A 72,089-nucleotide genomic window follows, 5' to 3' on the forward strand; every position below is an offset into this window, starting at 1 on the left:
AATTCTCACTGTTGAGCAAGAAATTTCGGGCAATTAAATTATGCCATGTCATCACAACAAAATTGTGATGATTATAATTTGATGGAATTTTGGTTAGTCAAGTTTTCTCATATCCAACCCAATGCGAGTCTTTGATGAAAAATCGGACCAAACAAGGAGGATCCGAGCCCACCAAGAAATGGACCCAAGTCTAAGTTCAAGCCCAACAGGCAAATGGGTCCAAGCTCAAGTCCAACAGACAAATGGGTCCAAGCTCAAGCCCAACAGGTAAGTGGGTCCAAGTCTAAATCAAACAAACAAATGGGTCCAAGCCCACCTAAAGTCCATGAAGTTTCTCTATAAATAGAGACATTTATCATTCATTTAAGGGGTCTTTTTGTTGAAAGAAGAATTGAAGCTCTGAAGTACTGAAGCTTTGAAGAATTGAAGATTCAAACTTCTATAAAGCTCTCAAGACGTGCAAGTTCTTATCAACTTCGAGATCATCATCTTTTGAAAGATTGAAGACTTGGAAGATCAAACTTTCCTTGAATTCCAGAATACTGAAGCTTAAATAGACTTGCAACTACAACATCCTAAAGACTGTAGATCAAGAAATTCTAAGTTTTTAACTTGTATTCGAGAGAAAGCATCAAATGAGTAAATACTAAAGATTGTATTCACAATATTCATCAATATACAAATTTCAATTCCACGAAATACATTTCTTTGAAATCTCATGTGAACAGTTTGGCACGCTCGGTGGGACAATCTCTACCTTTCATCTCTTTCTCTTTTGAAGAACATCTAAAGATATCATGACATCTCAAGGCAATACTTCCAAAGCTCCAAGTGACATCGGCAAGCAGCCAAATACTCGTGGCCGCTCAAGGGAGACTCAATCATCTGAGGAAATGCCATCCTTTGAGGCTGCAAAGAACATTTGGGAACAACTGTCCAAACCACCAAAAGGTGGAATTATAATCAAAGAAAATCCTTTGATTGACGAACAAATTTCCTCCTGTGAACGCTCGAATGAGGAGATGCCTCATCCAAATATCATGTCAGTTATGGTGACTGGCGTGGATACAAATGAAAATAGAATGGCTGAGCTGGAAAAGAAGATCAACATACTCATGAAGGCCGTTGAAGAAAAGGATAATGAGATTGCATCTCTCAAGAATCACATCGAACGTCGTGATGCTGCTGAATCAAGCCATACACATACTGTCAAAAATACTGACAAAGGGAAGGCAATTATGCAGGAAAGTTATCCACAAAATTCAACTTCAATTGCATCGCTGTCTGTTCAGCAATTACAGGAAATGATTGCAAACTCCATCAAAACTCAATATGGTGGACCTGCTCTAACTCTCTCTTTGTATTCCAAACCATATACGAAGAGGGTCGACAATCTCAGAATGCCGAATGGATACCAACCACCCAAGTTCCAACAGTTTGATGGAAAGGGTAACCCAAGACAACATGTTACTCACTTTATTGAAACATGTGAAACTGCTGGTATGAGAGGAGATTTGTTGGTAAAACAGTTCGTTCGAACTCTAAAAGGAAACGCATTCGACTGGTACATCGACCTGGAACATGAATTCATTGACAGTTGGGAGCAGCTTGAGGGAGACTTTCTCAATCGCTTCTACAGACCCGACGTATCGTCAGCATGATGGAGTTGACAAACACCAAACAATGGAAGGGGGAGCCAGTCATCGACTACATAAACCGATGGAGAGCTCTAAGCTTGGATTGCAAAGACAAGCTCACAGAAATTTCTGCAGTTGAGATGTGCACCCAAGACATGCATGGAAACTTCTCTATATTTTGCAGGGATAATACCACGCACGTTTGAACAGTTGATATGAAACTAAGTATCACACGCAGAGGAGCAAAAGATTTCTTGGTTCCAAAAATGAGGAGTGGCAAGAATGAAATTGATGACACTAAAATGATTGCAAATAGTGTCATAAACGAGTCTATGGTTGTTCATGCAACCCCTTTGAAATATTTCTCTAAAAGAAAAGAAACAAAAATTGAAGGAAAGCGTGATAGCGAGGAAAAGCAACGCTCAACTCTTAAAGAAAGACATGAAAAAGTTTATCCATTTCCTGACTCTGATGTTGGAGACATGTTAGAGCAGCGGCTAGATAAGCAACTTATTCAACTGCCAGAATGCAAACGACCGGAACAAGCAGGAAAAGTAAATGATCCTAAATACTGTAAGTATCATCGGGTCATTAGTCACCCTGTTGGAAAGTGTTTCGTGTTAAAAGAGTTGATTATAAAGTTAGCTCGTGAAAAGAAGATCGAGCTGGATATTGATGAATTAGCTGAGACGAATCATGTTGCGGTCGAGATGACTTCAAGTATTCCACCATCAACACAAATTTATGATAAAAGCAAAAGCTTAATTCATTTTGGGACTTTTGAACCTATAGTTGTCCAATTTCAACAAAGGATCATGACGACAAACTCCCAAAACAAAGAAGAGCATGTTGAAGATGATGACGAAAGATGGATAGTTGTGACTCATCGAAAAAAAACAACAACCAAATTTCATCCAAAAGGAGTCGTCATTCCGTCAAAAGTATGCAAAAGGACGCATCTCCCAAAAAAAGAAGGGAAAAATAAACAAGAAGATATGGAAGCCTAAGCCTGTGAAAGAAAAAGACAAGGACTTCTGCCAGCCTCGATGGTCGATATCTTTGAAGGAATTCCTCCCAAACAGCTTCCTTGATGTTCATCCCAAGGAAATATTAGAAGTAATTGCATGTCATGTTGTCAGTATAACAGAAGTCGACAACAATTATGCATTTTATGAAGAAATCAAAAATTCAAATGAAATTAAGCAAAGGACTTCTGTCTTTGATCATATCAAACCTTCAACTACTCGATTTTCAGTCTTTCGAAGATTGAGTATGGCCACGAAAGAAGAAGAAACCCAATGTTTAAAATCTACTTTCACTCGAACTTCAGCTTTCAAAAGGTTAAGTATCTTCACATCAAAGAAAGATCATCCTTCAACATCTGTTTTTGATCGACTAAATATGACAAACGATCAACATGAAAAAGAGATGAAAACTTTGAAGGTAAAATCACTTCATGAAGAAACCAATGACGAGAAGATACGCAGTTGTGTCCTATCACGCATGAAGAAGAAGTTATCTGTTGACATAAACACAGAAGGTCCCTTGATTGTGAAGCCAAAAGTTATTATATTCACTAGTTCTGCAAATAAAGAAGGTGAACAATTTTTTTATGAACATATTTGTTAAATGTGTAAAGCTCCTTATCGCAAGAGCCTAAATTGCATGATGCTCCTAGTCCACAAGAGCTTAAAAGGTGAATGACAAAAAAAAAAAAAAGAAAAAAAGAATACTCAATTGAACTACGTTATGACTTGATCTCTAGGTTATAAAAAGGGTACGTAGGCAACTTAAAGTTTACTTTGAATTCAGTCGAACGAAAAAAAAAAGTATTATGTTTCGTCGCGATGATGTAATCTCAATAGAGAATGAAATTCATGAGGAGTTACAACAGAAAAGAAAGGGGGCAAAGTCAAATTAGCAAACTCTAGCTTTTCTCTCAAGTGTTGTGGCTGAGAGCAGAGTATCTTCTTCTCTCACGTGTTGTAGCAGTTGTCATCATCTGCATCTTCGACGTGTTGCAACAACTATCATCATCTTCATTCTCACATATGTTGCAACCGAGAGAATCATCAACAACATACTCATCTTCAATGTGTTGCAGAAGTAGCAATGGGCGCCATGATAGAGTTGCATCGTCTATCATGTACAAACCCAAGAAGTCGCAGCAGCAGTGGACGCCATGATAGAGTTGGATCGTCTATCATGTACAAACCCAAAAAGTCGAAGAAGTAGTGGGCGCCATGATAGAGTTGGATCGTCTATCATGTACAAACCCAAAAAGTCGAAGAAGTAGTGGGCGTCATGATAGAGTTGCATCGTCATCATGTACAAACCCAATAAGCAGCAGCAGTAGTGGGCGCCATGATAGAGTTGCATCGTCTATTATGTACAAACCCATGAAGCCTAGATGCTTGCATAGAGCCTTCAAGGAATAGCTGGAAAAAAAATCAAAGTGAAAGTCAGTTTAAAAAAAAGTTGAAAAAAAAAAAAGAAAAAAAAAAGAAAGGAAAGAAAGGAATGGAAACGGAAAAGAAAAAAAAAAGAACAAAGAAAAAGAAAAAAGAAAGTTAAAAATTATTGAAAAAGAATAAAATTAAAAACAATAGAAAAGAAGAAAAATCCAAAAGAAAGAAAAAAAATCAAACAAAAAAGAAAATAGAAGGGAAAGAAAAATGAAAGAAAATGAAAGAAAATACATATTAAAAAAAAGAATAGAAAGAAAATAACTTGAACTCAAAAAAAATATTTCTTTTCTTTGAGCTGCTATCATTAAAAAAAAAATAGTTTTCATGTCTCTCAAATGGTAAGCAATTCGAAAAACTTTAGAGGAGCCAAAACATGAGTATTGGTGATAAGATGAATGATTTTTGTTCTCAACATGCTTCTCTATTTATAGAGTAGGAAATGTGTCAAATCTCAAACTTCTCAACAAAACTGTTAACATTCGGTTAGGTTTGGGATTAGTTTCTAATTTTAAAAAAATAATAATAACAAATAAATTTAAAAGATTTTTTTTATAAAAAGCATCTTTTAATTTTTTTCTTCTAATTAAATCCATGAATAAAAAAAAATTGGAGAACAAAATCCAAATCATTTTGTTTTTCTTCTAATTCACTTCAATTCAAATATTTTTAAAAAAAATTGACAAAGTTTTCAAATTTTAAAGATAATTCAAATAGCATAAGTTTTGCTAAAAAAAATAATAATAAGGAATTAAAAAAAAAATCAAAACTTTGACTTAAATTCACATTTTGATGAATTGACGATATTCCAATTCTATCCTTTCTTTTTAAGTCTCAATTATCTCATTAAATTGATTGGTAAAAAGAAAAAAATCTATTGACCATATTCCAAATAATTTATATATATATATAAATAAAAATTATGAATTGAATTTAAAATTTACCAAACTCCATATAGCATTTTAACCACACTTATGTCTAAATGCATAGGGTGATTAATTTGTCATATTAACTGAAGTTATAGTGAAGAACAAATCACTTAGTATTTTTTTTGTTTCAGCTTATCGTTTTTTAGACTCGTCCACCCATATATGTGCACTAATCTCGAAAAGGGGGCATTTGTTGAGCAAGAAATTTCGGACAATTAAATTTTGTCATGTCATCACAACAAAATTGTGATGATTATAATTTGATGGGATTTTGGGTAGTCAAGTTTTCTCATATCCAACCCAATGCAAGTCTTTGATGAAAAATCGGGCCAAACAAGGAGGACCCGAGCCCACCAAGAAATGGGCCCAAGTCTAAGTTCAAGCCCATTAGGCAAATGGGTCAAAGCTCAAGCCCAACAGGCAAATGGGTCCAAGCTCAAGCCTAACAGACAAATGGGTCCAAGCTCAAGCCCAACAGACAAATGGGTCCAAGCTCAAGCCCAACAGGCAAGTGGGTCCAAATCCAAATCAAACAAGCAAATGGGTCCAAGCCCACCTAAAGTCCATGAAGTTTCTTTATAAATAGAGACCTTTGCCATTCATTTAAGGGGTCTTTTTGTTGAAGGAAGAATTAATATTCTGAAGTACTGAAGCTCTGAAGAATTGAAGATTCAAACTTCTATAAAGCTCAATTCTCAAACTTCTATAAAGCTCTCAAGACGTGTAAGTTCTTATCAACTTCGAGATCATCATCTTCTGAAAGATTGAAGACTTGGGAGATCAAACTTTCCTTGAATTCCATACTTGCAACTACAACATCCTAAAGACCGAAGATCAAGAAATTCTAAGTTTTTAACTTGTATTCGAGAGAAAGCATCAAAGGAGTAAATACTAGAGATTGTATTCACAATATTCATCAATATACAAATTTCAATTCCACGAAATACATTTCTTCAAAATCTCGTGTGAACAATCACATCATTTACTAAATTAATGATGAAAATACGGATAACTGAATTTGGGACTAAATTAAAAAAAAAAAAAGGAGAGAAATTACATTAGATGACAAAAAAATTTAGAAAAAAATAGCTCATAACACCCTTTTTTGCATATTGTAAATTTGACAAATATAACTAGTAATTGATGGTAATTATATGGTAATCTGACAGTAATCTACTTTTAAATTGGTCATTTTTGCAATTACTACTGTTAGTACCATCGAGTCATTAGTCATCATATTGAAAAATGTTTGGTGTCAAGGAGCTTATTCTAAAGTTGACTCATGAAAAGATCAAGTTTGATATAGATGGAGTAGCTCATACGAATAATGTTGTAGCCGAGATGACTTTAAATGTTCTGCCATTGATACAACTTTATGATCCTAAAAAGCTTGATTCAGTTTGGGACTTTCGAACCAATACTTGTTCTATTCCAACAAAAGATTGTGTCGACAAACTCTCAAAACAAAGAAGAGCTTACTGAGGATAATGGCGAAGAATGAATAGTCGTGGCTAGTCCAAAAGGAAGAAAAATAAATTCCAATCAAACGAAGTGATCACACTTCTATAAAAAGCATATAAAAGGAAACATCTCCAATAAAAAGAAACAGAAAAGGAACCAGAAGATGTGGAAGTCTAAGCCTAACAAAGAAAAAGACGAGGACTTCCTTCGACCTTGACAGTCTATAACTTTGACAGAATTTCTCTCAAGAAGCTTCCTTGATGATCATCTAGGGAAAATGATTAGAAATTGTATTTAATCTTTTTTTAATAATAATATAAAAAGATAATCCAATTATATTTTTCTAAAAAAATAATAATAATATTTTTTTTAATAAATCTCGAATTTCATTTTTTGAGATTAAAATATTTCATCATTTCAAAATTTTACATTTTATTTTCAATTTTAAAATTAAAATTTGGGTTTAAAATCAAAGTCAAATTAACTTGCATACATGACCTCGTTTTTAATAGATAGTTGCAAATTTAGCAATTAAATTCAAAATAGTTAAGTATATAACAACATTTTAAAACAATTGCAAATATAGCAAAATTTGTCAAATTCTATCAATGATAGAGTCTATCACTGATAAATCATGTCGTAAAAATTGGTCTATCACCGATAGATCATATGAGTTTATTAGTGATACAAGTCTATCAGCGATAGTTTTGCTATATTTGCAATTTTTTTTAAATGTTGCTATATCCTTAATTATTATTCCTCAAATGGTCATCCATTACAATTACCCCATTTTTAATGTCAAATTTAAATTGGAGCTATAAGTCCAAGTTTAGTCCAAGTTTGAGGGCCTCCTTTTTATTTCAAATTAAAATTGGTAATTTCAAATTCTTGTGCATCCTCAAGAAAAATTATGGTAGAAACCTCATCTTCGTTTCAACTTAAAATTTGACTATGTCCAAATTTTCTTTAAAAAACATCAAATTTAAAACTTTACTGTTAAATCAAATTAAATTGTAGATAAAACCTTGAACTTTTCTCAAATTAATTAAGGTTTGATCATATTTCAACCCTTATTTGAAATTTAAATCAAATTTGTGTACTTAAGTTCACATTTTGATTAATTTGATATATTAAATTGAGAAAGAAAGAAAAAAGCTCGTATTTTGACTTCAAATATATCTTTTTCGAGATTCATTCATCCATTGTACGTGCACAAATTTTGAAAAGAGACATTTGTTGAATAGAAAATTTTGAGACCAATCATAAATTGTCACATCTTTTGCTAAATTAATGATGAAAATACAAATAATTGAATTTGAGACTAATTAAAAAATTGGTATGTGTCCCAAATTAAAATTGAACATAAACTAACAAATTTAAATAATGTCACATGTTTTCATCATAACGGTTGGATGAAGTTCAATTGGGCAAAAAAAAAAAGATGAATTTAGTCCAAAGACTAAATATGACCCAAATTGTAAAGACCCTACTTTCCTACTAAGTTGAAGTCATTACTACTAAATAAATATAGTTTTTTTTAATATACAAGAAAATAATTTAAAATTTGAGAAAAATCTTTAAATAATAAAAATAATTAATTAATTAAAATAACTAATCAAAATACTAATTTGGGCCCATAAGAATAGAAGAAATACTTAAAGTAATTGTTAAAGTAATTGAACTCGAGTTCTAAAATAAACCTTTGAAAATATAATTACTAAAATATAAATGCGGAAGAAAACTGAACTATTCTCTATGGCAATCCACGGTCATTTCTTATCATTCGCCAGCTTGCCCTTGCCTCTACACTTACTTGAAAATTAAACATTTAAAAGAGTGAGTATAAATTTATACTAAGTAAGAGACTCATATTAGTCTCACTATGTGTCTGTTAACCTCTCGTTAGAGCCCTGTAACATGGTACTGCATACTATTGCTCTCCCGAACGCATACTATCCGGTGGTCCTGTAGGGACACATTTGCACTCTCGGTGAACCCGAAGAAATCACCCTATAGGAGAGTCAGGCTGTAAGTGATCCTATCGAATCACATCTCTAACTAGCCACACAAGCATACATAGGTGGTGACCCCGAGGGACCCCCATATGGTACAACTCTAACAAGAAACACTATAGCCTATACATGCTTAGCATAACATCAACATCTTAGCTCAGTTAGATATAACTCAAAAGTAACATATTTGATTAGCATGCCTCAATAAGTAATATTGTATCTCAATCATAATATGGCTCCTGAAGTAACCATTTATAAGGTTAACTCAAATAGACATATTATACATCTCTTAGTTACACCACTAAACAATACCTAACATACATGCAGCTTCCAAGCGGGGTTTAGTAGGGAAAATCTCTTACCTGGAGATTTGTTAAAGGTAATAGTTCACTGGTTGACAGTCAACTCCTTCCAAGAGTCAGTCCTAAACATGAACAAAATTAAAATCAATTATTTTGTCAACTATCACCCTATTGTTTAATTAAGCAATCAAGTCTATCCAACACAACCTTAATTGGAACAATTCAGAGTCTCATTTCCTCAAGTTATGCTTTAACCTTCGAGAAACATAAATCAATTTAAATCCATACCTAACTTATTTGGGACAAAGTAGGTAATTAATAGGGGCACCAAACCCAATCAAAACTAAGCAAAAAATTATCAAAACTGATTTCAAAACAGGGGACGGCTCGACAAAACAATAGGCTCGGCACGCAGCTCGTGGAGAAGGAAGGAGCACGCATGCGGCTTGGAGAACAGAGACGGCTCGCGCAATTCGTTCGCGGCTCACGCGACTCTATGAGGAAATCGTGGCTCGGCTTCGTAAGGAGGGCAGCTCGGATTACTTACACGTGTGCGGCTCGAAGGTGTCATTGACTAACCGACTCCGATTTAGATGATGCGACGAAGGTAATCCCGACGACAGCGGCGACGTTCGATGGCAGAGGACGCCTCAGTCGCTTGTGAGGCATAAACGACGGCTGGCTTCAGCAACGGACACACGACGCCTGGGCTATTGAAGAACCAAGAGGCTTGTCTGTGGTTAACTACCGACGTGCGGCTGCTGACGGAAGGAATGGATGGAGATGAGAACGATAGAGATTTTGGCGACGGCTAGCGTTCTTTGGATGAAGGAGAAGGTGAACAGTAACTACGGCACACATCACGAGTGGGTATTAAATATGTACCTTACTAATAATAACAATATTAATATTATTATTATTATTGTTATTGTTATTTAATTCCCCAAATAACTCATCTTTTCCCCTTCTCTTCCTATTCCAATTAATTTCCCATATCGGTTAGTTAATAACTCATTCTATCGCCTCTTTCCAAAACTACGTAGCATCAAATCAATACAAATACAATACCAACTCAAGTTCAACTTCATGAATCAAATTTCTTCGAAAATAGAGTGCAAACACAAATATAAGACTATTATTAGAAACAAATTAAATTGTCACTTACATCAGCTTTCTATTACCCACGTATTTCAAAATTGTTTGAAGTGTGAGTGCACCCTTTTTTTGATATCATCTGTTTGGACGTTGTAGGTTAAATTCAAGGATATTTAATTAACAACCAAAGTGAACTTACATTTGCAAATAGTTTTAGCATTTTCTCCCTATATATATATAAATATAGATGGGGAGACCTTAATCAAAATTTCTTGTCTGGCAAAAAGATGGTGGATGAACCTAATAAATATAGCATTTATTGAAACCACACTAACAATTACTTTTTTATTCTTTTTTTATATATAATTGAGTGTTAATATTTCAAACACCGACTTCTTAGTCTTTTACCCTATACACTACACTCTTTTTAATTTATTCTTCCTACCATATATGTTTTTTAAAAATAGTTATTTCTCTGCCTTAAATTCAGTTTATGATTTGATGTTCTCAACTAAGTTGATTTGAAACCCTATTTAAAATAGAAAATCTATTATATTTGATTTTTTTTATGAAAGGTAAATATTTAAACTATTTTATTAATTTACAATTTATTAATATTAAAATTAAAATAAGGAGTAATTAATAGAATCTACACATATAAAAAATTGGAATAAAAATAATGTAGAAAGTTAAGAATTTATAGCTAAAATAGACCACCTGAAATTGACGAGTAAGAGTATCCAACTTTTATAACTTATTGCTTTTATTTTAATGATAAATTTAAGTCTTTGTCTCTTTTAGATATCTTTAATAGGTCCTTCCAACTATAAAAAATGAAAATTGTGTCTATATCAAGACTTAATTTTTTGAATTTTTGAAAGAGATTAGATACAATTATTAGTCAACTTTGATAGCTAGCAATGGTGTATCTTTCCCCTAGCTTCATGTAAAAAATGTTAAGTACAACTTCAAACTGTAATTTTAACTCTCAAATCAAAATATAATATTTTATAGAACTTTTTATTATAAATAAATAAAATTTTGATGTCTAATTTTTATTATTATTATTTTAGTACAAATATAAAAATATAGAGATATTTGAATTTTCGACAACTTATAGGAAGGAAGATATCATATTAATTATAGCTGAGTTAAGTTCACTTTGACATCCCGTATATACTTAGAGGAAGATTAGAAAAAAGTACCTAACAAATAAATCAAGATAACAAACACACAAATTTTTAGAATATTATAAAAGAGAATACCAATTGAAAATGCAAGTCCCAACAATGTAAACTTACAACCTCAAATTTTGGGTTGATAAGTCAAGCAAATGAATACCAATTGAAAAGTAATCTAACATGTACTCTACTGAAGCCCTAGAGTGTCAGGTGACATATACACCCTAGCTATATAAATAAACCCATCTTGACTCTACCAATTTATAAAGTAACTTCAAATATAATGAGAGGGTACTTTATATTCATCGGAAGAAACTTTTTTTTTTATATGCAGTGAGCAGTCACATTACTTTTGTACTATATATATAACTTCATCACTTATATTAACATACACATTAGAATATAATAGGCTTGACACACATCTCTAAAACAACCACAAACACCAACCAGATTTACGGACTAGAAGTGAACAAAAAGAAATCAAAATAACGATCAATTGAAACCAAATAATTATAATTCAGTACAAGGATTAGGGTCTTCCCCAACGCAGCAAAACGTCGTCGAAAACCCTCATAAACGTCGCAAAAGGTTACCACGACGTCGGCAGGCACGTCGCGAAAAGCTTGCCAAGGATACTTTCTGCGACGCATCTCGAGCCAACGACGGTGAAACTTTCTCCCGCGCACCATTTAGTACATCGCATAAGGCTTCTGCGACGTCTGCGTTGTAGAAGGTTTTTTATTATTATTTTTATTATTTTCTATTATTTTTTATTATTTATTTTACTAAGGCTCGGCTTAATAAAGTTTGTAGTAAAATAAAAATATTATTCATTACAAAACGATACATGAAAAATGTTCAATACAAAAAAAAAAAACAATTACATAATTCAAAACATTACATTAAAAAAAAAAAAAAACTTGAAATCTAATGCTCTAGTGCATTGTAGGTATGGATGTCAAACCTACAAATGACATAAAAGTATAGTTAGAATATCACATATGGAAAGTTAATACAAATTAAATATTGAAAAGTGTGTACCCAAGTGATCATGGGCCTCTCGATGCCCGACTCATCTCCTTGAGCATCTTCTTCATCTCTTCCATTTGTTGTGCATGGTCCACCATTTGTCGATCTCGCTCCGCCATTTGTTGATCTCGCTCCTCCTTTCTCAGGCGTTGTTCTTGGAGAATTTGGTTAGCGTTTTCAAGGCTCGCTCTTAGTTCACTAACCTTCATTATGTGTGCTTGGTAGTCATACATAGTGGAGGAAGAAGATGAAACGGCAGTCCTATACTTGGGTTTTGGGCCCCAATCAAGACCTTTTGAGTAGCCCGATTGTCTACCCAAAACAGTCTCGCATATCTCGTTCTTAGTTAGTGGTTCAGAACCCTCTAGGACGGGCTGAGACTGAAGTTTCACCATTTGATTCTGCACAATAGTAGCTTGTAAGTTTGAGAGATGATCAGACTTAAAAATGTAGAATTAAAAGTATAAACAAACATAAAGTTTTCTAAAACTTACAATAGCATCCTCTGCTATTGATGAAATGAACTCGCCACTACTATTGGCGTGCGTTTCTCTAAATAACCTGACACGATCCACCAGACGACCGTGTAGTTTAGTGAGCTTTGTTTATCTCTGAAGAAACTACCTTATGTCGCTTATGTAGTTGTAAGGTTGTCGCGCCCTAAAACCTTACACATATTTGACCGCTCCTACATTCCAAAAAGAACGATGATCAAAACATTATACTTTCAAATAAATGCTAATTGATTGCAACATAAAAGTATATAAATTATCTGAAACTATCGAGTGATATAGTGGTTACATAGAAAGTATCAATCTTTCACTCGATTGACCAATCTCGAGGGTGGGTTTACCTGTGCTTGTTTAGGGTCGCTAAATTTCTTAAAATGTTGATGGTTACTTACCCTGAATTCCTTTCACACGATGAGCATTTGATGCTCAACAAAACAATTAAATGTTGGATCGTTTAGATCAAACACGAAAAATTGCTACAAAAGAAATAGATTTAGGGTCAATAAAAATTTTATAGGGAATAGAAACATACATAAATGTTTATGAAGTTGCAGGCTTACCGTTAGGCCGTCCTTGACGACCTCGATGCACTCTGGTAGAACATCTGCCCACTTCAGGACTGATTAGGAAACGTGTCTCGTGTCAACACACCGATCATGCAACTGAAACGAGAGACATCAATATTGTACGTACCGTTCTATTGTGACAAGACAGGTTTGTTCCCTCTTAGGGTTGAAAATGGGAATTCTCCCATTCTATTGTACGTACCGTTTGACATCTATGTTTCTAGAATGTCGTCGTACTCTCCTTGGAGTAGGAGTGGGAGCCGGATGAGAGGGATCTACTGAAAAGAAATGTTATTAGATACAATAAGCATAAATTAAAGACACGATCGATTGAGAGAAATTGTATTAAATATGTTGGTTATTACGAACCAAAAGTTTCGCCTATTGACGACGAACCACCCGCGTTATCCAACGTGCCAAGATTAAGAAAATAGTTTTCGTCATGCGAATTACTGAGAAAGTTAGACTTTATTTCTGCATACATAAAAATCAACAAACATTAAATAAATAAACATGAGTATCACAACGCAATTAATATAGAAAAATGACTAAATGTATGTATACGTCAAAAAAACATCGTTATTCATCATCACTTGACTCGCTTTGATGTGATGATTGTTTGTCATCTTCATCGTTTATGAAATTTTCCACGACATGACGAACATTTGGTCTTTCCACTATTGTAGGATCAACTTCAGTCCTACGCAGAGTGTCATCCTCAATGATGTGTTCGTCCACATGATGTTCAACGACGATTTTCAGTATATTAAGTTGATCATTCTCGATATCTTCCACTTCTGGCACGGTCCATACACATTTATTTTGCACCACTTGAACAATTTTACAATTGATACCATTTTTAGGATCTTTAAGGTAGAACACCTGATGTACCTGGGTTGCAACAATCACGGGTTCCTCAACGACCAAAATGGGACGTGTTTATTGACGTGTAGCCTAGTTCTTTGTGCATTCTATGATTTTTTTTTGTCTGCGTCAAACCATCTACACTTGAATAGTCAAGCAAGATTACATATTCATATTATGACCATCTAAAATTTCATATTCTTTAAGTAAAATCATTATGACCCAAATATAAATATTATTCAGTTGAATAGTAATGTAATCTGGTGCCATTTATATATCAACTTGTAAGATTACATAACTTATTGATCTCTATTCTTTCAAATGTATATTAGAGTATAATAATTTAGTATATAGTAACATTTTAAAAAAATTATAAATATAACAAAAATGATCAGAACACTTGAATTTTGTCAATAATAGATTCTTAGGGTTTATTAGTAATAGACCAATATTTACAATATGATCGTGATAGACGACTCTGGCAGATTTTTTATATTTGCAAATTTTCACTTGTTTTGTCGTTTAAATAAGTTACTTGTAAAAAAAATCAATATTTTGAGAGTCCAAATTTAAGATTCATGGAGGATGGATGAAAGTATATAATTAAAAAAACGAGACAGAAATTGAAATGAAATTTTATAAATATTCTTGGAAGGATTTAAAGTAATTTTTATAGATTTTAAAAATAGAGAAATGAAAAAATATTTAAGAAAAAGTAATAGAGGAAGAAGGAAAAGGACGTATGAAATTAAGAATGAAAAGGATAGTAAAGTAATAGAATAAAAGAAATGGGTCCACATTGTCTATATAATTGATAGTTGTAGAAGAAAGTTTGAGCATTTCTGCATTTCTCATTATTGACAACTGACAATTGAAGCAGTCCAATAGGAAGGTTTATTTTGTTTAATTCCTCAACCACAATTTGTCACTTTCATCTCTCACTCTTTTTTATTCAATCAGTTTTCTTTTACAAGGTTGACTTCCATAATAATCTCTTCTTTTTATCAAAATATTTTTTGTTTTTTCCTTTACTCCCAGTAAATCAATTTGCTAATGCTTTTGGTGTTATCATATGTCTGGGTATATATCATAATTATTCTTTAAATTATCAATCTACAGTAAAGAAATCAAAGGATTATTATATATATATATATCTTACTTCCTTAACTTTGAGGTTTTTATCCTTCCAGTGCTTAACATGTTAAGAGTTTAATTACCCTCTAACAAAACCTCTTACTCTGCCACTGTATCAGGTTGATGAGGAGTTGAACAACATATCATGGAAAGCAATTGACTACCCAGGAAGTGACCCTCAATTCAAACCTCCATCCAACCTAAAAGAAAAAGACAGTAAATCAAAAGAAGTTGATGAAGGCGAAGAAGCTGAAGAGCTTTATGGGCCTCTTTTCAAAGGCATTGTCAATCTACAACACCAACAACAGATACAAGTAGCTGTAGGAGCCCTTAGAAAATTTGGATTTCCAGTCACTCTTCTTTCCCCAACCACCAAGCCTCCCAACCCTTCAATGATCATCAAGTGCGATGCAGTGGTGGTCGGGTCCGGGTCAGGCGGCGGAGTGATAGCTGGGGTGTTGGCTAATGCAGGGTACAAAGTGCTTGTATTAGAGAAAGGAAGCTATTGTGCTAGAACAAACCTGTCACTCCTAGAAGGGCCAGCCATGGAAGAAATGTATCAATCAAGTGGTTTGGTGGCAACTGATAATATGAATGTGCTTATACTTGCAGGCTCTACTGTTGGTGGAGGGTCAACAGTAAATTGGTCAGCTTCTATTGAAACACCAAGTCATATAACTAGAGAATGGTCAGATGAGTATGAATTGGAGTTGTTTAGAAGCAATTTATACAAAGAAGCAATTGATGTAGTGTGTAAGAAAATGGGAGTTCAATCAAAAATTGACAATGAAGGGTTTAACAATGCAGTTTTAAGAAAAGGGTGTGAGGAATTGGGTGGTCATGCTATCACTATTCCTAGAAATTCAACTTCTGATCATTACTGTGGTTGGTGCTGTCTAGGATGCAGGGATGGAAGAAAGAAGGGGACTGCAGAGACATGGCTTGTGGACTTGGTAAGGTCGGGAAATGGCGTTATACTTCCAGGCTGCGAAGCCATTAAAATCAGACAGGAGAAGGAACATGGGAGAGAACGTAAGAGGGCAAAAGGCGTTGCATTTGAATTCTGGTGTGGATCAGCAGCCAAACAGATGTGCTTGGTTGAGTCCAAGGTGACTATAGTGGCATGTGGGGCTCTTAATACTCCTCCATTGTTGAAAAGAAGTGGGTTGAGAAACCCAAATATTGGAAAAAACTTGCATCTTCATCCTGTAACAATGGCATGGGGTTATTTTCCTGCAGAAACTGGTATGTGATAACTCACATACTATCATATTTCTACCAAAAAGGTAACACGGCACAAACGAATCACAGTAGCATATCACCAACAATATTTGGGTAGCTCACTCCAACCAAAGGATTTTAGAAAAGGAAGAGTTTGTCATGTGACAAACTGTGGTTAGATGAAAGAGGAGTGGGCTACAAAAAGAGGAGTGCTAAGTGCCATGTCTTTTTAGAAAAAAGTGGAAGAAACTCAGTCAAATGCTTCTCTAAAAGCATTCTAGTTTTGCTTTGTTTGTAGAAGTAGAAATAATCAAATCTTAGCCAAATAACACTCTTTTTACCATTTTTCAAAACTTCAACCAAACACTGTCCAGTGGTGTTTGAAAAAGGAAAATACACTTTTAGCCATCCATACCATGTGCATTTAAAAGGATTCAGGAGTAAAGCACACACACTCAAATTCACTTGTGGACATCATCTTTCCTAACCAAACATTTGCTAAGATGTCGTCTCACCCTTTTCTGTGTAAAAATAGACTACACTTTTCCCAGCGTCTTCAAAAACATCGCGAAAACGGACTTTTCGTGACGTCAACAACTATGGACGTCGTAGAAAGTTAAAATAACGATTATTTTATTGTTACTTTCCACGACGTCGTTCCCCACCACGTCTCGGATTATGGTAACCTTCCGCAACGTCAACCACTAAATGTCGTAGAAAGTGAAATATTGAATTTATTATTTCATCTACTAAACATCGCGAAAAGTCGAAACATGGTGTTTCAAATTCAATTTTCCACGATGTTTCTCGAGCACACGCCGCGAAAAGTTGAAAATAATAATTTTACTATTCAACTTTCCGCGACGTGTAGTACTTGACGTCGCCGAAAGTCCCATTTGAAATGGAACATTTCGACTTTCCACGACGTCTCTCGAAAGTATGTTGTGGAAAGGTGAAATAACAAAATAAATATTAAGCCTTCAACGACGTGATGTTCTCAAACGTCGCGGAAAGGACCGTATTGTGACTAATTGTTGTACACGTCGGCAAAAGATGATTAACGTCAACATTGGTTTTAACGACGTCGTTTCAAACGTCGCGATAGGTTCGATTTCTTGGGGTGGTTGTAAGGCTCCAAACTAATTATGGATCCAACCCTAAAATATGAATAACGTACAGTGAACATTAAATAATCATAAGATGATTAAAGAACTTTGTCAAGAAACGAAATAAATTCGACTTCCAAACCTCCGTATTCAAACATATGATTCTGGCTAAAAGTATGCCACGTGTCTTCCTTTTAAGAAATTATTTTGCTTATTTATTAAAAGAAATTGAAAAGAATAATAATAACATAAAATATATTCTGAGTGTCCTTTTTTTTCATTTTGAAAAAATTCTATGAGCGAACCTGGAAAGCGACCAAACCAAAATATGGGACATTTCTGTGCGGCGGTGATTGGCGGCGGCGGCGGCGGTGACGACGGGGAAACAAATCACCAACCCCACCAACACTGCGTGATAGAGCTCCACGGCGGTGCCGACAGCTTCCACGACGGAGCATCGGTAGAAATTTCACAACATGCAAACTCCAATAATGACTACTACTCCTCCGCCGGCCACCTCTCCGCCTCGGAAATGGAGTCTCTTGCTGCTCTATGCGATACATTTTTACCGTCCGTCGCTCCATCCACCGCTGCAGATAGATCCACTGCCTTTTTCTTTGAGACCTCCGCATCTGCTATTGGAACTCCTGACAGAGTAAGTTGAAAAATATCATTTTTTTTCTTTATACTTTAAATTATTATATATATATATATAATAATTAACTTACCATTATTAGTTGAATAATCTATATTTTCAAAACAAAATATACTTTGTATGTTGATGCATGCAAGTATATATACAAGTAGAAAGAAAAAAATTTAACCATTGACCATGGTTAATCATATAAAAAAATAAAATTTGGAAGGTCGGATTTGTTAACAATTTTTGTCTTTGATTTTCTTTTTTTCAAATTTACGCTTTTCTCGATTTCTTTATTAACATCTAAATTCTTTGTCTTTTTTTTTTTTTTGTATTTTAAAAACTTATTTATTTTACATTCCAAAATCTTAGTCTGATTTTTTCAACTTATTTTTAGAAAATCAAGAAAAATATCAAGCTTTGCATGGTAACATTAGACTGTGCTTGACAACATTTTTTTTTTTTTTTGTTTTTTTGTTTTTTTGAAACTTTTATTCAATATTTCAAAATATTTGAACTACTTTTAGTTAACTTTTTTATAAAAAATTATATTAACTTTTTTTCTTTTTCTTAAGAAAAAAATCAATGATCTTCAAATAATTAGTTAACTTAGTATCTAAAATTTGTACATAACCGGGTGTTCAACCTTAGATCAAAACAAAGTTTATGGTGAAGTTTATGGGGCATTTGGATCAGGTTTCTAATATTTAGGATTTATATAAAAAAAAAAAATAGAACCATTTTTGTCCAAACATACACTTAAAAAGAATGAATTATTTTTAAAATAATAGATTTTAAGAATATTTAGAACTTATAGCAAATTTTATAACTGACAGTCAATAATATAATATGCTATAGTGATGAAAGAATATAAGTGATAGATTCAAAAATTTTGTTGTAATCTGTAAATATTTTAATTTATTTGTGCTATTTTTAAAAATATCTCTAAAATGAACTCGAAGTAAATAGTAAGAATAAGAATATATTGTATGCTTTTTTTTTTTAATTTTTCAGAATAAAAGAGTTAGAATTTCGAAAGGAAATTTTGTGATTGGACTTGACAGCAATAAATTCTTCCTACCATCTAACTATTGTACTACCTCAAAAATAGAAAAAGCAAAAAAAAGTAAAGATTTTTTATTTAGAAAAAGAAACTTTCTATTTGTTACAAAATGTGGTTTCTCTTCTCTCTCTATTCATCACCACATTATAGTTCTTACTTCCTAATTAGTAAAAGAAATAGTCGCTCTCCTAATTTACTTTCTTTTCATACTACCTACCTATATTTAGGGCTAATTGTTTGAAACTCTGAACCTAGTTCGAACTGTTATTTTATCCGGTGCTTATTAAACATCATGCAAATTCATTACCTAACTATGATTGTGAGACAAATATTATTTTGTAGTGATCTCATTAAATAACTCTTTTCTACTCTTGATGTTGTATAAAATAGAAAAGAAAAAAAAAAGAAAAACCCAACTTCTTAGTAATAGGTCTATATTTAATATGTAACAATTTAGTCTCTCAATTTTTAAAAACATTTTAAAGTTGGAATGTAATATTTTGATATATATGTAGGTAGGGGAGATGATAAAGGAGAGAGTTAAACATCCAAAGAAATGGCTAGTGAGAGTTACTCTATGGTTGTTATCAACATGGTATGGGACATACATTCTATGTGGTAATAAAAGCCTTTCAAACCATTTCCCATACTTTGAGAGATTTTCAAAAGTTCCTCAAAAGAAAAGAGAACAAATTGCACTCTCTTGGTCCCTAAGCTACTTTTTTCTACTTAGAATGTTGTTCAGAACCATTAAGATCTTTTGTCTTCTCGCTTTCTTTACACAGGTAAGTTCTTTCTTTCTGTTCGTTACGTTTATAAAAAATACTTAGACTTCATATCGTGGATATATCACAATAATTCATCTTCATGCATCTCATTAAATTCATCCAATCGTTTTCAAATATTTATTGTTTTTGTAAACATTGTCGGCGTTTTCCTTTATTTGAAAACAACTATTTTATTTATTCATTTAATCAATCATGTTTTCGTGTAGGTTAGTATTAAATATTCCCAACTATGTCACTCCACTTGTCTTCATAATTCTACACGTTTTCATATAAAAAAGAAAATATAGATAATATAAATGTGGGTACCAACTACGAAGGTCCTTCAAATCTTCTTCTTAAAAGTCAGAATTTTATTTATGTCTTTTAACTCATATTACTTAATACATTTAGTTTTGGACGTTTTCTTAACTTTTTTCTTTTTCTTTTCTTTTCTTTAAATTTATTTTAATTCAAGAAAATGGAGTTATGAAGATACTTGTATAAGACTTAACATTCTACATGTTTTTCTTTTTAAATAGTTATATCCTCTCACAAAAGTTGTTAGATTGATCGTAAGTTGACTCATCTCTTGTTTTAAATCTTAATCTATTTGAAGTCTATTATTTATTTTGACACTAATTTATAATAATTTTATATTATAGCTTTTTTTATTTACAACTTTTGAAAACATATTTACATTATCATGTTTGAAATTTGATAAAAATAAATTTTTATTTCAATACTAAAGAAAATGGAAACATTTGAAGTTTGTAAAAAATACACATGTTTTTTTAAGTAAATAATACTAAATTTAGGCATTTTAAAGTGTGTGTATATAACTAAATAAAATGGATTAAAAAAGTATAGGAGTTGATATTTTAAACAATCAATTTTTATGTATTTTTCAAAATAATGCAAATAAAGATATTTGAACATGAATTCATGTTGAAGGTCCTACCCATTGAATTGTATCCAACCAACAAAATTTAATCCATTAAAGATATATATAATGATGTTTTCAAAACTAAGATTCAAATATTGTGTTTTATCCATGAAATTCAAGAAAAATCACTACAATTAGATCCTTAAAATTTCATATACTTTAAGTAAAATCATTATGACCAAAATATAAATATAATCTAGTTGAATAGTAACGTAATCTGGTGCCATTTATATATCAACTTGTAAAATTACATAACTTATTGATCTCTATTCTTTCAAATGTATATTAGAGTATAATAATTTAGTATATAGTAACATTTTAAAAAAATTATAAATATAACAAAAATGATGAGAACACTTGAATTTTGTCAATAATAGATTTTTGGGGTTTATTAGTAATAGACCAATATTTACAATATGATCGTGATAGACGACTCTGGCAGATTTTTTTATATTTGCAAATTTTCACTTGTTTTGTCGTTTAAATAAGTTACTTGTAAAAAAAATCAATATTTTGAGAGTCCAAATTTAAGATTCATGGAGGATGGATGAAAGTATATAATTAAAAAAACGAGACAGAAATTGAAATGAAATTTTATAAATATTCTTGGAAGGATTTAAAGTAATTTTTATAGATTTTAAAAATAGAGAAATGAAAAAAATATTTAAGAAAAAGTAATAGAGGAAGAAGGAAAAGGACGTATGAAATTAAGAATGAAAAGGATAGTAAAGTAATAGAATAAAAGAAATGGGTCCACATTGTCTATATAATTGATAGTTGTAGAAGAAAGTTTGAGCATTTCTGCATTTCTCATTATTGACAACTGACAATTGAAGCAGTCCAATAGGAAGGTTTATTTTGTTTAATTCCTCAACCACAATTTGTCACTTTCATCTCTCACTCTTTTTTATTCAATCAGTTTTCTTTTACAAGGTTGACTTCCATAATAATCTCTTCTTTTTATCAAAATATTTTTTGTTTTTTCCTTTACTCCCAGTAAATCAATTTGCTAATGCTTTTGGTGTTATCATATGTCTGGGTATATATCATAATTATTCTTTAAATTATCAATCTACAGTAAAGAAATCAAAGGATTATTATATATATATATATCTTACTTCCTTAACTTTGAGGTTTTTATCCTTCCAGTGCTTAACATGTTAAGAGTTTAATTACCCTCTAACAAAACCTCTTACTCTGCCACTGTATCAGGTTGATGAGGAGTTGAACAACATATCATGGAAAGCAATTGACTACCCAGGAAGTGACCCTCAATTCAAACCTCCATCCAACCTAAAAGAAAAAGACAGTAAATCAAAAGAAGTTGATGAAGGCGAAGAAGCTGAAGAGCTTTATGGGCCTCTTTTCAAAGGCATTGTCAATCTACAACACCAACAACAGATACAAGTAGCTGTAGGAGCCCTTAGAAAATTTGGATTTCCAGTCACTCTTCTTTCCCCAACCACCAAGCCTCCCAACCCTTCAATGATCATCAAGTGCGATGCAGTGGTGGTCGGGTCCGGGTCAGGCGGCGGAGTGATAGCTGGGGTGTTGGCTAATGCAGGGTACAAAGTGCTTGTATTAGAGAAAGGAAGCTATTGTGCTAGAACAAACCTGTCACTCCTAGAAGGGCCAGCCATGGAAGAAATGTATCAATCAAGTGGTTTGGTGGCAACTGATAATATGAATGTGCTTATACTTGCAGGCTCTACTGTTGGTGGAGGGTCAACAGTAAATTGGTCAGCTTCTATTGAAACACCAAGTCATATAACTAGAGAATGGTCAGATGAGTATGAATTGGAGTTGTTTAGAAGCAATTTATACAAAGAAGCAATTGATGTAGTGTGTAAGAAAATGGGAGTTCAATCAAAAATTGACAATGAAGGGTTTAACAATGCAGTTTTAAGAAAAGGGTGTGAGGAATTGGGTGGTCATGCTATCACTATTCCTAGAAATTCAACTTCTGATCATTACTGTGGTTGGTGCTGTCTAGGATGCAGGGATGGAAGAAAGAAGGGGACTGCAGAGACATGGCTTGTGGACTTGGTAAGGTCGGGAAATGGCGTTATACTTCCAGGCTGCGAAGCCATTAAAATCAGACAGGAGAAGGAACATGGGAGAGAACGTAAGAGGGCAAAAGGCGTTGCATTTGAATTCTGGTGTGGATCAGCAGCCAAACAGATGTGCTTGGTTGAGTCCAAGGTGACTATAGTGGCATGTGGGGCTCTTAATACTCCTCCATTGTTGAAAAGAAGTGGGTTGAGAAACCCAAATATTGGAAAAAACTTGCATCTTCATCCTGTAACAATGGCATGGGGTTATTTTCCTGCAGAAACTGGTATGTGATAACTCACATAATATCATATTTCTACCAAAAAGGTAACACGGCACAAACGAATCACAGTAGCATATCACCAACAATATTTGGGTAGCTCACTCCAACCAAAGGATTTTAGAAAAGGAAGAGTTTGTCATGTGACAAACTGTGGTTAGATGAAAGAGGAGTGGGCTACAAAAAGAGGAGTGCTAAGTGCCATGTCTTTTTAGAAAAAAGTGGAAGAAACTCAGTCAAATGCTTCTCTAAAAGCATTCTAGTTTTGCTTTGTTTGTAGAAGTAGAAATAATCAAATCACTCTTTTTACCATTTTTCAAAACTTCAACCAAACACTGTCCTGTGGTGTTTGAAAAAGGAAAATACACTTTTAGCCATCCATACCATGTGCATTTAAAAGGATTCAGGAGTAAAGCACACACACTCAAATTCACTTATGGACATCATCTTTCCTAACCAAACATTTGACGAGGTGTTTAGGGCCCTGAGTTGGTTATCATAATTAGTAAGTTATAATAGTTAGTATTTGGCGTGTAGATCGTTATAGTTTAAGAGGCACAAACTATTTTTGTTTAGGTGAGAAATAGTAAATATTATGGCAAAGAAGAAAAGATAGGACTAATGAAAAATAGTAAATATTGTAACAGAGAGTTCTAAAATGGTATTTACTATATAGGTTATTAATAGTTATATACACACAACTATTATAGTTGGCACACCAAACATGGAGTGGTCTATGGAAATCTACCCCACCAACTTCTAGTTGTCTACATAGGGCCCTTGAGTTCTAATCAAAATTTCAAACAGTTATTTTTTCTTTTTAATTTTCCAAAAGTCTGACATTAGTTTGAAAACATGGCAAGAAAGTAGATAAAAAGAAAAGAAAAAAAACAAAGAAATTGATAGATAGGAGCAGTGTATATAAGCTTAATTTTCATAAAACAAATACTTATAAAACGGGTCCTTAATTACATTCTTCCTTTACAGATAAATCATGGCCAGAGAAAGACAAGAAAAGCTATGAAGGAGGGATAATGACAGCCATGTGTAACATAGGGTCGGAACCTAATCAAGAACCTGGATATGGAGGAGCAGTAATCCAGACACCAGCCTTACACCCAGGGCTCTTCTCAATCTTAATGCCATGGATCTCTGGAACAAATATCAAACAAAGGATGTGCAAATTTTCAAGAACAGCCCATGTATTTGTATTGGCAAGAGACAAAGGGTCAGGAATAGTGAAATCTCCAAGCTCACTAAGCTACAAAATGGATGATGTGGATGAACACAATCTACAGAAAGGATTGGAAAAAGCTTTGAAGATTTTGGCAGCAGCTGGAGCAGTTGAAATAGGAACCCATCATAATAAAGGGAGAAGCATAAATGTGAAGAAAGTGAGTTTTAGAGAGTATGAAAAGTTTGTGAAAGAGGAAAGTTCAAGGCCATTGAAGGATTTGTTGACACCAATTTGTTCAGCTCATCAAATGGGGAGTTGCAGAATGGGAATTGGAGCTAAGGATTCTGTGGTGAATCAGAGAGGGGAGACATGGGAAGTGGAAGGCCTTTTCATTGCTGATTCCAGTGTTTTTCCAACTGCTTTGGGAGTTAATCCAATGGTTACAGTTCAAGCTATTGCTTATTGTACTGCACAATCTGTTCTTGAAACTCTTAAGAGGAAGAGAAATTGATGTAAATTAGAGAAGATAACTTATGAACTCGATGTCATGTCTTTTCTATCTTTTCTTCTCATGTTGGCAAAATAGCATGGCTTTTGTAATAAAGAAAATGTTTTGGAGCTCATTTCTTTAGGAACTTTTACGTTTTTGATGTATATTCAGAAAATAATATAAAGAATAATGCACTTGTCCGATGATAGATAATACTGAATTTACATTCATCAATCGACTTAAACTTTTGGTTAATCGATAATTTAATATGGTACAGAGCAAGTGATCCAAGAGGTCAAGTATTCAAACCTCTTAAAGAGAGTCTTAGAGGAGAAACTATTAATTTTGCATTCACTTTATCAACTTAAACTTTTAGTCAATAGATAGATTAACATTACTTCATATGGGGTGGAACAAAAATAAGATAGGGTTTATACAAACAAATAATCTAAGAAATCAATAGGACATGGTACAAATCCGTCTTTTCATAATACAATGTACTTACAATATAAAGATAATGAATCACATCACTTATCAAAAATGGAATTGAAGGAATTGAATCAGAAACCATTCTCCTTCATGTTAATTGTTAGTAATGATGTTAACTATAAGTCATGGATGATTACTGGTCCCATACTTATTTTGTTTTTCTTTTATAGAAACAACTACTTTCATCCAGAAAAATGAGAAAATACAAGAGCATACAAAAAGTCATTGAAATCGACTTCCAAAGGAACACGTGAAATCTAAACCAAGACCAAACTTCATTATGATCCCTTTTCCCTACCACAAAACCCTGGATCCTTCCTCTTTCCCCAACCATCCCAAATAACTACAGACATCACAGCAAGCCACAAAAAGCTTCATTTCTCTTTGAAGGGCAGATGGAGAAGGAACTTCTCAATTGTCCCACAAATGCTCCTTTGGCCTGCAAAGCTAACACCAAGCTCCTACAAGAAAGAGCACCACACGACCCATACATACTGGCACGCCCAAAAAAGATAATCAAGGTCCTCCACCTTCCAATATAACAAACAACAAAAATGTCTCACAAGCGAACCTCCTAAAAAGCTTATCAATTGTATTAACTCGATCAAGCAAGAATTTTCAAATAAAGAAATTAACTTTCTTAGGAACTTTAATCCTCCTAACCACATAAAAAAAAAAAAAAAAATAGACTCCATAGGAGGTGGGAGATCTAATAACAAACTAAATGAGGATTGACCCATAAAACATTTAATCGGGTTAATCCCATACCAATTTAGTAAGTCTCTTGCATTAAATTTTTTTAGTCTAACATTTCCTATGTTCTAATCTTAATTCATTGATTTGGGACAAGTACAAGCAAGCATCCCCACTAGCATAAAGAATGAGAAAAGGATGTATGGATACAATGAATACATACAAATCCATACGTGAAAGCAACAAGTAGTTCTCTTTTAGGCAATCAACTCTTAATATCAAATTTGTAAAAGGGTTATTAAGTGTCTATTTGAAAGTGCTTAATAACAAAAGTTGAGAATGTTTGAGGCATCGAGTTGATAGAGTTTGTGTAAAACCCGCGTTTTGAAGTAGAGAGATTTTGAGGAAGAAAGCTATAAAAATTTCTAAGTATAAGTTCTACACATTTTGAATGATGCACTCTGAAGCAAAAGAATGATTCTTTCTGAGGAAGGAGCATGTGTTTTGGCTAAGCAACGCGAGAAAGGAAACTACACGTGATAAAGTTGGGTGAGGTGCTAAGACATGTAAACGTGAGAAGGAAAGTTTAGTAAGCGTTTTGAGTTAGGCGAGGAAGAGCCCACAAAGAAGAAAGATGGAAAAGGAAGGTGACAACAAACACTTAACCAATTAAACATGTGTTAAGTTTAAGTTAAGCATGTTTAGAGGAAATATTAAACCTACACGTGTAAGACACTAAGTTAGGAGTTGGTGTGCTAAGATGAGTTTAAGAGTGACTAATCCAATTTAGGATTAGTATAAATAAGCCTTGAGAGTTTAAATGAAATTACAAGAGATTCGAAGTGTTGAAACTCTATCAAAGGAGCATCAAGTGAGTAGAAGAAGAAGGAATCAAGTAGGGGTTTAGGAGGGGACATTTTAGCCTTGTGAGTGACCCTTCCAAGAAAAGAGTGGAGATTTCTAAAAGCTTTTTTGTGTACAATATAAGCATGTATAACTTGTTTAGGATTTGTAAGAGAAGCATAATTGTCACACTTCGTCTCACAAGCACTTGAAGTATTATGTTACGCGGTATGGCTCGAGCATTCCTAACGTATTTAAACGCCAGAAAGCTCAACTAATTAAGTCATTAAGCTTTGATACTTGGCTTTATCGCCTAGCTCATTCTTAAGTCCAATTAACTTACAAGGAGATAAAGAAAACATAACGCAACAAAACTAACAAAATCTTGAACTCTTATAAACATAAACCATGACTTCTAAAATATGCTTTACAAACATTCTTTAAATACAAAACTAAACAACTAGAACTAATCGTCTTGCAAAGCCTCCTTACCTACTCCACTTGGCCTTAAGGCCTGCTCATCTGACCAACTATTCCTCAAACCTGGGGAAAGAAATATAAAACATAAGTCAAAAGAATTAGTGAGATTTTAAGAAAACTTTTTTGGAAACACATCTTTGTATCATAAACATTTTAAATCAAACAGGTTTATCGCCTTGTTTCACAAATATAACATAACGCATAAATACTCGTTAGTATCTATGTCATTTTTCTTGGAACTTATGTCCTAAAACTCATAGTTTGTAATCATATTCTATTCAGTAAAATTGTTATTGATACTATAATCTTAAAGCCAATAAATAAAGGTCCCAAGACTATTATTGAGTAAACTTGAACTATATATAGAGACATAAACGTGGATCAAGTTCGAGTATATAGCCTAAATAGTCTATAGTATAGGAATACGGTTGGGCACATTATTCTGGAGACACTATGGATGTGGCCCGCTTTGTAGTTAGTACAAACGATGTGATCTTGAATCGTTCAAGTAGAGACATGGAAGTGGGGGCATCCTATGTAAAGAGTTTACATAAGATTGGAACTATAGAAATAGTCGCTTTTAGGTTATAACACCGTTGACTTTAATAAAATCGACTATTTCGTTTGTAGATATCCAATATAACTTAATTTTAATCCTGAGCTAACTATGAACTTCTGTCCACACGAAAATATCCTTAGATCTGCAGAGGTGAGGGCAGCTCAATGACGCTGGCCCAATAAGCCTCCCATTTCAGGGGTAAGACTGTGTGGATAGCTAGGGACATAGGGTGCAAGATGGAATTCACTCCGACCTGTTTTAGGGTTAGTAGATAGGTTGTTCCCTTAAGGACTGAATCCAGGTCTTGAACAAGGGGCCCCACCCTCTCATTGGTCCGAGAAGGATTCGGTTTATATGTTGGACCTAAAACCAATTGTTCAATAGTGGATCAGTAGGACTAAAGGAGAAAGATATAATCTCGATGGTAAAACGGTACTTATGACCCAGCCGGGGTTATGAACAACCTGTAAATGATTAACTTACTTATCATAGTTATATCACATGGACATAAATATATGTATAGTAAGGCGAGTGCAACTACGGAACTTTAGTGGAATAACCTATTAGTTAACGAAGGTTTATTAACTCGGTTTAAAATAGTTTAATCAGTTAATCTCGGATCGTTGGAGCCCATGATCTATAGATCCATTAGGTTCTCCCACTAGCTCACAAGGAATCAACTTAGAACATTATGATGGAATAATTCGAATTGTTCGAATTAGGTAAAGAGAGAGAAACCGACAAATATATCTGATATAGTCATCGGTTATAACTTAAGGTAGAGCTTCATATTTAAATGTGATTTAAATATGAATATGAATTCATATTTGGAAGCTCGAAATTGATGAAAAATATCAAAAATGTAAAAAGCCAAAATGTTGACTTTTGATTTTGAAAAATCAAACTTTGACCGACTTTATATTCAAAGTTTGATTTAAATTTTGGAGAAATGAATACAGATTCATGCTTGGGAGATTGAAATTAGTGACAAAATGGTTAAAAGTCAAGATGTTGACTTTGGACTTGAAAAAGTCAAACTTTCAATTTGATTTAAATGTTGAATTACCATATTACTTTTACACTAATTTAAATAATAACACTTGTTGAGATTTGGCAAGCTTATCACTTGCATGTGATATGCAAGTGGCTTATTGCATGCAAGACACCTACCCCACTAAGAATGCCAAGTAGTGAGATAGGTAAGCTCTTGCATGTTTGATTGTAAACAAGTTTTATGCAAAGTGAAATAACTCTTGGATTTGAAATTGAAAAATTAATTTTGTAATTGAGAATTACAAAATAAAACCAAGACTCTTTTCATTTGAGACTCTCAACATCAAAAACAAAAAGAAAAAACTAAAGGTTAGGTTTCTCAAAAGGATCTCATCTCTCTCTATTTCTTCTACCATTTTTTAGTCTCACAACTTGATTCTAAGTCCGTAGAGTAGCTGGTCAACGCTAGTGGTAGTTTCAACTTCGATTTCATGAGGAGATCATGAAAAACACTTTAGGAAATTACAAGAAAAGAAAAACATCAAATGTGAGGTTTTTCTTTTAATCTTATTTTTGTTATTTTAGGATTTTTTATGCATGTTAATCACTAAACTTGTTTAGTTGCAATTAGAGTAGAAATTTGATCTTTATTATGCTGCATATGTCTACCGTTTTCATCATGTGGTATCAAAGCATGCTTAATTTTACTCAATTGCATATGATGGGTTTTGTTAGTATATTAGATAAATTGTGTATTGAATAGAAATGATATATTATGGTTTTGGCAAATTAAATTAAGTTTGTTATTTGTAATAATTATTGTAATTAGCCCTTTTATGGTTTAATTTATTATTTCAAAGGGTCTTTAATTTTTATGGAGTAATTAGAGTTGATATTAGGATGTAATTTCGTAAACGGGGCGAGAGAAAAGTTAAAAATTGGAGAAAATAGAGGACATACCCGAATTTCATGCTCAGACCCGAAAATGACCCGAAACCGTACCAGCCGACCCACTTGCGCGTCCAGGATTCGCAACGTGGCGAGACATCGCGCGGCCAGGCGTTCGCCCGCTTCAACCGCGCCCGCTCGCGTCCACCCGGCCCGAACAGCACACATCCGGCCCGTCCCATCTTCGCGCGCAGCCCACTTCTCTCCGCGCGACCCATCTCGTCCAGACCCACCCGTTTTGGTGACCCGACTGTTTGACCCGCGCGCGCCTAATGGACTGCCTTGGTGCGTTTTTGGGTCTGTTCAAGCCCAAATGTAAGGTTCTTGAGCCGGTTCAGTGCAAATTTGGTGGTTTTCCAGCCGGTTCGAGTTTTTTGGGAGCTTTAATGTACTTCACCAAATTTTTATTGTAATAATTTACTTTATACCTTAATTTAGGAGTCAAAACTAGTCCATTTTAGAGTGTTTAATTAATTATGCATGTTATGTATGTTTTAATTATTCTTTTAATTTGTATGTGCATAAAGTATGTCATATAGATTTAAAATCTCACCCTAGATTAACATGTTCATGCATTGAAAATATGTTATAATTGTTATAATGTATAGTATGCATGTTGATGAATTAATATGAAAATTAATTAATTTGATTAATTAATTATATTAATTTTAGTTAATTGTGATTTATTGAGATTAATTAATTATTTATTTAACTTAATTAAATATGATTGAATTAAAAGTTAAATAAATTAAAATCCATATTAATTAATTTCTTTTTATAATTGTTATATATTATCTGTTTGTTGGTTGTTTGTTATAGTTTTATAGTTCTTTTATGATAGTTATAGAATGAATCAAACTTTTAAAATCTATAACAAAGATAACTTGCATGTTCACCTGGTTATAAGAGGCTCACCTGATTAGATCTTGTCATCGAGTTAGATAAGATGACTAAGGTTTGGAGGTTCTTAAGTTGATGGTTTACATAACACCTCCTACCTGGAGATCGTAATCAATTCTTGAGCCTAATTTAATCTAGCTTTATGAGCATTTGTGAGAGATGTGGGGTAATAAAACTAGTTTATGACCTAGACATCATAGGTTAAAATTCGATATAATGGTTATGCTCGGATGTTTCGTCTAGACTTAGTATTTGTTTAAGTTAGCCTAAACAAAATCCTAAAGTAGTTAAATACCCTTAAAACCATTATAGAACACTTCAACTAGAGAAGTAGTGTATTTTTAACTTCTACCATCCCTAAGAGTTCACACAGTAAGGTCCATGCAGGGCTTTGTGCCGTGTATAGGAGTGGACTCCCTTTGGAGAGTGTTTGCATGGGAGCAATATCAAGGTGAATAAGGGAAGTAGTTCATAGTAAGTGGGTGAGGGACGATATGTGACAACACATCCCACGGTCTCTTCCATTGGGTCACATCGTGAGATTCCTATAATGCGCCTGCTTGTCTGCCTTGGAGCGACGTTCTCTTCGAAGGGTTGTGTTATAGGATTCGGAACACCGTGTACTCTAAATGTGGATAGGGGCTCCTTCATTAGTTTTTGTGTTGATTTTTCCCTTCAGGAGCATAATAATTCTAATCTTTAAGATTTGAAAATGGAAGGTTACACTTACAAAATTACTAAGTTGTTAGTATATTTTCGACCGAAATAGCGATAACTAAATGCTATAGCAATATGAGACATTCAGGAGTTAGCATCTGGTCAAGATTGTCTTGGTTCAAAGGAGGAATAATCGACTACCCTTCGGTGGGGGTTATTCTAAACCTTTGGAATATCGTTGCAAAACTATAATGATGGGTACATTATCAGTATTTGCTAAATGATTGGCTTCTTTAGTGATTATGGTTTCTAAAATGAATATGTTTATTTTTCAGCATGAATAGCTCCATAGTTCAACTTTTAGCTTCCGAAAAAATTAATGACGATAATTATGCAGCATGGAAATCAAATCTTAACACAATATTAGTGGTTGACGATTTAAGGTTTGTCTTAACTGAGGAATGTCCTCAAAACCCTGCCTCTAATGCTAACCGAACTGGTCGGGAAGCATATGATCGATAGGTAAAAGCTAATGAAAAGGCACGTGTATATATTCTTGCCAGCATGTTTGATGTTTTGGCAAAGAAACATGAATCCTTAGTTACGACTAAAGAGATTATGGATTCATTAAAGGAAATTTTTGGGCAACCATAATGGTCCTTAAGACACGAGGCAGTCGAATACATTTACACTAAGCGTATGAAGGAAGGAACCTCTATTAGGGAACATGTTCTGGACATGATGATGCATTTCAACATCGCCCAAGTAAATGGTGGTCTCATCGAAGAGGTTAATCAAGTTAGCTTTATCTTAGAGTCTCTTCCGAAGAGCTTCATTCCATTTTAGAAGAATGCGTATTTAAACAAGATAAAGTTTAACCTGACAACCCTTTTGAATGAGCTTCAAAGGTTCCAAACTTTTACTTTAGGTAAAGTAAAACAAGTGGAAGCAAATGTTGCTACCACAAAAAGGAGCTTTTCAAAATTATCGTCCTTTAAAAGCATAAGTGGACCTTCTAAGCCTAAAGCTCAAATGAAGAAGGGAAAGGGGAAGACTCCTAAGAAAAACAAGGGAAAGAAAGCTGCAGAAAAAGGTAAGTGTTACCATTGTGGTCAGAACAGGCACTAGTTAAGGAACTGCCCGAAATACCTTGATGAGAAGAAAGCAAAGAAAGCAGTACAAGGTAAATATGATTTACTAGTTGTTGAAACATGCTTAGTCGAATATGATACTTCAACCTAGATATTAGATTCAGGAGCCACTAATCATATTTGCTTCTCATTTCAGGAAACTAGTTCTTGAAAGAGGCTTGTATAACACGAGATTACTCTCAAGGTTGGAATGGGAGAGGTAGTCTCGGCTGAAGCAGTGGGAGACTTGAAGTTGTTTTTTGAAGATAGATATCTACTACTTAAAAATATTTTGTATGTACCTCAAATGAAGAGGAACTTGATATCTATCTCTTGCATTTTGGAACATATGAATGAATCTTCTGAAATTAATGAAGCGTTCATTTTCAGTAAATATATTCAAATATGCTCTTCTATACTTGAAAACAACTTATATAAGTTAAGACCAACTAGAGAAAACTTTGTCTTAAATACTGAAATGTTTAGAACAACTGAAACTCAGAATAAAAGACAAAAGGTTTCTTCTAACGCCTATTTATGACACTTAAGACTTGGTCACATAAATCTCAACAGAATTGGAAAATTAATTAAGAGTGGACTTCTAAATCAATTAGAAGATAACTCTCTACCTTCATGTGAATCTTGTCTTGAAGGAAAAATGACCAAAAGATCTTTTACTATAAACGGTTTTAGAGCCAAAGTACCTTTAGAGCTTGTGCATTCGGACCTCTGTGGACCAATGAGTGTCAAGGCTCGAGTAGGGTACGAATATTTCATCAGTTTCATTGATGATTATTCAAGGTATGGTCATGTTTACCTAATGCATCATAAGTCTGGTTCTCTTGAAAAATTCAAAGAATATAAGGCTAAAGTTGAGAATGAATTAGGAAAAACAATAAAGATACTTCGATCAGATCGAGGTGGAGAGTATATGGACTAGCGATTCCAAGATATGATAGAAAATGGAATCCAGTCACAACTCTCTGCACTTAGTACGCCTCAACAGAACAATGTATTAAAAAGAAGAAATTGAACTTTGTTGGACATGGTTCGCTCTATGATGAGCTTTGCTCAATTGCCAGATTCTTTTTGAGGATATGCTTTAGAGACAGTTGTTTATATTTTGAATAATGTTCCCTCTAAAAGTGTTTCAGAAACATCTTATGAACTTTGGAAAGGGTGTAAAGAAAGTTTATGTCACTTTAGAATTTGGTGATGCTCGACACATGTGTTGGTACAAAATTCTAATAAATTGGAACATCGTTCAAAATTATGCCTATTCGTAGGTTACCCAAAGGAAACAAGCGGTGGTCTCTTCTATAATCCTCAAAATAATAAAGTATTTTTTTCAACAAATGCTACATTCTTGGAGGAAGAACACATCAAGAATCATCAACCGCGCAGGAAACTAGTATTAAGTGAGATTTCTACAAATGCTACAAATATACCTAGTTCATCAACTAAAGTAGTTGATAAAACTTGGAAATCTGATCAATCACATCCTTCTCAAGAGTTGAGAGAGCCTCGACGTAGTGGGAGAGTTGTTCATCAACCTGATCGCTAATTGGGTTAAACATAAACTCAACTCGTCATACCTGATGGTGGCATAGAGGATCCATTAACCTATAAAACAGACAATGAATGATGTAGATAGTGACCAATGGATTAAAGCCATGAACCTCGAAATGGAGTTTATGTACTTCAATTCTGTCTGGCCTCTAGTAGATCAACCAAATGATATAAAATCTGTTGGTTGTAAATGGATCTATGAGAGAAAACAAGATCAAGCCGGTAAAGTACAGACTTTTAAGGCTCGACTTGTGGCAAAAGGTTATAGCCAAAGAGAGGGAGTAGACTATGAAGAAATTTTCTCTCAAGTTGCTATGCTCAAGTCGATTAGAATACTCTTGTCCATCACCACCTTTTATGATTATGAAATTTGGCAGATGGATATCAAGACAACATTTATGAATGCTAATCTTGAGGAGAGTACCTATATAACTCAACTAGAGGGGTTTATAGAACAAGGTCAAGAACAAAAAAATTGTAAGCTTCAAAAATCCATTTATGGTTTGAAGCAAGCATCTAGATCTTGGAATATAACATTTGATACTGCAATTAAATCTTATAGCTTTGAGTAGAATGTTGATGAACCTTGTGTTTACAAAAGGGTTTTCAATTCAATTGTAGCATTTCTAGTTCTATATGTCGATGATATTTTACTCATTTGGAATGATGTGAATAATCTTAATGGCGTCAAGAAATGGCTATCTATGCAATTTCAAATGAGAGATTTGGGAGATGCACAATATGCTCTCGGGATCCAAATTATTTGAAACTATAAAAACATAACACTAGCCATGTCTCAAGCGTCTTATATAGACAAAATGTTATCTAGATATAAGATGCAGAATTAAAAAAAAAAAAAAAAAAGGTTCAATGTCGTTAAGAATGTTCTAAAACAGTTTATAAAACAAAAGACAATGTGCTTGTGAAAACAAAAGAATATTCTAAAACAGTCTAGTAAGGATTTGATCATTACTGGATACATTAATTGTGATTTCTAAAAGATGCTAGAAAGGCTATATCATAATCAATATTCACTCTAAGTGAAAGAGCAGTAGTGTGAAGAAGTGGTAAGTATGCATCGTAGTGACGTTGTAGTAACACTGATACTTGTTAAGCTTATTATGGTTGTTTTGGTTTACAAAGTATTTCGTGGCTAAAGTGTATGAAGGTCACCTAAAAAGAGTTTAGGTTTATAAAGTTTGTGCACTAGGACAAGTGAGAGAAAATTTGGGTGCATACTCTAGTTTAAAATATTCATATGTTTATTGTACTCATGAAATTTGATCTCTCATGATTAAATTCAACGTTGTTTGATCTCACAAGAAGTTTTTAGTCCAAGTGGGAGTTTTATTGGAACTTATGTCCTAAAACTCGTAGTTTGTAATCATATTTTATTCAACGAAATCACTATTAATACTATAATCTTAAAGCCAATAAACAAAGGTCTCAAGGCTATTATTGAGTAAACTTGAACTGAATGTAGAGACATAAATGTAGATCAAGTTCGAGTATATAGCCTAAATAATCTATAGTATAGGAATATGGTTGGGCACCTTATTCTGAAGACACTAGGGATGCGGCCCGCTTTGTAGTTAGTACAAACGATATGATCCTGAAGTGTTCATGTAAACACAAGGAAGTTGAGGCATCCTATGTAAAGAGTTTACATAAGACTGGAACCATAGAAATAGTCGTTTTTAGGTTATAACACCGTTAACTTTAATAAAATTCGACTATTTCGTTTGTAGATATCCAATTGACAAGGCGTGAATTGACATGCAAGAAGCAAAAAAGAAATTATGCAAAAGTAGGTAAGGTCGTTATCAACTAAGGGTACTTACCTAAACGCCTTGACGAAAATTTATTTATGATTTTACCGTAGATAGAAAGAAGCAAATAAGGGTATTGAACCCAGGGAGTGATCGATTTTTCTTTGAATGAAATGCTTGGAAATATAGAGATTAGTAACAAAAGGAAGATAAAAGTATTGAAAACAAATTGGGAGAAAATTGTAAGAGGGAATAAGAAGGAGAGTTTGGTATGGAAAACAACTCACAAAAGAGGGAGATAGTAGATATTGAATACCAAGGTGGTAAGTGAGGCATGGGCTTAGGTTTACATCAAATCTTACCATTGAATCAAAGAAGGTAAGGAAATTGAATTATGCATAGCTTTAAAGATAATTTGATTCAAGATTTCCTTGCAACATCAAACTGCTTGATCTTGGAAGGAATTCTTGAATCAAAATTAAAAAAAAAAAACAAGTAAAGAATTTCAAAGGGTTTAGTTTGATCATTGCAATTCTAACTAAATCCATTATTCTTTTCTTTAAAAAAAACACAAGATGGATCAACAACATTATATTCAAGAAATTAAAGAGAAATTAATTTGTGCACAAAAAAAATGTAATTTCATTCCAAGAATTACCCAAAAACAATTGAAATCCAAAAGAGGCATTACTCAATCCAAAATTGGGAGAGATAAAATGAAGAATCATGGAAATTTTGTATATAAGCAAGCAAATCAACTAATCTTGCATTAATTGAAATACTAGGAGTAAATTACTTAAAATATTAAACCAAAAGTTGCTTAAAATCAAGAATCAACATTACAAAATTCAATAAAATTGAATTAAACATCCAAGTCTTGATGCAAATTATTGATGGTTCTTGATGCAAATTATTGATGGTTTTAACAAAAATTACATGAAAATGAAGGACTAACAAAACCCTAATTGTAAAGAAAAATGTAATTAATCAAATTTTCAAAGATTGAAAATGGGTAAGCCCAAATTACCTCAAAAGATTAGCCTTCCACCTTCAATATTTGTGGAAAAATGGTTGAAGATAAAAAATTATAGAGCGAGGGTAGAGAAATTGAAATTTGGGAGGAATTTTGGGGAGTATTGTGAATTGTATTGAAATTGAATATGAAATTAGGAGTTATTAGGGGTATTTACAGGGACAATTAGAGGAAATGGGCCAAAGTGTATTTCTAAGCCCATATACAAGAAGAAAATATGAAAATTGGAGTAATTTCGGAAGTTTGGATATTTACAAAAATGCCACGGAAGAAATGGGAAAAAAATAAAGATGCGTTGCCTGGAATGGGTGCGCGAGAGCTAGCCACGTGGCGCAAGGAGAATTGTCGGATTGTTGAAGACATGGATTGAGGGAAGTATGTAGTGAATATTATGCGTGAAAGGAGATTCGAACCCGTGATCTCGAAGCTAGGCGTGCGCGGCTGAGGGTTGACACGTGTCAACCTCCTTCGATATTTACGAAAATGCCCCTTATGTTTAATTTGCCTGTTCTCCTTCGTTTGAACTCTCGTGTCGTTGGATTCGTATCGGAGTCTACTTCATATTCTGCACAAAATATAAAAATTGTAAAAATATGCATGATAAAGATTGAGAATAGACTATATTTAAACTGGTCAATATTTGTTCCAACAAATTACGCCCCACTTAAGCTTTGTTCGTCCCGGGAAAAGTAAGGATCTAATATCAAACAGTCAAGCAGCATGCACGGAAAGAAAACATCAACTTAAGAGAAAAACAACCAATCATGCAAGTATATAGGTGATACATTTATAACAAGTCAACTAAGCGGCGTTACTCAATGTCTTAACAGTCCATCTAAATCTATGCTTAAACCTAGTTCAAATTATCAAAGAGATTACAAATTATCGATTGAGTTTTGAGTTTAACTAAGTTCGTCCGGAACAAGCACTTTTTAGAAAGACGCTCAAGTTTTGCTACTTGGATGCTAGACATGCTATGAAAAGATTTAAAATATCTTAGACTCATTTTTCCTCTACTTATGGAATGGGAAGGATTCCTCCTCTTTTCAAAGCCCTCATCAATCTAGATGCTATGTTTAGAACACTAATAGAAGGTTATCTGGTTTTACTTAGGTTAAAAGTGTTGTTTTCCCCCGAAAGTTCTGATGGTCAGATAACCCAACACAATTAACCTACTCGACCTCTCATTTTTTTACGAGCCCTTTTTTCTATTAATGCATATTGCATTTTTTTTTCTTTTTGGCTCTTGGTTGCCTCACCCTTTTTTTTTTTGTGTATGCATATGCTCTTTTTGCAAGCCTCTCTTTTTTTTCTTTGGTATGCAGTGTCACTAGGTCTTGCTAGAACCAGTGAGCTACCTTTCTATGGTTCTAAACTTAGTTTCTAGATTGATTTCTCCTTTCAAAGTGAAAACAAGTTTCATCAATGCCTAATCTTTTCTAAGGGATCTAGTTCTTCGTGGCTAGACGAGAGGTTCTCAAATCATGTTGATAAGACAAAACTGTTAAAGCCTTCTCAACTTCTAAAGAGAACCTCTTATCCTATTTGAACTCTATCTAGGCTAGATTTGGACTAAGTGTATCATAGACATATCATAATAACGCAACAAAGAAGACAAGGCTAGAAATGTATCCATGCATTTATTGTATAATACATGCAATCATTCAATCAAAGCAAGCATACCATTGTCATTCAAGCATTCATATTTCAATATGGTATGGCTAGAAAGGGGTTAAAAACAAAAAATGATAACAAGTCATTCTTTAATCATTCTCAATCTATTCAGAGTATTCAGAAATATATATAGAATATAAAAATTATTTCCAAATATGCAAATTTTTCTTTTGAAAGTTTGAAATTTAAAAAAAAAACGTACTTCATTTTCATACACATGCAAGTTAAGCTAATCATCAAGTGCAATCCACCCCCACTTAGAAATTTGCTTTTGTCCTCAAAGCTTTTGAAAGCAAAGTAATGGGAAAGAGAAAGGAAAGGGGAACAGCGTACTCCCCTAGATGATTCTTGATAGTTGCTTGGTGGAAAGCTTGCATGGAAAAAGCATTTACTCCTCTTTATTATGAGGTGTGCTTTTGGTATGACTTATTCCTATAAAAAGAAAGAAAAGTTTTTCTTAGTTTTATTGGAAAGCGAAAACTAGAAAGTAAAAAGCAAAAGAAAGATAAAAATATTAAAGAAAGCAATAAAATTGACGCCTGGCTGCCTCCAGGAAGCGCAAAATTTTTAAGTCGGTTACTCGACTGTTTATTTCACCAATTCATTCTGGATCAATGATGAATGGTTTGGTTCTTCCATTCATTTTTATTGTCCTTGCCTTTCCTTGCTTATGCATAAAGTGGGTATGGTAATTAGAAGCAAGAAGAAGACAATTAGTCATATCTAGCAAAAAGTTAAGGAGATTAGGAGGAAAAGAGCTTTTAATATAATCCTTATTTCATTAAAAAGATGTATCTTTTGATTCAAATGATGTTTTTTAGTAAAAACGTAATCAATGAGGATCAAGAAATTCAAAGGTTGTGTACACAATTATTTTTTATCCTATTTATGTAGCTACGAAACTTATCAAGAGCAAAGATTATGGACAAAAACTCTTTTTCAGTTGTGGAGTAATTAGCTTGAGCAGAGTTTAGGGTGCGAGATGCAAAGTATATGGCATGCAATTTATTATCTATTCTTTGTCCTAGTACTGCACCTAATGCATAGTCGCTTGCATCACACATTATCTCAAATGGTAAGTTCCAATCATCAATGAACACTTCTATGCATTTTCCTATAAAATCTGTACATATGCTTAACATGCATCTTTGAAATGTCGCAGGAGCATTACATAGTCCAAAAGGCATTCTTTTAAGAGCAAAAGTTTCAAATTTACATGTAAAAGTGGTTTTATGTTGGTCTACACATGCAATGGGTATTTGATAAAATCCAGAGAATCCATCAAGAAAACAAAAGTAAGATTTTCCTCTTAATTGTTCAATCATTTGATCTAGAAAGGGTAAAGTGATCTTTAAGAGTTACCTCATTTAGCTTCCTATAATCGATACACATGCGCCAACTATTGAAACACAAGTAGAAACGAACTCACCTTTGCTATTTTCCACGATGGTCATACCGGTCTTCTTGGGTACTACATGAATAGGACTTACCCAAGTGCTATGCGATACCGGATATATGATATCGGCGTCTTTAAGCTTCAAGACTTCTTTCTTGACAACTTCCTTCAAGGTGGGATTGAGGCGTCTTTGTGGTTGAACTTTATTCTTTGCCCCTTCCTCAAGATGGATACAATGTGTACAAAAGGTTGGATTGATACCTTTCAAGTCTTCAAGACTCCAATCAATGGCTTGCTTATGTCTTTTTAAGGTTTCAAGCAACCTTGCTTCTTGTTCTTCGGTAAGCTCTTTTGATATTATGACGGGGTATGTATTCTTTTCTCCTAAGAACACATACTTGAGATGAGAAGGTAGAACCTTAAGTTCTATCCCATTTTTCTGCAAAGGTAGAGTGAGTTCATTAAAATTAGAATTGGAATTAAAATTCTCACATTTTTTATGCAAATAGACTTCACAAGGATCATTTTCTAAATCATTCTCTTTTTTTAATTTTCTTATGTGGATGCTTGGGTCTTGTTCATTATCAATGCTTTTGTCTTTCAAAGTTTGTTCATCTTCATCTTTAATGTCTCTTCCTAGATCAAGTTCTTTACTATATGCAAAATTATTACCTAAAGCATGTTGTTTATGTGTTGTAACATTGTCAACTAAAGCATGCTCATCATTTATACTAGTAACAAAGTCTAGGAAGATTGAAAGATCATCATTACTAGGTTTCTCTTTAGAAAATTCATTATCAACATATTCTAAAGTTGCTTGGTCTATAAGCTCATTGAGTTTATCTTGCTCTTCTAATGTTTCTAATGATTCTAAAGTATCGAGTGCACACAATGAAACATGATCATTAGAGGACTTTATATCATCAAAAATCTTGAAAGACACAACATCACCATCAAACTCAATACTAAGAAGACCTTTATCAACATTAGTTACGGGTTTAGCGGTTTTCAAAAATGGTCTTCCTAAATGTATGGTAGGAGATGTACGTGCAAATTCATTGTTCATTTCAATTATGTAAAAATCGACAGGGAAAATAAAAGATCTATCGGCTAGTTGAATATAAATGCTAGTCCTTTCAATTCCATTCAATCCTAGGTCTTTGAAAATACTAAGGGGCATGACATTAATGGAAGCACCTAAATCAAGCATGCCACTAGATATGTCTCTATTTCCTATAGTGCAAGGAAGTGAAAACATACCCAGATCAACACATTTTTCCGGAAGATTCTTCTTTATGAGTGAAGAGACATTTTTACTAACCGTTACCTTTTCTTGGCTTCTACTTCTCCTCTTGTTAGTGCATAACTCAAGAAATTTTTCGTACCTTGGTATACTTTTGATTGTCGTCAAGAGGGGTAGATTCACTTCTACCTTCTTGAAAACTTCAAGGAGTTCTTCATCATTCTTGAGTTCTTTCCTTGGTTGAGATAACCTAGAAGGAAAAGGAGGTGGATGATTATCAATATGGTTATTTGAATCATTGTTAGAAGAAGAAGCATTAGAAAGAGAAGGGTTAGTATGTACCTTGTCTTCTTTTTTGATATTTGAATAACTTCTTTTCAAGTTAGGATCAAAATATACGAGGTAACAAAGGTTGTTTAACTCAGTTTAAAAGAGTTTAGCCAGTTATCTCAAATCCTTGGAGCCCATGATCTATAGGTCCATTAGGTTCCCCTGCTAGCTCACAAGGAATCAACTTAGAACATTATGATGGAATAATAATTCGAATTGTTCGAATTAGGTAAAGAGAGAGAAACCGATAAATATATCTGATATAGTCATTAGTTATAACTTAAGATAGAGCTTCATGTTTAAATGTGATTTAAATATGAATATGAATTCATATTTGGAAGCTCGGAATTGATGAAAAATATAAAAAATGTTGACTTTTGACTTTGAAAATCAAACTTTGACCGACTTCATATTCAAATGTAATTTGAATTTTGGAGAAATGATTACGGATTCATGCTTGGGAGATTGAAATTAGTCAAGACAGACAAAATGGTTAAAAGTTAAAATGTTAACTTTGGACTTGAAAAAGTTAAACTTTGAATTTGATTTCAATGTTGAATTACCATATTGCCCTTAGACTAATTTAAATAATAACACTTGTTGAGATTTGACAAGTTTATCACTTGCATGTGATATGCAAGTAGCTTATTACATGCAAGACACCTACCCCACTAAGAATACCAAGTGGTGAAATAGAGAAGCTCTTGCATGTAGTCTACTTGTAAACAAGTTTTATGCAAAGATGAAATGACTCTTGAATTTGAAATTGAAAATTAATTTTGTAATTGAGAATTACAAAATAAAACCAAGAACACTTTTCATTTGAGACTCTGAGCATCAAAAAAAAAAAAAAAACTAAAGGTTAGGTTCCTCCAAAGGATCTCGTCTCTCTCTATTTTTTCCACCATTTTTTAGTCCCACAACTCGATTCTAAGTTCGAAGAATAGCGGATCAACGCTAGTGGTAGTCTCGGCTTCGATTTCGTGAGGAGATCGTGAAAAGCACGTAAGGAGATTACAAGAAAAGAAAAGCATCAAAGGTGAGGTTTTTCTTTTAACCCTATCTTTGTTATTTTAGGGTTTTTTATGCATGTTAATCACTAAACTTGTTTAGTTGCAATTAGAGTAAAAATTTGATCTTTATTATGTTGCGCATGTCTACCGTTTCGATCACTTTTCACCCAGAAATTTGAAACCATTCCATATGTTAAGACTCATCATCCTCACGAGACTACTGCAAACAACATTTGGGAGTATCACGACTTCTTCCTCATTGCTCAGACCAAAGTGCAATACACATCTTTTATGCACTGTCCCGTCTCATTTCACCATGGAGGCTTTTTCTACATGGTTGTCTTTACTCGTTATGTGCACATAACAATTAGCTCAACAAGAAGAACAAGACTAAAGATTTGAACACGAGTTCATATTCATTTAAATGCAAAAAAAAACTGTACTTGAGCTTAAAACATATGTTTTCATTCAAAATAATCATTTACGCTTCTAAAATTCAAAGAAAGCTTTTAAACATACAAACACTTTTAAAATTCACTCACGAAACTTGGTTTGCTTCCAACTTCTCATCTCGCTTAATTGCTCTTCTTCTCGGTAGAGTAACACTTCACTTTTCTTCACAAATCCTCAGAGCAAACTCCTTAGCATTATGTTGCCACCCTCTATTTATACTACCATCAAAACAAATTAGTCATCCCTAATCTCATAATAGCTTGCTAGCTCCTTCTACAAATGGTACACGTGTAAGCTTAACATTTCTCATAAACATGCTTAAACTTAAACTTGACACGTAACCTACTAGCTAATTACCGATAGGAAATTTCTAAGAAAATTTCTATCTTTTCATCACATAGTTTCAGCCCACAATGAGTTTCTAATCGCCTAGTCTGTCTTGCTCGCATCACTTTTCTCCGTGTGAAGAACTTCCAAACACCTATTCTTATCGTCTATCTTCATAATACTTTTCCTTGATCAAAACACCTAGCCTATGTGTTTAAACAAAATACTTATTCAAAAATTATAACCCTTCTATTCTGAACACGGGTCTTACAATAACTCTTTGAAAGTATGTTTCCAAATTAAAGTTTTCATTGTATGTGCTTGAATGAAATGCTTGTATGCAAGTAAACTATTGGCTTTATTGTTGTCATGAATTAGCTATTGTGACAAAAGAGTCAAGGCAACCATGCATTGAGTGGTTCGCATGGCAAGAAGGTGGTTGGATGCGTTGAGAGGTCCACATTCAAGTTGACCGCCTGAGCAACTGGAATTGAACGCAAATTCTCCCTAAATACACATTGGTAATGAAATGAGTCATCTCAATAGTCATTGGTAGCAAATTCTCCCTAGATACACATGGCAACTGTTTGTTGTTTTTCATTGCGTGATAGTCATTGTGAAGTTGATCTTATAAAATGAATTTATAAATGTACTTGTATTCTTCAAAGGTTTTTCCTAAAACATCACTCACTAAGCGTTAGGCTTACGTTTTAAGTTTCTCTTTTCCAGGTAAGGGAAGCAAGAAGGCAAAGTAGAGAAGGCGAACCATTGTGTTGTGCCAGACGATAAGAGTGTGCAAGGCGATGGAGTTTAGGTTTAAAAGTTTTAAGTACTTAAAGCTTTGTCTTGTAATTGTATTAAGTTTGATTTTTAGGGAAAAAAGATTTTCAGTTTTCTCAAGTTATTAGTGTTGAGTGTTCAAATATTGCATAACTTGTTTAATTTAAGAAGAAGCTTAAGTTTTAAGGATCATGCGTCCTAGTGATTTGGTTTAAGTTTAAATTCAAGTTAGTTTAAGTTGAACGTTCTAGGGTTTTTCTTAAAGGAGTTGAAGTTGTCCAAATCACGTTGGCACCCAGAACGCGAGAAAAAGGGATGCATTTCGAGTGGGAGCGTGATAGTTTGGATTTAGGAAGTGTGGGTTGAAGATGGAGGATTGTAAGATGAAGTTGTTGATAAAAATACAAAATAGAAAAAGAGCTATAAGTTGAAGAATGAAGACTAAAAAATTGATGGGCCAAATACATGGTTGGAAAGTCATTGTAAACAGGTTTTAAACCAAAGTGGGAAAGAAGAGGAGAAGGAGGAGGAAGGTGAGGCATCTTTGAGAAACTTAATAAGAAGAATTGAAACATTTGAAGTTGAAGCTTCTTAACTTATTTGAGCATCTGATGTCAAAGGCTTTCATTTATTCCATTATCCCATGAAAACCCATTTTATTTAAAGTCATAAGTCTGTTGGGGTCCCACAAATACATAGCTCCCCTTCTACAACATATCAGGTCAACTCTTTCTCTCTCCCCTCCCCTTTTTATATGAAAAATACAAAATATGTACCACTGCTCCTATGTACTTATCTTCACACATCATTAAATATTTTTCTATTTATTAATTTGTTAAATATTGGCTTTTATCATACGCTGGAATTTCAATCCCCTTCCTGTGTTTGATAAGCTTCAGCTAAACAAACCCGTATCTGACAAAGGCTCTACCTTTTAATGTTCAATAAACTATCCTAAAATATGTCCACTTCCAAACCTAATCATAACTTAACTACTTAACATATTATTTATATTAAATTTTACATTATTATCTATAGATTTAAAATAAGAAAAGAATTGTAAATTTGAATCTCTATTTCTCTCTATCTATTCCACCACTGATGAAGATGAAGTCTAAGATTTCACAAGTCAAGAGAGAAAATCATGAATTTTCCACCACTAACCTCCAACATTCATTCCTTTATTTCCAAAACCATGATTTAAACACTTCTTCTTCTTCTTCTTCTTCTTCTTCTTCCTTCCGTCTTCTTCTTCTTCAACCCGCCATGGAAAGCCCCTCTTCTTCTAGCTTTGTAATAAGCTTTTCCGTTGTTGCCATCCTCACACTCGCCTCTTTCGCATCATGTATGGCGGCTGAATTCAACAGGACGAAAGTAAGTTTCTTTCAGCTTTATTTATTTATCCTTTTTTTCATTTGTAACTCTTATTAATTAGAATTTCTTGAAAAAATTGGAATCTGTTGTAGAAAGAGGACCTGAAATTGAATGCAAAATTATGCTTTCTGCCTGAAAGTGAAGCATTCAAATTGGGAATTGGAGGTTTGCTTTGTTTAATAATGGCTCAGATCATTGGAACTACCTTAATCTGCCATAGCTATTGGCCTAAAGAGCATAGAAAAAGCTGCAGTGTCAAAAAACCTCTGCTTTCCATCGCCCTTCTCATCTCTTGGTCAGTAAATTATTTCTTCATACTATTCTTCTCTATCTATTTATCACTGCGTGGCGTGAAAAAATTTCATAATATATATTATTGTTAATTCAACATACATACCTTAGTAAACTTTATTTATTTGGTCTAATTTTTAAGAATGACTAGTAGAACTATTAGGTAGAAAATTGTTTAATAATTTTTAACTTTGTGTGAGGCATGAGTTTTCAAAAGTTGGTTCTAGAGTTTAAGAGTGATATTTTTAATTTTAAAAATTTAGTGCTTTTAAAATTTAATCAAACATGCTTAATTTTTATTATGTTATTTATTGCAAAAATGAAGATTTTTTTGAATTGGCACTAAAAAAACAATGCATTAAAACAACGTGGCCAGCTTTGAGGTGGTTCGGATTCCTATACACATAGGATCCATGATCTAGTAAATTACAAAATAACATTTATTATTATTACTACTAATAAATATATTTTTAGTACAATGAAAAAAAAAATCAGTGATTTAAAAAACTTATCCTGTGACTAATAACGATTCTTTTGATGGTGGTTAAAAGTAAATCCTAAAGTTCATATAATTTAATCATTTTAAGCAAAAGGAATCTTTCAACTTCCACCCAATTTCCTTTCTAAAAGGCTGTCTCTTTTTTAAAATAGTATAATATAATATAATAACTTTCCAAATTATTATGTTATTATTATCAACAAAAATAGAAAAAAATTCAAACATCATACACAATAATACTTACACTTAAAAGTGTACCACTCTACTCATGTTAGTGTATCGAGATCATTTTCTCACACTTTATTTCATTTGAACATTGGGATGGAAAGTGATGAGAGTAAGTAAGCAAATTTGAAAAAGAATAGAGAGAAAGAAATGAAATTAATAATAAAGAGAATAAAAGAGAATTTAAAAGGGTAAATGAAATAGCAGGGTTAGTTTCGTAATAGCGGTGATAATGGTGAGTGGAGCAACAAGCATGAGCAGGAGACAAGAGTACGCGAAGGGATGGGTGGAGGGAGAATGCTATTTGGTCAAAGACGGAATCTTTGTATCCGCCGCCGTATTGGTTCTCATTAACGGAGGCTCCACCATCGCCTCCGCGGCCATTGGGATGAGGAGGTGGAGGACCAACCATGTTATTAAACCACCCAATCAAATACATGCTCAGATTGGCTAACAAAAACAATATTACACACCTCATCAATACATTTTGTTTTTGTATTTATTTCATTGTTGGAATGATGAACAATTAACAAAAAAGATGTCACCACATTCCCATTTATAGTTTTTCATTTTTTTTCTATTTTCTTCTTTCTTCTCCTAGTTTGTATAGTGCCCCAACAAAAGAAAATACCAATACTTTACAATCTTTCACATCAAAATTAGAATGTTATCCTTGTTCATCATATTAATATCTTCTTCTCTTTCCTGAAAGTGTGGTTAATTCAGTCCACTTTTTCTTTGATATGATCTCCAGTTTTTTTTTTTGGGCATAGCTTCAACTTACGTCCATGCTTTTGTTCCTTATTTTAAATTTTCGATTGTATTTTTCTTGCTAGAAAAACCTGCCTATTTTTCTTTTATATTTTATCCAAGTTTTTAGCATAAACCAACTATCACAGTTGAAACACATTTTATAGGGATAAATATAATATATGAAGTTTGATTAATATATGAGATTAAATTGAAAGTTTTAAAGTTATGGGGATCAAATTGAAGCACTTCAAACCATAAAAGAGAACATATACCATCCAACCGAGTGAGGCCAATCTAAAAATTTTAACCAAAAAATCTCAAAAACACATGAGGGGAAACAAACAAACATAAAACTTATTATTAAAACGATAACACTGTAATTTTGAAGGAAGAAAATAATTTCCTGTTTGTTTAGTTTTTGCTACTCGTTTCAATTTAGTTCTTAAATTTCAAGATATTGTCATTTTATTCCTTAAGTTTTCAGTTTGATTTCAATTAGTCTCCAAATCCTAAAATGTTGTAATTTTACTTTTAAAGTTTGAGGTTTGTTTCATTTTATATAGTAGATTTTAAGATTTACATTTTACCTGATTTTTTTCCTAAAATGCTCACTTTGTTTATGTGTATTAATTAAAACTAATTATAAAGTGAAATCTTAAAACTAGTTTTAATAGTTTCTACAAACAATAGAACTTAATTAATTATAATTCTTTTAAATAAATTAACTAACGTTAAAGTAAGTATTTAGAGAAAAACCAAGATTAAAAATGTAAATCTAAAAAATTAAGTATCAAATTAAAACAAAGCTAAAACTTCAGCGATAAAACTGTAATTTAGGAACTAAATTGGAACCAATTTAAAACTGGAGTACTAAAAGTGTCACCATTAAGTAGGAGCTAGACCCACAAACTACAAAAAGGAGAAGATAATTCTCCCTAAATTTTAAGTTCCGATAAATATGTGGATGTTAGAATAAAAGATTTTGTCTATCACTAAAGAGAAGAGAGTGATATGTTGACAAAGAGAATAGGCCGCACCAGTTTGAAAATTCAGTGGCAAGTTGCAAGTAGATATTAGATAAGAATCCTCAAAGTTGCAAGCCTGCCATATGACCAGGGAGTTATCATATTCAAATATGTAAAAACAAAATTAACCCACTTTAATAAGCATGCAAGAAAAAGGAAAGTGGATTCAAACTCGAAAGTTGTCTAGTCAGAAAGATTCTGGTCACAGCTTCCATGGACATGGGTCAAAAAATAGGTTGGTGGTTCATAAATTCTACCTTAAAATGTATGGAATAAAAAAATTCTCCACAACAACAGAAAAGTTTTCATAGATGAAAATCTGCATGCAAGATGCAACTGGTGAAAGAATAGAATTGAACAGGAATTGGATGTTGAAGAAATTGGCACAAAGTGGATGGCAGAAAGAAACTTTTGTTAACAAGGTTCAAAGATGAACAATTTTGAGAGAGTAGTTTTTTACTCTCGCAGCAAAACACACTCGATCAGTTTTCACTCTAAGTGTGGCTAACTCTCTTGCTTTTCTTTCTTTCTTTGATTTCTTTATCAACAAAGACACAACTCCTATTTATAGACATTCTAGAATACAAGTCATGATCAATATTTCTATATATGAACCTTATTTCTAGATCTGTTTTTTGATATATTTATCTACAATCTTCCAAGATGAAACTAGAGATGTTTAATACTTATACCTAAGCTATTTGCGCATATACTTCGGAAAGGTTTTAGAATAGGTAGTGTTGTTTCTAGTTTAACATGAGCGAGGTCTTCCATGACTCTAACGGTGGGGTTGTATCGGCAGCTTCCAAATTTTTGAAGATAATTATGGAGGTAGTGGCTGTGCTGAGACTTTGGCTCTCTTATTTGAGCTTCAATTGGCGGGTGAAATGGACTTTTCAAATCTTTTTTTTTTCTTTTGGTGGAATCCGATTCTCAAATTTTCGTTAAAGCTCATCACGAAAATGTTATGAGTCAATCTCAATTTGGGATTATCTTGCAAGAAATAAAGGAAAAGATGATCCAAACACATATTTTGAGTCTTCTCTTTATTTCTCGTTTCTTTAATCGAGTGGAGTGGCTCGTAGGTTAGCTGGGTGAGTTATTTCCAATGTTGAGGGAGGTTTATGGGCGTGAATGCTTGCCTTCATGGCATCCATTATGATGCTTAATCTTGTACCCGCCGTTGGTAACTCCAGCCGATATGCCACCTGACCAATTCTCTTCACTATTTTACACGGCCCGAAATACTTCGGTGATAGCTTCTCGTTTCTCTTTCTCCGCAGGGATGCTTGCCTGTATGGTCTAATTTTTAAGAACACTTTATCTCCTTCTTCAAATTCGACATGTCTTCTCTTCATGTCAGCATAACTTTTCATCTTGTCCTGAGCTATGCGTAGATGTTCCTTCAAAGCCCCCAATGCTACATCTCTTTCCTTCAGTTGCTCATCTAAGGTTGAGTTGGAAGTTTCCCGATCCCCATAATATAAACAGCTTGGTACGGTGACACGCCCAACGATCTTTGGAATGTGGTATTATACCAGTATTCGGCCCAAAATAACCATTTCATCCAATCTTTCGGTTTTTCTCCGCAAAAGCATCTTAGATAAATTTCGACCGACCTGTTGACAACCTCTGTCTGTCCGTCTGTCTGGGGGTGGTAGGTCGTGCTTCGATTTAACTTAGTACCAACTAAACGAAAAAGTTCTTTCCAAAAATGACTCAGAAAGATTTTGTCCCGATCAGATACAATTGACTGTGGGAAACCATGCAGTCTTACAACCTCCTTAACGAACAATTCAGCTACCATCTTCGCGTCAAAGGGATGTTTAAGGCTAAGGAAATGAGCATATTTGCTGAAGCGATCCACCACTACGAATATGACGTCAAACCCCATTGATTTAGGCAGTCCTTCAATAAAATTCATGGATATATCCTCCCATACTCTATTGGGTACTTCCAGGGGTGTCAATAATCCTGTCGGGGATAATGCTAAAGTCTTATTCCGTTGGCACGTCATACATTCTTCGCAATATTTTTGCACTTCAGCCTTCATTCCCACCCAAAACAACTCTCCTGTCATTCTTTTATACGTTCTTAGGAACCCTGAGTGACCCCCTAGGACCGAATCATGATATGTGTGCAGAATGGCTGGTATTAATGAAGAGTTCTTCGCGATTACTAATCTCCCTTTGTATCTCAGTATGCCTTGTTGCAGAGTGTAGTTCTTCACTTCTTCCTCCCTCTGAATTCTGTCGATTATATCCTTCAAGTAGTCATCTTTGTCAACTTCCTCTCTGATTACTTTGATGTCTACCAAAGTGTGAGCGGTTAGCTGGTTAAGATGGGCAGTTGGTGGTACTCGTGAGAGGGCATCTGCTGCCTTGTTTTCCAAACCTGGTTTGTACATCACCTCAAATGAATACCCCAGCAACTTTGCAATCCACTTTTGATATTGTGGTTGTATGACTCTCTGTTCCAGTAGGAATTTTAGTGATCGCTGATCTGTTTTAACTATGAACATCCTCCCTAGTAGATAGGGTCGCTAGCGTTGGACTGCCATTACCACTGCCATTAACTCCCTCTCATATACTGGTTTGGACCGGTCTCGCAGCGCTAGTGTGTGGCTATAAAACGCAACTGGTCTCTTGTTCTGCATCAGTACCGCCCCAATCCCATAGCCTGACGCGTCTGTCTCTACTTCAAATGGTGCATTAAAATCGAGCAGAGCTAATATAGGCAGGATCATCATTGCTCGTTGAAGCTTCTCAAACGCTTCTTGTGCTTCCTCACTCCATTTAAATGATCCAAGCTTCAGTAGCTGAGTCAGGGGTGCCGCTATGGATCCATAATGCTGTACAAAACGGCAGTAATAACCAGTCAGCCCCAGAAACCCTCTAACCTCCCGAACGTTTGTTGGAGTTGGCCATTGCTTGATTGCTCTAATTTTTTCAGGGTCGACTTCTACTCCTCTTCCTGACAATATATGTCCCAAATACTCCACCCTTGAACACGCAAAGCAGCATTTCTTTCGGTTAGCAAATAACTTGTGCTTCCTCAATACTTCCAACACTAGTTCGATATGTTGACAATGTTCCTCTAGGTTCCTGCTATAAACCAGTATATCATCAAAGAAAACTAAGACGAACTTCCTCAGATACGACCTAAAAATCGAGTTCATTAGTGATTGGAAGGTTGCTGGTGCGTTTGTGAGTCCAAACGGCATCACTAAAAACTCGTAATGTCCCTCGTGAGTTCTAAAGGCCGTTTTCTCTATGTCTTGACTACACATTCTCAGTTGATGATATCCTGCTTTCAAGTCTATTTTAGAGAATAAGTTTGCACCATTTAGCTCATCAAACAGTTCTTCCACAACTGGGATAAGGAACTTATCTGGAATCGTTATGTTATTGAGTGCCCTGTAATCCACGCAGAATCGCTAACTTCCATGCTTTTTCTTGACCAATAGTACGGGGCTTGAGTAGGGGCTTGTGCTGGGGCGGATGATTCCTGAAGCCATTCATTTCGTCCACCAATTTTTCCAGTTCTTCTTTCTGCTGATTGGTGGACGAAATGATGGCTTCAGGAATCATCCGCCCCAGCACAAGCCCCTACTCAAGTCCCGTTCTCCTTGTCAAGAAAAAGGATGGGAGTTGGCGATTCTGCGTGGATTATAGGGCGCTCAATAACATAACGATTCCAGATAAGTTCCCTATCCCAGTTGTGGAAGAACTGTTTGATGAGTTAAATGGTGCCAACTTATTCTCCAAAATAGACCTGAAAGCCGGTTATCATCAACTGAGAATGTGTAGTCAAGATATAGAGAAAATGGCCTTTAGAACTCACGAGGGACATTACGAGTTCTTAGTGATGCTGTTTGGACTCACAAACGCACCAGCAACCTTCCAATCACTAATGAACTCGATTTTTAGGTCGTATCTGAGAAAGTTTGTCTTAGTTTTCTTTGATGATATACTGGTTTATAGCAGGAACCTAGAGGAACATTGTCAACATATTGAACTAGTGCTGGAAGTATTAAGGGAGCATAAGTTATATGCTAACCGAAAGAAATGCTGCTTTGCGGGTTCAAGGGTGGAGTATATGGGACATGTATTGTCGGGAAGAGGAGTAAAAGTCGACCCTGAAAAAATTAGAGCAGTCAAGCAATGGCCAATACCAACAAACGTTCGGGAGGTTAGAGGGTTTCTGGGGCTGACGGGTTATTACCGCCGTTTTGTACAACATTATGGATCCATAGCGGCACCCCTGACTCAGCTGCTGAAGCTCGGAGCATTTAAATGGAATGAAGAAGCACAGGAGGCGTTTGAGAAGCTTCAACGAGCAATGATGACCCTACCCATATTAGCTCTGCCCGATTTCAATGCGCCCTTCGAAGTAGAGACAGACGCGTCAGGCTATGGGATTGGGGCGGTACTAATGCAGAACAAAAGACCCATAGCGTTTTATAGCCACACACTAGCGCTGCGCGACCGATCCAAACCAGTATATGAGAGGGAGTTAATGGCAGTGGTAATGGCAGTTCAACGCTGGCGACCCTATCTACTTGGGAGGACGTTCATAGTTAAAACAGATCAGAGATCACTAAAATTCCTACTGGAACAGAGAGTCATCCAACCGCAATATCAAAAGTGGATTGCAAAGCTGCTGGGGTACTCTTTTGAGGTGATGTACAAACCAGGGTTGGAAAACAAGGCAGCAAATGCCCTCTCACGAATACCACCAACTGCCCATCTTAACCAACTAACCGCTCACACTTTGATAGACATCAAAGTTGTTATGATATATATATATATACATATGTCCTTTATTGTAATTTTACATAGTCTCTAGGGTTTAGTTTATTCTCTATATAAATATGTAACATTGCTTTGACTCAAAGATAATAAGACAGATACGTTTCTGAATTCTAAATTACATGGTATCAGAGCCCTCCATTAGGTTTGAAGTTTGGGTTACCTTCTGGTGACCATTTGTCGACACCGCCCATACCATAAGAAGCACCACCTCCGTTCGCCCAAGTCTGTCTTCGCAGATCGCCGGAAAACACCGCGCGTGACCGTCACGCGCCGCCGGAATCATCGTCACCTTCACCCACGCGCCAGTGCGTGAGAGCGCGTGAGAAGTCCAATTTGTCTTCTGTCTTCTGGGCTTGTCTCGAACTATTGTTTCCTGCCAATCTGTACCATTGGGTCTATCAAATAACATTCGGGTTTGACGAAAACCGAAGGTTACACGATTGGTTTTGTGTCTTTTTCCAATTTTGCAGCTGTTTGGATTGATTTTCTCTTTGTTCGAGTGGACTACAATCAACGTGTGACTTCAATATGGCCGACATAAAAAATTTGGTAGTCTCCAACGTTATTCCCTTGGCCTCTAAGATCACAGAACATAAGTTAAATGGATCCAATTATTACGATTGGCGTCGGACAATTTTATTTTATTTGAGAAGTACTGATATGGATGATCATATGACTGAAGATCCCCCAAAAGATGCAAAGCAGAAGAAGGATTGGCTTCGTGATGATGCCCGTTTATATCTTCAGATCAAGAATTCAATTGAGAGTGAGATAATTGGATTGGTTGATCACTGTGAGTCTGTTAAAGAACTTTTGGAATTTTTGGATTTTCTATACTCAGGTAAAGAGCAAGTGCATAGAATGTTTGAAGTTTGTATGCAATTTTTTCGTGCGGAACAGAAAGCTGAGTCTGTCACCAGCTACTTTATGCGGCTTAAGAAGATCATTGCTGAGCTTGGCTTGTTGTTACCTTTTAGTCCTGATGTTAAAGTTCAACAAGTTCAACGAGAGAAGATGGCTGTTATGATTTTCCTGAATGGACTCTTACCTGAATTTGGAATGGCAAAGACACAGATTCTCTCTGACTCCAAGATTCCATCATTAGATGATGCCTTCACTCGAGTCCTTCGCATTGAAAGCTCTCCGACTAGTGTGTCTATTCCTCAACCCAGTAGTGCTCTCTTTAGCAAGAACAATAACCCTCGGGCACCTCAGAGGAATAGTACTGATCATCGAAAACCAGAGTCTGTAGAGATTGTTTGTAACTACTGTCGTAAGCCAGGCCATATGAAACGTGATTGTCGAAAATTGCTATATAAGAATAGTCAACGATCTCAACATGCTCAGATAGCCTCCACATGTGATATACCAGAGGCGTCAGTTACTATTTCTGCAGATGAGTTTGCTAAGTTTCAGAATTACCAAGAGTCATTACAAGCGTCATCTTCCTCTACTCCGATTGCATCCACTGTTGCCCCAGGTAATATAAAGTGTCTTCTTACATCATCTACCAAATGGGTCATAGACTCTGGTGCCACAGCTCATATGACAGGTAATTCTCACCTATTTTCTAGACCGTTGTCCCCTGCCCCTTTTCCATCGGTTACATTGGCCGATGGCTCCACATCTTCTGTTCTTGGCTCTGGCACTATTCACCTTACCCCATCATTTTCTCTCTCTTCTGTGTTACATTTGCCTAACTTATCCTTTAATTTAATTTCTACTAGTCAACTTACTCATGACCTAAATTGTGTTGTCATGTTTCTGGTTATTGCTTGTTTCAGGATCGTGTGACGAAGAAGATTATTGGTAGAGGATATGAGTCAGGAGGCCTTTATCTCTTTGATCATCAAGTATCGCAAGCTGTGGCGTGTCCTGTCGTTCCCTCTCCTTTTGAAATCCGTTGTCGTTTAGGTCATCCATCTTTGTTCGTGTTGAAGAAACTTTATCCAGAATTTAGGTCTTTGTCCTCTTTAAATTGTGATTCGTGTCAATTTGCGAAATTTCATCGTCTGTCTTAGTTCGAGTCCTCGAGTCGATAAACGAGCAATTGCTCCATTTGAGTTAGTTCATTCTGATATTTGGGGTCCGTGTCCAGTTGTATCTCAAACAGGCTTTCGTTATTTTGTTACTTTTGTTGACGATCATTCTCGTCTAACTTGGTTATATTTAATGAAAAATCGTTCTGAGTTATTATCTCATTTTTGTGCCTTTCATACTGAAATAAAAAACCAATTTAATGTCTCTATCAAAACTTTGCGTACTGATAATGCGGGTGAATATTTTTCTCATTCTCTTGGCTCTTACTTGTGTGAAAATGGCATTATTCATCAATCTTCCTGTGCTGACACTCCATCTCAAAATGGTGTTGCAGAGCGGAAAAATAGGCATTTACTTGAAACTGCCCGTGCTTTATCGTTTCAAATGCATGTTTCAAAAATCTTTTGGGTTGATGCTGTCTCTACAGCTTGTTTTTTGATTAATAGAATGCCTTCCTCTGTTCTTAATGGTGAGATTCCCTATCGTGTTCTTTTTCCTACCAAGCATTTGTTTCCTATTGCTCCTAAGATATTTGGTTGTGTCTGTTTTGTTCGTGACGTTCGTCCTCATCATACTAAGTTAGATCCCAAATCCTTGAAGTGTATCTTCTTGGGTTATTCACGTGTTCAAAAGGGTTATCGTTGTTATTGTCCTACCCTTAAAAGGTATCTGGTTTCGCCTGATGTTGTCTTTTTTGAAGATACACCCTTTACTTCATCACCATCGAGTTTGTGTCAGGGGGAGGATGACAATCTTTTTATATATGAGGTTACCTCTCCCACACCATCCTTGTCTACTGATGTGCCTCCTTCCCGCCCGTTGATTTCTCAAGTCTACTCCCGACGACCTCCACCACAACCTTCAGACTCATGTCCTCCATCAATGCTTCCTTCATCATGTGATCCAGCGCCAAGTGATGATCTTCCCATTGCTCTTCGCAAAGGTAAACGCAAGTGTACTTACCCCGTTTCTTCCTTTATTTCCTATCACCAGTTATCTCCCTCCACATATGCGTTTATTACGTCTCTTGAGTCCACATCTATTCCTAACTCTGTTCATGAAGCTTTGTCTCATCCTCGCTGGCAAAATGCAATGATTGAGGAGATGACTGCTTTAGATGATAATGGTACTTGGGATTTGGTATCTCGTCCTGCAGGAAAGAAGGCCATTGGTTGTAAATGGGTGTTTGCTGTCAAGATGAATCCTGATGGAACAGTGGCTCGTTTAAAGGCTCGCCTTGTTGCCAAAGGTTATGCTCAAATCTATGGCACTGATTATTCAGATACATTCTCTCCGGTTGCCAAGTTAACTTCCATTCGCCTATTTCTTTCCATGGCTGCTACCAATAAATGGTCGTTGCATCAACTTGACATTAAGAATGCTTTTCTTCACGGTGATCTTCAAGAGGAAGTTTATATGGAACAACCACCAGGGTTTGTTGCTCAGGGGGAGAGTGATAAAGTATGTCGCCTTCGAAAATCTCTGTATGGTTTGAAACAGAGTCCTCGTGCGTGGTTTGGTAAGTTTAGTCAAGCCCTTGTATGCTTTGGTATGAAGAAGAGTACATCTGATCATTCAGTTTTCTATCGCCGATTTGAGAAGGGTATAGTTCTACTAGTTGTATATGTTGATGATATTGTTATTACTGGAAATGATGCATTGGGTATTTGGTCTCTCAAAACTTTCCTTCAGGGTCAGTTTTATACAAAAGATTTGGGCCAATTGAAATATTTTTTGGGCATCGAAGTGATGAGAAGCAAGAAAGGTATTTATTTGTCTCAACGAAAATATGTACTTGATTTGTTGTCTGAAACAGGAAAAATTAGGCGCCAAACCAAGTGGCACTCCAATGATGCCAAATCAGCAACTTGTTAAAGAAGGAGAATTATGTAAAGATCCTGAGAGATATAGGAGATTAGTTGGGAAGTTGAACTACTTAACAGTGACTCGACCAGACATTGCATATTCTGTAAGTGTTGTAAGTCAATTCATGTCTTCCCCTACAGTGGATCATTGGGCTGCAGTAGAGCAGATTTTGTGTTATCTAAAAGCTGCTCCTGGACATGGGATCCTATACAAAGATCATGGACATACGAGAGTTGAATGTTTTTCTGATGCTGATTGGCGCGGGGTCTCGTGAGGATAGGAGATCGACTTCTGGATATTGTGTTTTTGTAGGTGGAAACTTAGTTTCATGGAAGAGTAAGAAACAAAATGTTGTTTCTCGTTCGAGTGCTGAGTCAGAATATAGAGCTATGGCACAATCTGTGTGTGAAATAGTATGGATTCACCAACTATTATCTGAGATAGGCTTCAGTATTACCGTGCCAGCTAAATTATGGTGTGATAATCAAGCTGCACTTCATATTGCATCTAATCCAGTATTTCATGAACGAACTAAACATATTGAGGTGGATTGTCACTTCATTCGTGAGAAAATCCAAGATGGGTTGGTGTCCACAGGATATGTGAAGACCGAAGAACAATTGGGAGATATTCTAACTAAAGCTTTAAATGGAACAAGGATAAGCTATCTGTGCAACAAGCTGGGCATGATCGACATATTTGCTCCAGCTTGAGGGGGAGTGTTATGATATATATATATACATATGTCCTTTATTGTAATTTTACATAGTCTCTAGGGTTTAGTTTATTCTCTATATAAATATGTAACATTGCTTTGACTCAAAGATAATAAGACAGATACGTTTCTGAATTCTAAATTACAAAAGTAATCAGAGAGGAAGTTGACAAAGATGAATATTTGAAGAATATCATCGACATAATTCAGAGGGAGGAAGAGGTAAAGAACTACACTCTGCAACAAGGCATACTGAGATACAAAGGGAGGTTAGTAATCGCGAAGAACTCCTCATTAAGACCAGCCATTCTGCACACATATCATGATTCAGTCCTAGGGGGTCATTCAGGATTCTTAAGAACATATAAACGAATGACAGGAGAGTTGTTTTGGGTGGGAATGAAGGCAGAAGTGCGAAGATATTGCGAAGAATGTATGACGTGCCAGCGGAATAAAACTTTAGCATTATCTCCAGCAGGATTATTGACTCCCCTCGAGGTACCAAAGAGAGTATGGGAGGATATATCCATGGATTTTATTGAAGGACTGCCTAAATCAATGGGGTTTGATGTCATATTCGTAGTGGTGGATCGCTTCAGCAAATATGCGCATTTCCTCAGCCTTAAACATCCCTTTGACGCAAAGATGGTAGCTTAATTGTTCGTTAAAGAAGTGGTAAGACTACACGGGTTTCCACAGTCAATCGTATCTGATCGGGACAAGATCTTTCTGAGTCATTTTTGGAAAGAACTCTTTCGTTTAGCTGGTACCAAGTTAAACCGAAGTACAGCCTACCACCCCCAGACAGACGGACAGACAGAGGTGGTCAACAGGTCGGTCGAAATTTATCTAAGATGCTTTTGCGGGGAAAAACCGAAAGATTGGATGAAATGGTTATCCTGGGCTGAATACTGGTATAATACCACATTCCAAAGATCGTTGGGCGTGTCACCGTTCCAAGTTGTTTATGGGAGAACCCCACCAGCCTTGGTATATTATGGAGATTGGGAAACTTCCAACTCAACCTTGGATGAGCAACTGAAGGAAAGAGATGTAGTATTGGGGGCTTTGAAGGAACATCTACGCATAGCTCAGGACAAGATGAAAAGTTATGCTGACATGAAGAGGAGACATGTCGAATTTGAAGAAGGAGATCAAGTGTTCTTAAAAATTAGGCCATACAGACAGGTATCCCTACGAAGAAAGAGAAATGAGAACCTATCACCGAGGTATTTCGGACCTTATAAGATAGTGAAGAGAATTGGTCAGGTGGCATATCGGCTGGAGTTACCATCGGCAGCAACAATCCATCCTGTGTTCCATGTTTCACAGTTAAAAAAAGCTTTTGGGGAGAGTGCGAATAGCGAAGAGCTTTTGCCATTTTTGACTGCAAATCACGAGTGGAAGGTCGTGCCACAGGAGATTTACGGTTATAGAAAAAATGAGAAAGGAGGATGGGAGGTTTTAATGAGCTGGAAGGGTCTACCGCATCATGAAGCCATATGGGAAAGCTATGACAACTTTCAGCAATCCTTCCCCGATTTCCACCTTGAGGACAAGGTGAAACTGGACCAGGAATGCAATGTTAGACCACCCATCATACACCAATATAGTAGGAGAAGGAACAGGAAAGAGAAGAAGGAGGGGGAGTTGGTTATGTAACCAACTGCAGGTGGGGACCACAGATAAGTGGAGCGACGCACGATCCAAGGGGGACCACGGTAGGGGGTGGGGGAGCGAATATAAATAAGGGAGAGAAGGAGAGGAGGGGGTAGTTAGTTTTTGGAGTACGAAATCCTACTGTTTTATTCTTGAAAGATAGGATAGCAGGAGAGGGAGAGGAATCCATCGGAGAGGCTCGGAGCTCTTCGGTTAGAGAGTGTCTATGTATTTTTTGCTATTTTCATCTTAATATCAAGCATCCTTCAATCTTTTTATATCGATAAGTGGGAATAGCTGGAATCCCATCACACGACAACCTCTTTGTTTTGGATTGTGCCTCTTATCTTCATGGTCCCCGGGTTCGTCAATCCCACTACTGAGTTAATACATAATTCCACTACCTCTCCAGGGTCATTCTGCAGCTCCATGGCTTTCAATTCCTTTAAATCATACTCGTCTTCCTCAATGATTTCTTCCTCCACGTTGTCCGCTCTGACCACAAACATACGTAACTCACGTATTTCCTTCGCCTTGCATTTGTGCCCGGAGTAATACTTCTCATCGCATTTGAAACAGAGTCCCTTCTCTCTCTTGGCCTGGAATTCTGCGTCTGAGAGCCGTTTAGAGGGTCCTTCTTTCTTAATCTCCTTCGCCGGCGATCCTCTCAGTGTAATTGTTCGTATTGGAAATACCGTGTTCTCCTTATTCCCCTGTTCCTTTAGGACTGAGTTTGTTTTGGCTGTAAAATAGTTGCCATTTGGAACTTTCACTCCAGAATATCCGGGTAGATTTGCTTCCCTCCTCAGGATCTCCCGATGTTCCACCATTTGTGCATATCTCATCATCTCAGCTAATCCCACGGGATTGCAGAATTTCATCTCCACCTTAATCCACGGTAACAGCCCTCCCATGAATGTCTCTTCCACAATCTTTTCCGGAATATCCGATAATGGTGCCACCCACTTATCGAAGAGATTCCTATATTCCTCCACACTTGATTCCTGCTGAATACGCAAGAATCGGCCATACAGAGAGCCTTCGCAGGATGATCGAAATCGGATCAGTAGTCGTTCCTTTAAATTTAACCAACAGGTAAATTTGTCTCTCTCCTCTTGCGATCGATACCAGTTGAGTGCAGGCCCTTCAAAGCTGATTGTGGCAACCGTAAGTTTTTCAGAATCCGTTAGTTTGTGTATTTGAAAGTATCTCTCTGCGCGGAACAGCCATGAATCTGGGTCATCTCCATCGAATACCAGCATTTCAACTTTTTTGAATTTGTTTCGATCGTTGCTATACCCGTCGCCATCTTCCTTCTTTTTCGTCGTCCCATTTTTCGTTTCTTTACTTGCCGAACTCTCTCCCTCCGCCGTTTTTCCCGTCCATGTTTCTTGTACCGACGAATCGATTCATTTTCCGCTTGCTAATACCCATTCCTTGGCCATCGTCTCCATGAATATCATCACCATCTGGTGTGTTTTCTCCACTTGGGCCTGCAGGTTTTCTATGTTCTGTGACATCACTGTAAGTTTCTCCTCCATCACCGAAATTTTGTTGAGTTCTTGTTCGTGTGTGTCCCTTCTCTCTTCGCTTCTTCTGGTTTGAACCATGGCTTCCCACCTCTTTTCGGATCGATGAGCTCTGATACCAAGTTGTTGGGACACCAGCTATTCCCAATTTCAATATAGAAAGATGAAGGATACTCGATATTACTAAGACAAAAATTGCAGAAAAAAATACAGAACACTCTCACCGAATTGGTTATGAGCCCATTCGATGGATTCCTTTCCCTCTCCTGCTATCCTATCTTTCAAGAATAAAACAGTAGGATTCTTTACTACCAAAAACCAAAGCTACCCGTTCTCTCTTTCTCTCCCTTATTTATATTCACTCCCCCCACCTACAGTGGTCCCTCTTGTATCGTGCGTCGCTCCACTCATTTGTGGTCCCCACCTACAGTTGGTTACATAACTAACTCCCTCTCCTGCTTCTCTTTCCTATTCTTTCTCCTACTGTATTGGTGTATGATGGGTGGTCTAACAAAATCAATTAACACTAACATAAACCATGAAATGTATGATATTTTTCGTAAGTCATACCTTAGCAGTTAGCACTAGATATATCATATATCTCCAAATGTTCTAACAAATCTAAATGATTCAAATGAAAATGTAAGCTATATAGAATGCACAAGACAAATAGATGTAACATTTTCGTAAATTGGACAAATGTTGCAAAAATATCTAAAATAATGTGCATGCCTCCATAAAATTAAGAATATGAATATAATAAGACTGAAAATGTCAAATGTTATCATGTTCTTGCCAATTCATAATTGTTTTCAAAGATTAGACTTCCGGAGGCTTTGTGAATTTAACTTTGAAACAATTAAATAGTAATCTAGTTAAAAGCTAATCTATACGGGTGCTAGACTATTGTTTTCAAAGATTTGATTCCCATGCCCTCTTTTCTCTCTCAATGGTTTTACCGGAAGAAATTTAACACCAGCTCTCCCAATCTTCTCTCTATAAGTAGAAATGCAGACATCTTATGAGTTGTGATTATTAATTTCATCAACAAAAGGTTGGAGAATTTTGGGGAAAACCTCTTACTTCTATGGCTTGAATAAACAGAGAAAAAAATTAATATATAGAAATGCAAGAATTAATGTGAAAAAACTCTAAACGGGATAAAAAACCACAAATCAGAAAAATTGATGTGAAAAATTATTACAACCACAGAGAAGTCTCTTCTCGATCTCAAAGAAAAAATCACTTTCTCAAAGATTTTGACTACTCACTCTTTTCCCATTCTCAAACTATAGAATACTAAAGGAGATTTAACTAAAGTTAGGACACCTAAGCTTAAAGTGTTTCTAACTAAAACAACACAAAACCAAAGACATAGGCTCCTTTTATAGTGCTCAGAGCCCACTACTTTCCTCAATCTTTCCGATGTAGGCAGTCCTAATATTTTGCCAAAACCCAAGAGACCGCCATAAATATCAAAAGCACAAATCCAAAAACAGAAAATTGGAGAAACTGTGAACATCAAGTGTTTAGAAAGAAGAATCTAAATATAGAGGAAGGAAACACTATATAGTGATGCTATGCTTCACCTGCTGATATGGTTGCATATAAGAAAGAATCAGGCCACTTTGGAGTGTTTTTCCATGATAAGCCTCAGGGCATTTTACATAATGTTAAAGATTGGGAAAAGAAAAAAATAAAGTCGTAGTACTAATTATTGAAAAGAGAGACAACGAGTTCACACCAATTTACGTGGAAACCCGAGTACCGGGAGAAAAATCACGATTGTTTGTGTTGTTATTATTTTCTAATGAATAAAGCAATAGGTACAAGGGAGAATAAATAGAGTACACAATGGAATAAAAAAGGAAAAGATTTAGGAAAATAAGGAATACATTCCCATAATCTTTCCATAATTATTCTAGGATTCTAACAAGGAAAAAGCCTAGAAAAAAAGGAAAGAATTCCAACACTCCCCCTCAAGTTGGGACGTAAATATCAATGAGGCCCAACTTGCTAACGCAGAAGTCGAAGTTTGGTCTGAGAAGCCCTTTGGTAAGAACATCAGCAACCTGTTGACTCGAAGGGATGTACGGAATGCATATGCTCCCACTGTCAAGTTTTTCTTTGATAAAATGTCGATCAATCTCAACATGTTTAGTTCTATCATGTTGAACAGGGTTGTTAGCAATACTAATAGCGGCTTTATTATCACAGAAAAGCTTCAATGGTGTCTCACATTCCTGATGAAGATCTGTCAAAACTTTCTGAAGCCAAATTTCCTCACATATTCCTAAACTCATAGCTCTATATTCAGCCTCAGCGCTGCTCCTGGCCACAACACTTTGCTTTTTACTCCTCCAAGTTACAAGATTGCCCCAAACAAAGGTACAATAACCAGAGGTAGATTTTCTGTCAACAACAGATCCTGCCCAATCCGAGTCAGTGTATGCCTCAATGGTCTTTCTGTCTGTTTTTCTAAACATCAGCCCTTTACCAGGTGTTGATTTTAAGTATCTCAAGATTCTGTTGACAGCTTTCATGTGTTCCTCATTAGGGGTCTGCATAAACTGGCTGACAACACTCACAGCAAAGGAAATATCAGGACGAGTATGAGATAAGTAAATTAATTTACCCACGAGGCGTTGATATTGTTCTTTATCAACTGGAACTTGATCATCAGAGTTTCCTAGTTTGCAGTTGAATTCAATAGGAGTGTCAGTGGGACGACATCCTAACATACCTGTCTCGGTTAACAAATCAAGGATGTATTTTCTTTGAGATACGGAGATACCTTCTTTAGATCTGGCCACCTCCATTCCAAGGAAATATTTCAAATTTCCCAAATCCTTGATTTCAAACTCATCGCCCATTCTCTGCTTTAGTTGACTGATTTCTGCCTGATCATCTCCAGTCAAAACAATGTCATCCACATAAACTATTAGAACAGCAATCTTTCCTGTTTTGGAAACCTTTGTAAATAAAGTATGATCAGAGTGTCCCTGCCTGTACCCTTGGGACTTGACAAAGGTAGTGAATCTGTCAAACCATGCTCTGGGAGACTGTTTCAGACCATATATAGATTTCTGGAGTTTACACACATGCTGACCAAACTGGGCTTCAAATCCAGGCGGAGGGCTCATGTAGACTTCCTCTACGAGGTCTCCATTCAAAAAGGCATTCTTAACATCCAGCTGATATAAAGGCCAATCTTTGTTCACAGCAACAGATAACAGAACTCTAATAGTATTCAACTTAGCAACTGGAGAAAAAGTTTCTGAATAGTCAATACCATAGGTTTGAGTAAATCCCTTCGCAACTAACCTTGCCTTGTGTCTGTCAAGAGTACCATCAGCTTTGTATTTGAGAGAGAACACCCATTTGCATCCCACAGTTTTGTGTCCCTTAGGTAGAGTACAAATGTCCCAAGTACTATTCTTTTCAAGAGCTTTCATCTCTTCCATGACAGCATTCTTCCATTCAGGATACTTTAAAGCAGTGTAGATATCTTTTGGTATTATGGTAGAGTCAAGGCTTGCTGTAAAAGCTCTGAACTGAGGAGAGAGACTATCGTAGGAAACATAATTGCAAATGGGGTGTTTAGTACAAGACCTGGTGCCTTTTCTCAGAGCAATGGGAATGTCAAGAGAGGAATCATACTCATCTGATTTTCCTGTATGACCCTGTTCCGCTTCATTATTACGGGTTTCTATTCTGACCTCAATCTCATCACCACTGTCCTTTTCTTCCACGTTTTCAAGAACAGCAACATTAGACCTGTCATTCTCACTTATCATATTCTTAGTACAGGGTTCAGTAGGGTTTTCCATACCTTGATCTCGAGGAGGTTCAGAGTCTTGGACTGGAGCCGGCGGCTGACTAGTAGGGGAACCGACTTCCTTTTTGTGATTCCTCCTGTAGTACGTTTTCCAGGGGACTTGGTTTGTGGGTAGGACTATGGAATGAGGAATGATGTTAGACACAACACTAGGAGTGGGTTCGATGAATTCAAAGGTGTTGTTAGACTCTTCACTCACACTCTCCCCCTGAAGATGGCTAACGGGAAAGTAGGGTCGATCCTCACAGAAAGTAACATCCATAGTGACAAAGTATTTTCTGGATGGTGGGTGAAAACATTTATAACCACGCTGGTGAGGGGGATACCCAACAAACACACATGCCTGAGCCCGAGGGGTAAATTTGGTTTGATTAGGGCCAAAATTATGGACATAAGCGGTACACCCAAACACACGAAGAGGAACCTCAGAAACATGACGAGTCGATGGGTAGGACTCCTTAAGACAATCTAAGGGAGTTTGAAGATGAAGAATACGAGAAGGCATTCTATTGATTAAATGAGCTGCTGTAAGAATAGCATCTCCCCACAAGTATGAAGGAAGGGAAGTAGAAAGCATAAGGGAACGGGCTACTTCCAGAAGGTGACGGTTTTTTCGCTCGGCCACTCCATTTTGTTGAGGAGTGTAGGCGCACGAGTTTTGATGAACAATCCCCTTTGAAGCAAGAAATTCACTAAGGTTATGGTTTTGGAATTCCCGACCATTATCACTCCGAAGAATAGCAATTTTTTGATGGAATTGTGTTTCAATGGTGTGATAGAAATTTTGAAACATAGAGGAAACCTCAGATTTATCAGTGATAAGGTAGACCCAGGTAAGACGGGTATGATCATCAATGAAGGTTACGAACCACCGTTTTCCAGATGAGGTTGTTATCTTGGATGGTCCCCAGACATCACTATGAACAAGAGTGAAGGGTTGGGTTGGTTTGTATGGTTGTGAGGGAAAAGAGACTCGATGTTGTTTTGGGCCTGAATACACACATCACAAGATAAGGTAGTCATCTCAACTTTAGAGAAGAGATGTGGAAATAAATGTTTCATATATTGAAAATTAGGGTGGCCTAAACGAAAATGCCACAACATACAATCTTGTTCAGAAGTAGTGAAATAGGAAGATAAGAGACTAGTCCTAGGAATGCTACTAGAAGAGGTATCGTCATCAAGGAGGTAGAGTCCCCTACTATGCCGGGCAGTGCCAATCATCCTCCCCGAGCTCAAGTCCTGAAAAGAGACAGAATCAGGTAAGAATATTGCTTTGCAGTTTAACTCATGAGTGATCTTGCTTATCGAAAGCAAATTATAAGATAGTTTGGGCACATGCAAAACATTATGTAAGGAGAGCCCTGCACAAGGAGAAATCTTCCCCTTTCCAGCAATGGGGGCCAAGGAGCCATCTGCAATTCTAATTGTCTCGTTCCCAGCACAAGGAATGTAAGATACAAAATGTTCAGAGGACCCAGTCAAATGATCTGTGGCACCAGAATCCAGAATCCAGGGGTTCTTCCCATCAATACTAACAAGACCGAAGGAATGAGGTATACCTGATTGGACAATGGCACCTAAAGTGGCAAGACTGAGATCAGTTTGGTTTTTGTGTGGATCGGATTGTTGAGGAGGTTCAGCAGACTCACTCACATACGCCCGCCCTGTGTTCTGTTTGTCGTTGGAAGGGCGTTTCTTACTTCCTGGGGGACGACCATGTAACTTCCAACATTGTTCTTTGGTATGCCATTGTTTTTTGCAATGCTCGCAGACAGGAATTGGTTTTCCATTATGCTTGTCACTGCTACTGTTAGAAGATCTTGCACTAAAAGCAGCAGAGTCAATAGTAGGGGTTGCGGAAATATTCATAGCACTTGTGCGATCTTCCTCGAGGCGGATTTCAGAGCAAACTTCCATCAGGGAGGGAATCGGTCTTTGACCTAGTATACGCCCTCGAACTACATCAAACTTAGGATTAAGACCAGCAAGAAAGTCATAAATCCTGTCATTCTCTTCAATTCTCGAGTACTGTACACCATCAGTGGGATCACGCCAGACTAGTTCTCTGCATAGGTCCATTTCTTGCCATATAAGAGGCATTCTGACGTTTTGAGTAAAGTGTCTGAGCTGTGTCCCAAATATCCTTGGCTGTTGCAGCAAACAATAACGGCTTGCCAATTTGAGGTTCCATACTATTGATCAATATGGATCGAAGAATAGAGTCTTCTGCCTTCCAATATCGTTCATGTGGGTCGCCCGGTAGGGGGCAAGGTATTTCCCCTGTCAGAAAACTAAATTTTTGTCGTCCTTCGAGGACCATCTTTACTGACTGAGACCATGAGAAATAGTTGTTGCCATTCAACTTTTCTCCTGAAAGATGATACATGGAAGACTGAGTCACCGTATTAGTCACATAAGGAGAGGATACATTAGGGAACGAGTTTACCGGATTCTCAGAATACATCGGTAGAGTGGATGTCGTCCCTAAGGTAGCCTCAAGTGCTGCTATCTGTTGTCGAAGCCCTTCCAATTGTTGATGAACTATTCCCGAGGAAGCTTGCACGTTACGGTTGGAATATGCCGAAGATTCACCAACATCAAATGTTGAGTGAATTTGAGAGTTTTTAACATCGGGATGGTAGCTAGGATCATTGGGTGGCTGGCCATACAGATTTGACGGCAGAAGCGGTGGTAGCCGATTGGAATTAGATGGCAAAACATAAATCGGGGCGTGGGGAGCAATATAGGCCACGGACGAAGAAAAGGGTTGGACAGATGGGATGGTCGGCGCCGTCTGAGGAAGAAAACCAGGCGCGTGGTGGTCTGGTGGCGGCGCGTGGTGGTCCGGTGGCGGCGCGTGGTGGTCCGGTGACGGCGCGTGGTGGTCCGGTGACGGCGCGGACGACAGCGGTAATGACGAAAAATTATTTTCGGACGTTTTCTGTAGCCGGCTTAATAATTCGTCCATGGCAGCACTCATCCGAGCATCAATGGCAGCAGCTACGGCAGCACTAAAATTGATGGTTGTCCCTTCTGTTTGATTTTCATAAGTGGTTTGGTTTTTTTGGGTTTCTAGGGTGTTCTCATTGTCCCGCTCTGATACCATATTGAAAAGAGAGACAACGAGTTCACACCAATTTACGTGGAAACCCGAGTATCGGGAGATAAACCACGATTGTTTGTGTTGTTATTATTTTCTAATGAATAAAGCAATAGGTACAAGGGAGAATAAATAGAGTACACAATGGAATAAAAAAGGAAAAGATTTAGGAAAATAAGGAATACATTCCCATAATCTTTCCATAATTATTTTAGGATTCTAACAAGGAAAAAGCCTAGAAAAAAAAGGAAAGAATTCCAACACTAATAAAATAAAAAAGGGAAAAGAAAATAACAACAACAAACAAATGGATTATATCTAGTTTGTCATCACATCTGAGCTTCTTCGGTTAGTGAAGTTTATAACAGGAATGTTATGAAAATGTTAGACATTATAGCTAAGACTAAGAAAATTACCCTTGGGCTAACTTGCTTTGCTTCCACTGTCATCACTTGCATTCTTCTCCAAAACTCTGGACCTATAAAGTTCAGGAATACATATAATATTTCTTATCACATATTTTTGTATCAAATAAGAACTTTAAATACATTCAAAGATTACATTTCATGTTTAATACAGCAAAAGATTATATGATTTTTAATTAATCCAAGTTGATTGAAGGGTTTTGTTATCAAATAAGCAAATCATGAATGCCTTGAGAAGCAACCTCCTAAAATCTTTATAACTTGAGACCGTGGTTGATTTATCAGGTCTCTAATCTCTCCCTCGCCCCGAGAATAAATACAAATAAAAATAGAATTCCTTAGAAAGAATTATGAATTATCAAACATAAATTCACATCTTTTTAAATGGCAACAAAAACAGAATAAGCAAAAATATAACTGTATAAACGACATAGGAACTGAAATTTTTAAGGTGGTTTGTCACAAATAACACAAATGATACACAGAGAGTCCCAACTACCACAAAGACAACATGTAGAGTTTCATAACCCAATTCGATTATACATCATCTACGTCTTAAGGCAGTCTGCCCAGGAAATTTAAACTCGCTAATATAAAAAAGTCAAATGTTTACAATGTTACACTTATCTGTAAAGTAACCACAACTATAGTGACACATGCAAAGTCTAATTCAGTTGTTCACTTAAGCTTCTTCTAGGTGTGAGACTCATTCTCAATAGAGCTTAGGCTCCCCTAAGCATGCTAGTACTAGTGATCACTTAGGCTCTCTTAAGTGTGAGACTCCCTCCCACAATGGCTTTATCTACCTTCCTTCAAATGAAAACCTTTTCACTTGATAAACTTGGGCTACCCTAAGTTTGAGAACTATTTCTCAATCAGTGTTGCCTTAAGATCCCCTAAGGATGAGAATTCCTTCTCAATCAAAGATGTCTTAGGTTCCCTTAAGGACAGGGATAACTTCTCAAGAACAATTCAAACATTATGAAAAACAATAACACGAGCCACTAAGTACCGACTATATTTCTTGTTTCTAAAAATTCTAGAAACACATAGAGGTTTTTATTCTTCTGCCACACAACGCTATATTATCTCTTTCTAACACAAAAACGGCTACCCTAGCAAGACACTATAGACTTTACTATGTTTACAATATTAAAAATGCAGTTGTACACTTTGTTATTCCTACAATTGCTATCCATTGCAACTACCCTTTTGCATAATCAACATTCTGTGAGATATATTCTAAGACAGTCACCAAATGCTCTTAAACAAATATAGCCAATTCATAACTCCAACAGAGAATATACGAACCCGAATTCTTGATGGGCAGTCACGATAGCGGGGTGGTCCATAGAAAAGCATGGAGAACACTATTCAACCAACAATGGAACATAAAATCAACATCTATGATAAAAAAGACATATCTAGACTAGCAGTCTCGAGGGCGTTGTGAGGAACCAAACCAAACCACTTCATCTGATGCGCCACATTTTTCACTGGCTTCGACCGGCTATCGATCGAAAAAATGGACGGTGAGATGACATAACAAATTCTGAGAAACAAGTGAAACGAAATCAAGGAAAAGAGAACCGTACCATACATCGCCACCCATGGTTGAGAACTCTGCTACAATGGCGCCAATTTTGTTTAGCCGAAGAAAAAAATAGGAAGATGATGATGATGATGATGATAGAGAGGATTTTGGACCGTCTGTTGTTGCCGTGAATAGAAATCAGATGAAGTAGAGTATACGTTTTAGTGAATGCATTTTCAAACGTCATTGATATCAACTCCATTTTCTTCAATAGCAAGTTAAAATTTGAAGTATAGCAAAATTTTAAATTATATAACCTAAAGCTTATTTGATGGGTGCATTGCGTTTCGGGTACAAATTGAAAATCTAAATTTTATCATGTCTGTCTTCAGGAGTGTGTTTAGGAGGCTGATTTCGAATTTATTTTTTAATATTTTGTATCAATAATTCAATTTCATCCTTTATTGATTTTCAAGATAATAACGTAAAAACGTTAAAGTTTAACATTCAATAACAATAATTTAAATTACAATTGCATTAACATGAATGATCTAGTTAGGAATATTACAAATAATTCACAAAATATAACAAATTATGTAATCGAATAGAGTGTACAAAAGTTTCAATTAAAATGTGTCTCAAAAGCGAAAATGAAATAGAGTTGGTGATAGTTATGGTTTTCTTTCTATCATCAATGCCCATTGTAGTATTTAAACTGTTTCTATTAGAATAGTTTAAATAAAAATGAGTATTTAAAAAATATTTTGTTCTTAATTCAATTAAATTAAGTTCTCAATCAATGTTTGGGTAGAAAATGAATAACAAAGGATTATGAAAATGAAAGAATTATTCATAATTCTTGTTTGGGGAAGGATTATAGACGATTATTTATAATTTTTGTTTGGGGAAGGATTATGATTAAAAAATTATATATTTTTTTAATTTGTGTAAACAAAAAATTGTACGAAAAAAACTAAATTATTCTCTTTTCATCCGTATGAAATTCTTGTTTTTTCGTGAATCCAATACAAAATGAAAAATGTGCTAATATTTTTTACGATTAGGTAAGCTTTTGACAACAAAAAATTGCATTCAAATTTATTTTTCTACACCATAATCCAAATATAAATTTGTATTAATTTTTCTTTGTTGATTTTGTATAAATATTTTTTTAATTGTAACGTACACCCAAATACACTCTCAAAAGTGAAGTTTTTTTTTTGTATAGTAGTTTTTTTTCTTTTTTTTCATTAATTCCAATGTACAAAACAAATTGTATTAAAAAAAATTGTTTGTTTTATGTAAAATGTGTTTTTGAAATTTGTACCGTAAAATTCAATTCACAGAGAAATTGTATTTTTTTTTTATTTTATTTGTCTTTAATTTGTAATTCAATTTGATCGGTAAATCCAATATATTAAAAAATATGCTTTTTTTTTTTTATTTTTTGCATTTCATACTCTTGTATTTTTTTTTAAAAAAAAATTATAGTAAATCAAATACACAAATATTCGTATTTTAAATTTACTGAAATTTAGATTTCTTTATTGGAAAACATGTTCCATTAGTATTCGTAAATATGATGTCAAATTTGAACATTTTGTACGCAAGATTTCCGTGTCAATAAATTAATTCATGTGTTACGTGCGAAAGAAATTGTATCTATTTCTTAAAATTGATGTTGTAAGTGCAATATTGAGAAATTGCATATTGTTAACAATCGATATTTAAACAAATGAGGATGAACATAATAGCAATGAAACGAAATGAAATATGAATTATTTTAAATATATTTGGAATGCAATTAAACGATGATGTCAACTACGTCGTATATGAGGATAATGCAAAATAAAATAAAAACAATGAAAACCAAAATAAGAACGGATCATGTGAACAAACAATCATTAAATTGAATATTCGTGGTTTTGTGAAATTAAAATTAATTAAATACTTAAGGGTTTAATATTTAATTAATCATTGAATTTAGATATTTAGTGTCGTTGAATTTGAATTTAATTAAATATTTTTTATGTTTATTTAATTAAATTAAATAGTGAAATTTTGTTAGAAATTTGATAATTATATGTATATGTGGATATATATATATATATATATATATATAATTGTTATAGAAAAGTTAAAAGATATATTTGTTAAAATATAATTATTAAGAAAAATATATTTAGATTTTAGA

At 35.3% G+C, this 72,089-nt stretch overlaps 3 protein-coding genes and 2 long non-coding RNA genes across 8 annotated transcripts; 3 read left to right on the forward strand and 2 right to left on the reverse strand.

Annotated features, from left to right (window-relative positions):
- Nucleotides 1-8,135: 8,135 nt before the first annotated feature.
- Nucleotides 8,136-9,746, reverse strand: LOC116403384. The gene is made up of 2 exons (XR_004216164.1): nucleotides 8,867-9,746; nucleotides 8,136-8,502 (listed from the first exon to the last, which is right to left on the reverse strand). It is a non-coding gene; the product is annotated as an uncharacterized LOC116403384 (long non-coding RNA).
- A 5,013-nt stretch (nucleotides 9,747-14,759) lies between these two features.
- On the forward strand, nucleotides 14,760-16,751 carry LOC101207536 (long-chain-alcohol oxidase FAO4A). Of its 2 annotated transcripts, none has more exons than XR_004216157.1 (2): nucleotides 14,760-15,027; nucleotides 15,307-15,393. XR_004216157.1 is itself a non-coding variant. In XM_031884492.1 (2 exons), the coding sequence occupies exons 1-2, from the start codon at nucleotides 15,107-15,109 to the stop codon at nucleotides 16,438-16,440; spliced, it is 1,161 nt and encodes a 386-aa protein (XP_031740352.1). In that variant the 5' UTR covers nucleotides 15,092-15,106; the 3' UTR covers nucleotides 16,441-16,751. The 2 variants fall into 2 exon arrangements, 1 of the variants encoding a protein (XP_031740352.1); XM_031884492.1 differs by lacking the exon at nucleotides 14,760-15,027 and adding an exon at nucleotides 15,092-15,133 and having other exon boundaries at nucleotides 15,307-16,751.
- Nucleotides 16,752-17,794: 1,043 nt separating this feature from the next.
- LOC105436322 (long-chain-alcohol oxidase FAO4A) lies at nucleotides 17,795-25,059 on the forward strand. Of its 2 annotated transcripts, XM_031884490.1 has the most exons (4): nucleotides 17,795-18,169; nucleotides 19,733-20,002; nucleotides 22,140-23,265; nucleotides 24,247-25,059. In XM_031884490.1, exons 1-4 carry the CDS (start codon nucleotides 17,810-17,812, stop codon nucleotides 24,945-24,947), a joined length of 2,457 nt encoding a protein of 818 aa, XP_031740350.1. In that variant the 5' UTR covers nucleotides 17,795-17,809; the 3' UTR covers nucleotides 24,948-25,059. The 2 variants fall into 2 exon arrangements, with proteins under 2 accessions (XP_031740350.1, XP_031740351.1); XM_031884491.1 differs by lacking the exon at nucleotides 19,733-20,002.
- A 505-nt stretch (nucleotides 25,060-25,564) lies between these two features.
- On the reverse strand, nucleotides 25,565-30,233 carry LOC116403385. Its single transcript, XR_004216165.1, has 3 exons — nucleotides 29,944-30,233; nucleotides 27,444-27,494; nucleotides 25,565-25,945 (listed from the first exon to the last, which is right to left on the reverse strand). It is a non-coding gene; the product is annotated as an uncharacterized LOC116403385 (long non-coding RNA).
- Nucleotides 30,234-45,157: 14,924 nt separating this feature from the next.
- Nucleotides 45,158-47,324, forward strand: LOC101207283 (protein MODIFYING WALL LIGNIN-1). 2 transcript variants are annotated; one of them, XM_031884493.1, is made up of 3 exons: nucleotides 45,158-45,579; nucleotides 45,672-45,874; nucleotides 46,799-47,324. In XM_031884493.1, the coding sequence occupies exons 1-3, from the start codon at nucleotides 45,307-45,309 to the stop codon at nucleotides 47,046-47,048; spliced, it is 726 nt and encodes a 241-aa protein (XP_031740353.1). In that variant the 5' UTR covers nucleotides 45,158-45,306; the 3' UTR covers nucleotides 47,049-47,324. The 2 variants fall into 2 exon arrangements, with proteins under 2 accessions (XP_031740353.1, XP_004150759.2); XM_004150711.3 differs by having other exon boundaries at nucleotides 45,177-45,579; nucleotides 46,802-47,324.
- The last annotated feature ends 24,765 nt before the right edge of the window (nucleotides 47,325-72,089 follow it).

The sequence above is a fragment of the Cucumis sativus genome, chromosome 4 (assembly GCF_000004075.3).
Source record: "Cucumis sativus cultivar 9930 chromosome 4, Cucumber_9930_V3, whole genome shotgun sequence".
NCBI lineage: Eukaryota > Viridiplantae > Streptophyta > Magnoliopsida > Cucurbitales > Cucurbitaceae > Cucumis > Cucumis sativus.

What these genes read in the sequence shown, in the direction of transcription:
- LOC101207536 (XM_031884492.1), top strand. Translation starts at nt 15,107, where the DNA reads ATGCTTTTGGTGTTATCATATGTCTGG. An exon ending in TGGTGTTATCATATGTCTGG is followed by an intron (nt 15,134 to 15,306) that starts GTATATATCATA and finishes CCACTGTATCAG; the next exon opens with GTTGATGAGGAGTTGAACAA.
- LOC105436322 (XM_031884490.1), top strand. Translation starts at nt 17,810, where the DNA reads ATGAGCGAACCTGGAAAGCGACCAAACCAAAATATGGGACATTTCTGT. An exon ending in CTATTGGAACTCCTGACAGA is followed by an intron (nt 18,170 to 19,732) that starts GTAAGTTGAAAA and finishes ATATATATGTAG; the next exon opens with GTAGGGGAGATGATAAAGGA. An exon ending in TTCTCGCTTTCTTTACACAG is followed by an intron (nt 20,003 to 22,139) that starts GTAAGTTCTTTC and finishes CCACTGTATCAG; the next exon opens with GTTGATGAGGAGTTGAACAA.
- LOC101207283 (XM_031884493.1), top strand. Translation starts at nt 45,307, where the DNA reads ATGAAGATGAAGTCTAAGATTTCACAAGTCAAGAGAGAAAATCATGAA. An exon ending in CTGAATTCAACAGGACGAAA is followed by an intron (nt 45,580 to 45,671) that starts GTAAGTTTCTTT and finishes AATCTGTTGTAG; the next exon opens with AAAGAGGACCTGAAATTGAA. An exon ending in ATCGCCCTTCTCATCTCTTG is followed by an intron (nt 45,875 to 46,798) that starts GTCAGTAAATTA and finishes TAAATGAAATAG; the next exon opens with CAGGGTTAGTTTCGTAATAG.